This window comes from Coenobita brevimanus, chromosome 31 (assembly GCF_032717465.1).
Source record: "Coenobita brevimanus isolate Jiangsu-jjx chromosome 31, ASM3271746v2, whole genome shotgun sequence".
NCBI lineage: Eukaryota > Metazoa > Arthropoda > Malacostraca > Decapoda > Coenobitidae > Coenobita > Coenobita brevimanus.
The window spans coordinates 26099429-26171517 of record NC_136984.1 but is presented as its reverse complement, the minus strand read 5'-3'; the positions used below and the strand labels follow the sequence as shown (position 1 = coordinate 26171517).

Below are 72089 nucleotides of genomic sequence, written 5' to 3'. Positions count from 1 at the left end.
CTAGAGTGTACTCCCTGGACCACATCAAATCGACCGGCAGTAGTCCACCTAGGTCCCGTAGTTTTACTCTCTATGTCCTGCAGCCATTTGCTAAGGTCTGTTTCTAAGGTGACTCCAGGATATTCAGGTAATGTGGCAGTTCTAGTTGCCACAAAGCATTTTAACCCTTTAATGCGGTACACAGCATCCTTAGCATTATCGGCAATCCCCTGCGATAGTTGGTCGGACAAGATAGCGATCCCTGCTGCAGCTGCTGCCTCAGCCATTTTGAACAATACTTCGTCTGAAGCTGTATCTGAAGCAAAGTAATGAGCAAAGGAGATTATATCTGAACCACTGTAAGAACTGGAAGTTACTACTAGACTCGCCAAAGCCCATACAATATGTTTCGAGCCTCAGGTGTGGATTCATTTAACTTAAAGGTTTAATTAAGCCTTAAATATCCCACCGCTGCCACCATTGTCGTATCCTACACTCTCTACATAACCCTTGGTATGCTTTGCACTCAGTCTCGCCAAGTATGGTGAACGGCTGCCACTAATGAGTAGTTGGCAGCGTGTGACAGCAGCAGCGGAGAGTGTGGAGACAAGCCCAGAGGGGGCCTACAACCTCGTAGGTTAGGACAACAAGATATTATATACCCCTTTCTGCCCCAGACTCCCTCCCGGACTTCCAAAAATTAACAGTTCCACACTAAGGTTACAAAACACAGAAACAATTTTTACTTTAACTTTTAACAATGTTACAGAGTATTTACACTACTTCAGAAACAAGTTACACAGCTATAACGTTAACTTAGTATCCCGAGTCTCATCTCGACACAAGGGAAGTCTCAATCGCTTATTTATGACTTAACAGCATCTAAGTACTTAACTTGATAGCCATATATGAATTCAGTCTACTTATCCAAAAAGACTAGACAACCATCCGTGAGTGATAAAAGTTCACTTAGATGTTGTAAGTCTTACTCTAAGTTAATTCTACTACTTATTTTTATATTCGCCACGACCTGGAGCGTACGCGTAAAATAATATTGCTGGTTTTTCCGAGTAGGGACTGCCGGTACTTTACTTTACTCTAACGGCACTTATTCACCTTTCGTTACTCTCCCTCAAGACTATTGTTCAACTACTTCTACTCACCAGTACCGCAAAGCCCATGGTCGTGGCTGCTCTGCCCGTCTGTCCCATCTGGACACAAGACAATTCTGTCTGACTGCCAAACCTTCTCTAGCCCCATCTCTCTCATGAGTGTGCTTATATACACCTCCATACGGATATTGAGTCACTAATACACCATAATCCATCCCAATATACACCCTCTGTTCTCATGCACTAGCACACCATTTTGGGTGGAGATTTCACAGATGACAACCACCCCCAGGACCCCCCAGGGCACTCTGAGTACATTAACTTCTGCACCTTGGCCACTCAAGAGCTATTATTAATGTGCGTCCTGGGTGTTTAGCCCCTTACCTAGTCACCCTCCTTACATAGTCACCCTCCTTCTCCGATCACTCCCTTATTCACTTCAATCTTGTTTTTCATCTTCCCTTTCCTCTGCAATCCTCTCCAGCCCTCGCTGTCTCCCAGTTCCCTGTGTTCTCTTCCACTCCTGCTGGGCACGAGCCAAAACCTCAGCACCATGCTTACATCGGAGTGTTTTATACGCTGCTTTCAGGAACTTCTGACGTTGGCGATCCATTGTCCTATCGTCCCCAGCTTCATACTTCTCTGCCTCGCATCCATCTTCTTCTTCACTCCTCCTTTCTCCGCCTTCCTCCTCTCCCCATCTACTCCCATTCGACCCAGGCCTCGGTCTGAAGGGGCCGTGTGAGTAAGAGGTGGAGATGACGTCAGGAGCAGCGGTATTTGGATGGGCGGCAAGTACTTGATCGTTGCACGCCCGACATCATTCACATACACTCTCCTCATCAGTCTCCTACTCTCCATCCTCTCCACATTTCCAAACCACCTCAGCATATTTCTCCTACCGCTTCCTATCACATCCACATCCACACCACAACCATCCTTCACGTCCTCATTTGTCAATCTGTCTCTCCATGTGACAGCACATGCTCCTCTCAAATAACGCATTTCCACAGCTCTCACTCTTGACTTCTGCCCCGCCAACAAGGTCCAAGTTTCATTTCCATACGTTAGAGTTGGTATCACAATACTGTAATGTAGTAACTTTTTCACTTCCATGCTCACTTCCCTGTTTCTTATAACTGCTTTCAAGGAACCAGCAACCCTTCTTCATTTTTCTACCCTTTCAACCACTTCAGCATCTAAACTTCCATCCTTACTCATCATAGTACCCAAGTACTTAAACGCACTCACATTTTCCATTTCCTCCTCATCCAACCTCACTGTACATTCACTGACTTCACCTCTCTCGAAGACCATAACTTTACTCTTCCCTACATTCACCTTTAGATTCCGTTTCTTACACACTCTCCCAAACTCATCCACCAAACCTTGCAGTTCCCCTTCGTCTTCACTTAACAACGTAATATCATCTGCAAACAATAGTACAGGGAGTTTCCAAACACTGCCCTCTCTCATTAGGGCCCTCCAACTTCCACTGCCCTACCTTGTATCTCTTTTATAACCCCATCCATGTACAGATTGAACAACCATGGAGACATGATACATCCCTGTTTCAATGTAACCTTCAAATGAAAAATTCACTCAGTTCACCATCCACTCGCACTGGCCTTAGCATCCTTATACATACTCTTCGTGGCATTCAACAGCTTCCCATCTACTCCATATATTCTTAATACTTTCCACAATCCTTGTCTATCCACCCTGTCATATGCTTTCTTCAAATCCATGAAGGCCACATACAACTTCTTTCCCTTCTGCAGAAACTTTTCCATTAAAGATCTAAGAATGAATATCCGATGTACACAACATCTTCCCTTCCTAAAACCTCTCTGTTCTTCTCCAACTAATTCTTCTGTTATGTCCCTAACTCTGTCAATAAGTATCCTACCATATACTTTTCCTATTATACTAAGAAGACAATTGCCGCTATGATTACAACATACTTCTTATTCCCCTTTTCCCTTGTACAAGGGAATAATTATACCTGACTTCCAATCCTCCGGGACTCTTCCTTCCTCCCAGGCCAATCTGCACATCTTCCACATCCATTCTACTAATATCTTCCTCCCCATGCTTCAGCATTTCACCACACACTCCATCAATTCCTGGGGCTTTCCCCATTTTAACTTTCTTCATCGCTTCCACAATTTCCATCCTACTGATTTCTTCCTCTCTTCTCACATCCCTCCGTCTCCCAGTCATTCCTCAGCCACCTATACTCGCATTACTTTCATTCTCTATGTTCAACAGTTCATTAAAGTGTTCTCTCCATCTACTCACTTTCCTCCTTTCTCCACTAATAATCTACCATTTTTATTTTTCACTCCCCAACTAACCTCTTTGGCACCCTATCTAACTCTCTTTATCTCTTTCCAGAACATTTTCTTACAGTCTCTCCACTTTACACTCAAATTCCTTCCAAATTTCTCATCCACTCTCTTCTTACTCTCTTTTACTAATCTTATCATCTCTTTCTTCCTCTCTACATACAACCCTCTCTTCTCTCAGGTTCTTCCACGCCCCTGTTTCTCATCCACTCATTATATGCTTTCTTCTTTTGTGCCACAGCCGTCTCACCTCTTCATTCCATCATGCTGTTCCCTGCTTCCACTTTCATCTTCTCGTTCCCCAACACACCACCTCACATGCTGCACAGATTTTTTCTGTGAATATTCACTCAGCTTCCACATCTCCCATCTGCTCCAATCCATATTTCCCCCACTGCTCCTCCACTTCCCTCTTATATTTCTGCCTTTTTTTTTTTTTTTTCAGCCTCTTGTAACCTTACCACCCTCATTGTATGAGCTACTTCATCCTGTCCTTCCCTTCTATTTCTCCATTTCGTTTGGACACTGATTCTGACCACCACCATGTGGTGGTCAGAGAGTCCACTCCCCCAACCTCTATATACTCATGCATCCATTAAACACCTCATCCTGTCATCCACACATACATAATCAATCATTGCCTTCCATTCATTCAGTTCACCATCCACTTTTCGCAGCACTCGCCATGTATACATGTGGATCATTTTGTGCCTGGCTATCATCAACCCCCTCCCAGCACAAATGTCCACTAAAGCACTGCCATTCTCATCCATCTCCGCAGGCACACCCCACTCACCAACTACTCCTTCCACCTTCACATTACCTACTTTTCCATTCATATCTTCAATCAAAAACACTTCTCATTCCATTTAAACTTTTCCATGCACACTTGCACATTTGTCCAAAAGTCTTCTCTCACTCTGCTTGCACGATCTTGCATTGGCGCATACACGCCCACAACCGCCCACATTTGTAGTCCAGCTTTCAATCTTACCCCTACAATCCTTAAGCCAACTGATCCATACTCATATATTCTCTTTCTATCTGTTACTCGCAGTAACACACACTCCTTCTTTTGCTCTCTCATGCTCTCCTACTCTCGCGCATAAACCCCAACCATACTCCCATTGTCTCACACTCTCACCTCTCCTTTTAGTTCCACATACATCCACTTTCGCACCCTGAAGCACCTGGATAATCTCTCTTTCACCTCATCATTCGCACCCATTACATTCCTTGTAGGTATCCGTACCAAATCCTTTGTTCGGTCCTTAGTCGTCAACTTTTGGCCAGTCCTGGTCCAAGGCTTCTTGTTCGTATCGTTAGGTAGTTGTTTCCCGCGAAGGGGCACCAACCCTCCGCCAACCCACTTGTTATCACGTAGGGAACACGTATTGGTTGGTTATTAGGTTACCACCCAGCATTGTAAATGCATTCCTGGTTTACAGGAAAACACTTGGCTTTCTACTTAGTGTAGAGTTGCCCCCAAAAAACAGAGCAACACTACACTAAGCGGGTGGATGATGGGCGCCCCCACCTAACACTGTTGTTAACAACAAAAATAATAAAAACATCTTTCCTGTCACAACCTTCTTTCTGATCGTCAGTATCTTCTCACCTACCTTTCAGACTCCTGGTCATTATGCTTTCAGGACTTTGACAAAAGGTTTGGCATTGCACTTGACATCTCAAGTGCTTTCGATCGAGTCTTGCATATATCTTTAGTTTCCAAACCGCCCTCTTACGATTTCTATCCTTCTATCTGTGCCATCATCTCTAGCTTCCTTTCTGGTCATTCTATAGCTGGTGTTGGAGACGGCAACCGTTCTTTTAGAGCTATCCATAGCAGTGTTCTTCAGGGTTCTTTCCTATCACCAACTCTCTTCCTTTTATTCATCAATGACCTTCTAAACTGTACATCTAACCCTATCCATCCATACACAGATGACTCCAGCCTTCACCTTTCCATTCGCTTCCTAGCATCCATCTCAGCATTTACTTTAACAATCAGGGAATGAGGCTATGGCACACCTAATATCTGAGTTGGTTCACATCTCTGGTTGGGGTAGAAGTAATCTTGTCGTTTTTAATGCATCAAAAACTCAGTTCTTACATCTATCAACCTGAAAAAATCTTCCATGGGGGCACCCTTTCATTTTTAGCAATATCCACTTCCATCGAACATTTTCTTTAAATATACATGGGGTTTCATTGTCTTGCGATTTGTCTTGCAAAGATCATGTTACCTCTCTTGTAAAATCTGCTTCCAAGAGCTTGCGTGTACGACTCTTTTCTACAAGGTGCAGTCACAGGCTTTTCGTCTCATTAAGTCTCCTCTTTTTACTGACTCCCTTCAACCTCTATCTCTTTACCACTTTGTTGCATCTTTATCTCTCTCCTATCTCAACCTCAATGGTCACTGTTCCTCTGAACTGTCTGTTTGCATCCTTCCACCATTACACACCCGTCTAGCAGCAAACTCTCGTACGTTTTCTGTGCAACTGTCTAATGTAAATTGTTAACCCTTATTTCTAGTCCTTCGTGTATGCAACAGCTCAACATTGGAACGGTCTCCCTCTGTCTGTATTTCCTACTATATGTGATCCCTATTCTTTCAAATGCAGTGTGTCCAAGCATCTCTAATATCAGATCTTGAATTTGGCTCTTTGTTACCCTTTTTATTTATTTATTTTATTTTATTTTATTTTTTGGAGGGAACAGTTTGGAGGTTCCTGGCCTTTGCTTCCTTCCTCCACAAAAAAATAATCATATCTATCTATATATCTATTTATCTATCTATTATCTATCTATATATATATCTATATATACATCTATCTATCTATCTCTCTCTATATATATATATATATATATATATATATATATATATATATATATACATATATATATATTCATCTATCTATCATCTATCTATAAATCTATCTATATACATATATACAGTATATATATATAAGCCTCTGTGCTACAATGGTAGAAAATGCATTTACGTACATGGGAGAACGATGGTTCGCAGCCCGCTAGGGTAATAAACTTTGGGTGTGTACATCCGGCCATGTAAAGCTTTGGTGAACGTAACGGGTTCTGTTGTTGAACCAGTGTCACATACAGTAAAGTATGCTTGTACCCCGTCGACCTACGTCGGTTGATCACACTTGGATCACGGACTACATACACGTCCAAAACCACTCCATCATTAAGAGCACTTCTCAACCTACGTAAAATCTCTACCAGACAACATAAGCCACTTGGTAGAGATACATAGGCTGCATGATCCCTACTTCGCTCGGCAACGTTCTAACCAAAGGGTCGAAGGTTCAAGTCCACCGACGGGTCACTGGTTGACATCAGGAAGTGCATCCCGTCGTATGGTGCTACAAGCTTCAAACCAAAGTCTTCTACAAAAGGCAATGCCTTAGACCTTTTTTAAAAAGCGGGATGCGATGTAAAGCTATATATATATATGGAAGAGAAAGTTTGTATGTATTTGTCCTCTATGAAAATCAGGAGGGGCACATAATTGAAGAACTCTCTAAACAGCTTTATTTGAAGTGTATATTACAATCGCTGAACTTGCGCCCCTGATGACCAAGACGAGAACTATTTAGAAATAATCAACATGTTGGAAACAATGTAGGCAATTACGTTTTTTTTTTTTTTTTCTACAATCACATAATTATTACCTACAATGAGTCGGAGGAATGAACATATTGGTATGGGTGGACAGAGAGGATGGGGTGGTAGGCAGGGTGAGGTGGAAAAATGGGTTCATGGTAGGAATAAGTACATGGGGAATATACCCCTCGGGAAATGAGCCAAAGGAGAAACATAGGTTCAGTGGGTAAACTGGGACTCCAGGGTCTTCTACAGGGGGAGTGGCCATGCAGGTCCTGGGCAATACCGGTTCTCACGATCATTGGATATTATCAGGGTAACGGTAAGTACCCCTGCTAGTTTCAGATGTAATCGGATTCCTCCTTTGCACTAAATTCTAGACTCAGTGTACATCTACTCATATCCTGATGACTCCACGCATCATTTTTGACTGGCTTCTCCCAGCTCTCATCACAGCAGTCACTGTTGCAACTATTGGATGAGTCTCTAGCACAAGTATCTTCTGATTTGTCTCTTTTGCTGCATCGGACAAGAGAAACAATGATACTTCTAACACCTCAGCAATTCAGTTCATTAATCATAGAATTCGACACAATCATCAAAATGACTATCATGTTATTTTCAACAGCACAAATCTCAGAACTTCTTCGTCTCGTAACGTGACGTTTATTTCTCGCAATCTGACTTTAAAAATTACATTGGTTTTCTTCCAAAAGACGGCTTTGCAATGTTAAGTGTGCAGGACATATTCCATGTTCTTTAAGTCTGCACAATAGCTGACTTTGTGTGCGAGCCTTACTAGCTCTCATATGTGTGAGGGTCTTGGGAAAGGGATTACATCATACAAAATTTGGTAAAATCAAAGGCTTTTTGCCTCATCAATTCACGTCCTCTAGCTCTCTCTCTCTCTCTCTCTCTCTCTCTCTCTCTCTCTCATAATTCTGGTCACCTACTTGTCTGCCTGCGTTTCTGTTTAATTACGTTGGACACGTAGCTCTTATCTACCTATATAAGATTAACTTTTTTTTTTTCCCTCTCTCCAGCACTTTGATATGTGATAACTGGTACTCATAGTTTGTCTTTTTATGAAGCTGTTCATCTCTGGAACTGGCCTTCTCAGTTTGCCATTCTCAACGCCTCTGGCATCCGGTCTCTTAGATACAATGGAGTCATCTCTAAGTAAACAAAACTGAGCTTGACTTCTTTATTATTACTGTTTCTAGGACAGGATAAATTTTGCTGACTCTCAGTCCCTGGTTCCTCTACTCATTCATTGCCTGCCGGAATCTTCCGATTCCGCAACTATGTTGTCAGTTCCGTATGTTTCTTAGTTGGTCTCCTCTCAACAGGTCACAGTTTTGTGCTAATCATTTTGAAAAAAAAAAAAATCAGAAGGTAGATATCCATAAACCCTGTAAGCCAGTTGTTTTTCATATATATCGGTCGAAGGTCCCGGGCTGGGTGGGGGGTTGAATACCTATCTTTAACATGGGGCAAATTTTCAAAAATTCATATCCCAATCAATTCTCACTGAATCTTTATGAAATTTTATAGACACATAGAGATTGGCAATTCCTAACGTCAGACATAATCGGATTCGTCCAGCAAGTGCTCTGCCTATGGCAGTTTTATCTGTCTCTCTGTTGTTTGTTTGCACTTTGCAGGTCACAAGTTTGCACTAATCGTTTTGAAAGAAAAAAAAAATCAGAAGGTAGACATCCATAAACCCTGGAAGCCTATTTGTTTTTTCATCAAAATCGGACAAAGACCCTGGGCTGGGTGGGGGTTGAAACCTCCCCAGTGTCCGTGGGTCAGGAAATCATTGCAACCCAGTGGCCGGCCTTCACACCACGACACCTTTTTTTAAAATTTTCGAAGACTGTTTTTTTTTTTGCACTCCTACGAAATTGAAGAGAAATGCCGGGCGCACCTGGCAATGTAATTTTTAGCGTCTTAAACTCATCCTGTGCTTCGCAATGAAGCGCAAAAAAATCATCACCAAATGACCACCTACCAGCCAGTGAAAACTGAGAAGACACATGACTGCCTACATGCCGGTGGAATCAAAGCTGACATAATCGGATCCAGCGGGCAAGCACTTTGTTTATGGGAGTTTAATTGCTTGCCGGTGTCATATGCACGGAGTAACTTTATGCTGGAAGTTACCGTTCCCTTTTCTGTTAAGCCTAAATTAACTTAACCTAACCAAACCTAACCTAACCTTAACCTAACCTTATCCTATATCAAGCTAACCTAAATAAACCTAAATTAAACTAATCTTAATTCATGAAATGACAAATTTCACAATCGGCCTGTAACATACATATTTTCATTTATATATATCCATATATCGACCTATAGTTACCTACAGGTTGATAAGACATCCAACTATCTTCCTGACACATGTATTTCATACAATGTTGTTGATAAATGGCACAAAATTTAAGATAACATGCGGATACTTTCAAAACAGAAGCTAAACGGCCACTCGGCGCATGCGCACTGAGCGGAACGGTAACTTCCAGCATAAGTCACTCCGTGCATACGACACCGGAATGGAAAGATTCGGCAAGCATATTGGTCAGTTCTGTAAGCTTGTCTGTCTTTCTGTCTGTCTGTCTGTCTATCTGCTCTTTATAGTGACAATTTTGCGCCAATAATTCTGAAAAAAAAAAATCAGAAGATAGATATTCATAATCTCTCAAATCATTCTATTTTTCATCAAAATCGGTCAAAGGCCCTGGGTCGGGTGGGGGGTTGAACCCCCTTAATGGCCGTGCGTCCGGTAATCATCGGGACCCAGTGGACGGCCCGCCCCAGAACCACTTTTTCAAATGTCTAAAATAATTTTTTTTTTCTCACTAAATTGAAGGAAAACGTCTGGCACAGCTGACAATGAAGTGTATAGCTTCCTAAACCCATCCTGTGCTTCGAAATGAAGCGCAAAAGTGTTTGCCAAATGACTGCCTATTCGCTGGTGAAACCTAAGGAGACACAATCTGATCCATGGGGAAAGAGGGAGGAAAGTGGGGGATGAAAGGCGGGGAAGGAGAAGGAAGAGGAGGGGAAACGGGGGAAACAGGGGGGAACAATCCGGCAATGCTCTGCCTATGGCGGTTTCATTGCTTGCTGGAATGGAAAGATTCAGCAATCATGTTTGTCAGTTCTGTATGTTTGTCAATCTCTCTGTTTATTTGTCTGCATTGTACAGGTCACAATTTTGCCCCAATCGTTCTGGAAAAAAAAAATCAGAAGGTAGGTATCCATAAACTCTGGAAACCTATTGTTTTTCATCAATATCGGTCAAAAGACCCTGGGCTGGGTGGGGGATTGAAACCCCTCAATGGCCGTGGGTCTGGAAATCGCCGAGACCCAGTGGCCAGCCTGCCCTGGTACCATTTTTTTCAAATTTCGAAAATCATTTTTTTTCTTAACAGACTGAGGAGAAACGTCTGGACCACCAGGCAATGCAATTTTTAGCTTCCTTAACCCATCCTGTGCTTGGCAGTGAAGAGCAAAAAAATTCGCCAAATGACCACACCGGTGAAAAATAACACACTTGGATCCATCCGGCAAGAACTCTACTGCCAACATGCCGTTGAAAAGTAAGAAGACACACTCGGATCCATCTGGCTAGGGGGTAGTGGGGGGAAAAGGAGGGAGGGAAGAAGACAAGAGAGGAGGGGGAGGAAGGGAGGGGGAAGGGGAGGAAAGAGGGGGAAAGAAGGTGGGAGAGAAGAGGGGGAGCGGGAAGAGGAGGGAGTGGGGAAGAAGGAGGAGAGGGGGAAGAGGGACGACGGGGAAAGAGAGGGGAGATCCATCGAAATCCATCCGACAAGTGCTCCGCCTGTGGCAGTTTCATTTACGTCTGTTTGTCTGATCTCTACAGGTCACAATTTTGTGCCAATCATTCTGAAAAAAAAAAAAAAGAAAGAAAGAAAATCAGAGGGTAGATATCTATAAACCCTGGAAGCCTAAATGTTTTTCATCAGTATCGGTCAAAGGCCCTGGGCTGGGTGGGGGACTGAAGCTCCTGAATGGCCGTGGGTCTCGATATTGTTGGGACCCTGTGGCTGGCCCAGGCACTATATATTTTTTTTTCAAATCTTGAAAATGTTTTGTTTTTAATCGAACTGAATAGATCTAGCACCCCTGGCATGGCAATTTTTTAGCTTTCTCAACCCATCTTGTGATTTGCAATGAAGCCCGAAATTCTTCGCCAAATGACTGCCTTCACGCAGGTGAAAACTGAGCAGACATAATCCTGCCCATCCAGTGGGCGGTCAGCCTATGGCATTTTCATCTGTCTGTATGTTTGTCACACTCTACATGTCGCAATTTTCCACCGATAGCTCTGAAAAAAACATCAGACGGTAGATATCCTTAACCCTAGAAGCCTATTGTTTTTTCATCAAAATGGGTCAAAGGCCTTGGGCTAAAATCTCTCAGTGGCCGTGGGTTTGGAAATCATCGGTATCCAGTGGCTGCTTCTGGGTACATTTTTTTCAAATTTCGAAAAACCTATTTCTTTTTCCTTACCAAATTGAAGATAAGCATCTGGCACACCTAGCAATGCATTTTTTTTATTTTTGCTCCTAAATCCATCCGGTGCTTCGCAATGTAGAGCGAATTTTTTTCGCCAAATGACCGCCTATACGCCAGTGAAAACTAAACAGAGGGGTGAAAAAACATTGCATCCACATTTCTACCCCCCTAAAATTTCAGTGGTGATGAAACGGTTTGAAATGCATCTAAATTCCAATCCAATCCATGCGATAAGTACTCTGCCTATGGCAGTTTCATTTATTCATTTTTCTCACTAACAAATAATAACCTTCAAATATAAATTGGGGTGAATAGGCTACAATCCCCCTGACACCGAGGTCGGTTTTCATGACATATTATTGTTTTCTACGGATGATTATCCTCAAATTAACAGACTTTGAACATGAAGGGTTAGCTAGAGCCTTCATTAACAAACAGGCGACAGTCCTATTGAATAAAATCGTCTGTTAGCAGAACAATGATATACAAATGATGTCCTTGGGTGGAAAGGATTAATGAGCATTTCTGAAAGTAAGCACCATTTTCATGGCCATTGAGTTAACTACCTAAAAAAAAACAGTTTGTTTAAACTATAATTATATTCTGCACAGTTACCAGTCACCTCACAAACAAATCAGAGTAAATGATAACGCGAAATATCTAGAAATAAATAACAGCAAGTTAAACGCACACGGAGAGCGCATACTTCAGCCAAAACCTATACCAGACAACTCATGGCCACGGAAATTTTAATCACCTCTTAACCCACAAAAAAATATCATTGACATCCATTAAAACGTTTTTTTTTTAGATACCCTACTGAAAATAAACAGATAATCAAACAGACGAACTGGGGTGAATAAATAACCTCCTTCAACTTCGTTGGCGAAGGTAGCCATAATATTAAGCACTTCAAGATGACGACGTGTTATCATGATTCATTTCTGATATCAGCGGACAATATTGTTAAGTTCAGATTGTTTTTCTCTGTAGGGACTGGATCAGTAAAGCCAGCAGGTAAGTTCTTCATCTTAAAAAGTGCTCAGTAACCTGGTTAAAAAAAGCATGGGAATACCATTAATAAAATGGTGAATGTAAGGAAGAATAAAGTTATGGTCTTAGAGAAATGAAGCCACTGAATGTGAGGTTGGATGAGGAGGAAGTGGAAAATGTGAGTGCGTTTAAGTACTTGGGTAGCATGATGAGTAAGGATGGAAGTTTAGACGGTGAAGTGGTTGAAAAGGTACAACAAGGAAGAAAGGTTGCTGGTTCTTTGAAAGAAGTGATAAGAAACAAGGACGTGAGCATGGATGTTAAAAAAGTTAATGCGTGACAGTAGTGTGGTACAACTCTAACGTATGGAAGTGAAGCTTGGGCCATGTTGGCAGGACACAGGTCAAGAGAGGAGTTATTTGAGAGGAGCATGTGGAGTTCACATGGAGATATAGACTGACAAATGAAGAAGTGAGGAAGCGTTGTGGTGTGGATGTGGATAAGATAGGAAGAGTTAGGAGATACACACTGAGGTGGTTTGGCCATGTGGAGAGGATCGAGAGCAAGAGACTGACGAGGAGAGTGTATGTGAGTGACGTGGAGGGAGAGGGGAGGGGAAGCAAAGGGTGAGATGGAGGGATGGAGTGGAGAGGTATATGAGAGAGGGGGGTGTAAGTTGAGATCAGGACAGTGAAATGGCGGAGGACAGGGCGACATGGAGGCGATTTGTTTGTGGCCATCCCTTACGGGATTAGGGCGTCTACCAATAGATGATAGAGAGAAAATGTATATAATGTCAGTTTTGTTCAGTTTTCTTTCTATAATCTTCCGTTCTCTGCATTCAGGATAAGCTAACTTCCAACTGGAGGGGTTAGAATGCCATCTTCATACAACCCGAGATCCTTCCAGAGTTTAATAAAATCGTCTAATGTTACCAAGGTTACAGTATATAAACGTCATTGTACTGAAGGATCTAAGTTGTATCTAACTGAATGAGCTCTTACCTTCACGCATAATTCGCTACACATTGACAGCCGAGTGAAGAATGACTTATAGAGAAAATATCTAAATTATGATCATTACCAACTACTGCCGAGACTGGGTTAATTTTACGATATAATATTAGGCAGGAATGAATATTGCCGTCCTCTCAGCGGACCTTCTGTAAACAGGAATGTAAGTGACATGGTACTTAATATTGGTCTCTCATTAGCTAGCTTACGAGTACTGTTACGTTGCCTTACGGTTAGTTTAGGCACATTACGCTGAATGTGAGTGGATTAACTCTTTATGTTTTGTTGATCAACAAATTTATTGTGTTTTCATTATTTTCCAAAAGAAAAAAAAAATTGCCACCCAGACATAACCTACAAAACCTCACCCAATACGAAACAATATAACTGTGACCTACTCTGCTGCAAACGGCCATATCACTCATTTCGTCACAGTAGGGAAGGTCCTCGGATTTCCATCTTGTTATAAGGGGAGGTGGCTGTGTTATGTTCACATACTTAAGATCAACATTTCCACAGGTCCTGAGTAAGCTTCACGGTGAGATGGACAACCAGACGTATGCAGTCTTTCCTCGCATTTTATTCGAATGTTCAGAGGTGCTCAAGCTCGGTATCAGCTATGAAGGCTTCCCTGCTACACTGGCTGGTGAGATCTCTATTCCTATGATTCGTCCACGTTAACATGGTCTTTTTTTTTTTTTTTTTTCAGCCTATCTCAGGTAGCTCACTGATAGAAGTAGACAGTGTTATGGCTGTACATCCTTCCATGGCACGTCTTCGGGACTAACACCATAATTTAGTGTTTATATCTTCTAACAGCTCAGAGGCAGAATAAGATATTGCTACAGGATCATATATTTCCTCACCACCTCTTGGTGTCCAGCATCATATTCTACTGCTTATATTTTGTTACATCTCGGAGGCAAAATAAGAACGCTGTGGCACCATATTTTTTCCACATCTTAGTGACTAGCACCATATTTATACTGGAAGGATGGCAATTTTAGCACGAGCTAAAATGGTCAGTTACGATGACGTCATATTTATATCATTATTACTGCCTCTAGTGGATTATATTTGGATTATGGGAGGTGTTTTGAATGACAGGAAAGAAATTAAGCCTTCAATAACCACTTCACTTCTTGGATCGTGTCTTTAGATGAATTAAATTGTCTGGGAAAAGCAAGAATAAGATAAGCATGATGTACAGTCTGCACCAAATATCCTTTCGCTTCATATGCTTCTTTCTCAACAAACACTGAAAGTCAGAGTGGTGAACCCGAAGCATCCGACACTGATGACTTTACTTAGCCACATATCAGTGAGGACTTTGGATGCCGATTGTACACTCACCCACAAAAGTCTTTTTTTTCGAACCCCATAAATGTGCGAGCAGGTTTGTCGAATCTGCAAGGAGACTCACGCGTATCTGGGAACAGTGTCAGTGGGGTTGAGGGTATTGCGGATGGAGGGAGTGGTGCAGTAGTGGCCGAATTATATGCTGCAGTCATGGTATTGTGTAGCTTTTCCTGCTCTTGGCTTTGTTCTATGAAAACAATGGAGATGGAAAGGAATAATGAAATTTATTATATATTACTACAGTACATGCTAAAACAGACATGCAACTTATAGAAAATCAAGTTGAGCTGCAACAGGGAGGTTCCTCCTGCCCTCCCCGCACACTCCCCGTCCACCATAATACTACCTTGGTTCCCACCACCAGACTCCATTTCCTTGGGCAGCTGTATAGCACATAGTTGACAAAACATTACGACATAATAACAAAACAAAGACTTGTCGGTTCACATGTCTGTAATATGAGACGATGTAGCAGAACTTTATTTTGTGGCGACATCTGAAACCTTTACAGTAGTTATGTGTCAAACCACCTATTAACCAGAAACAGTGCAGGTTGGTCATGGTGGGGAGTCTAAACTCTGGTATAGACCACAGATGTGACGCATTGTGAAGAAGCATGGTGAAGGAAGGTGTAAGCACCACAATTGTCCGGCAAAGTCACGAAGTAAGGGAGCCATGGCTGTTGATTATAATATAGATTCATTTTACGATTACCGTGGCACAAAAAGGTAGTCATAATCAAACTCTCAGTGTTTTACACTGCTGGTTAATAGGAATTAATGCCTAGTATTCAGGTATTTCAAAATATCTCCCATGCACTGCTTGTGGAAACTGACCACCCATAGTTATGTTGTTTCCCAAGTAGTGCAGAGACAAAACCTACGTCAAATTTTGGCATAATGGTCCAAAATGTGTTTGTCATGTAATTATATTATAATTAAAGCAGCGTATAACTTTTCATTATATTCAATATTCATGCACTGATATATATGTTTACTAATCTTCCCCCAGTTATTTCAGTAAAAAAGGAATAAGTAAACAATTTGTAATCTTGCAATTTATTCTATTTTACGGTTATAGTAAATTTAATATGAAACTCACATTTCTCAAAAAAAATTAACAGTAATGGAGAATAATGCATTTGCTATGCTGTCTCCCAATGAATGCAGTGCCTCCAGTCAACGTCAGAAATAAATAGTATTTTATATTATAGTCAGGAAATGTAGAAATTACCATGTGATTAGTCAGAATGCTTACAAGGCAAACATTTATATATCTGAATATTACTCCATATAGGTTGAGGTTTTCTACACCTGACAAAATGCTATGACCTGCAGCAGTATCAAAGGAAAAGCATTAGTAGGATAAAACATGTATTACACTGTGGTGAGTTACACAAAGTTGTTTCCATAATTGCCTATCCAACATGAACTATGCTTCTAATACGATGTCCAGCCACCGTGTGCAGAAACGACCTCATCTAATCTATTTAGCACTGACTGGACAAGATTCAAACAAACACTAGGACGACGTCTAATACGTTCCCAAACCTCCTGAGCATGTCTTTCCAAAGCTTGCCTAATGGGTTGCTCACCAATATCCCAGTTGCGACAAATAATTACCCATAGGTTCTCTATGGGATTAAGGTCGCACGATTTTGCTGGCCACCTAAGAGGCTGTAATAGAGGTTCCTCCTGCCCTCCCCGCACAGTCCCCGTCCACCATAATACTGCCTTGATTCCCACCACCTGACTACATTTCCTTGGGCAGCTGTATAGCACATAGTTGACAAAACATTACGACATAATAACAAAACAAACATTGCCTTATTGGTTCACATGTTTCTAATATGAGACGATGTAGCAGAACCTTATTTTGTGGCGACACCTGAAACCTGACAGTAATTGTCAAACCACCTATTAACCAGAAACAATGCAAGTTGGTGGTGGTGGAGAGTGTAAACTCGAGTATATATATATATATATATATATATATATATATATATATATATATATATATATATATATATATATATATATATATATATATATATATATAATGATTTGACTGTCTGTCATATATATAATCCTTGGTCTTCATTTTCCTTACATAACAAAAATATACTGAGTCTATACCAGAGTTAAGACTCCCCATCATCACCAACCTGCACTGTTTCTGGTTAATAGGTGGTCTGACACTTAACTACTGTAAAGGTTTCAGATGTCGCCACAAAATAAAGTTCTGCTACATCGTCTCATATTACAGACATGTGAACCGACAAGTCTTTGTTTTGTTATTATGTTGTAATGTTTTTCCCCTGGGGGTAGGGGGGCTTCAAGAATACTCCACCCAGTATCCCTGCTTGTCGTACGAGGGTTGGTGGTGGGTTAGTGCCCCACCCCGTAAAAAGAACTAACTAAAAAAGCGAATAAAGTGCCTCGGACCCGGACGGACCATACGTTGACGACTAAGGAATGGACAAAGGACATGCTTAGGGTGGAAACATGGAATGTGAGAGGAGGGAATGATGAAGTGAAAGAGAGAGAGAGATTGTTCAGGTGCTTGAGGATGCAAAAGTGGATGTATGTGGATTGACTGAAACTAAATGGCAGGGGTGAAAGGGTGAGAGAATTTGAATATGGTTTAGGTATATGTGCTGGAGTCAATGAGAATGAGAGGGCAAGAGAGGGAGTATGTCTGATGATAAGCAAGAAGTGGAAGGAGAATATAAGAGAGTATGGAACAGTGGGTGCAAGGATTGTATGGGTGAGGATGAAAGTAGGTATACATGCATGGGTGATTGTATGTGTGTATGCTCCAACAGAGGATCGAGTGGCAAGAGTGAAAGATGAGTTTTGGGCGAGAGAAGAACCATATATGGACAAGTTTGAGAGGAGCGAGAGAGTGCTGTTGATTGGAGACATGAATGGCAAAGTTGGGAATGTACGAGTGGATGGAGTGGTTGGTCAGTGGGGTGTGCCAGCTGAAGTAGATGGGAATGGTAGTGCTTTGGTGGACATCTGTGCTTGTAAGGGGTTGGCAATAGCCAACACCTACTTTCGTCATAAGATGATCCACCGGTATACATGGAGAGTAATGAGGAGGATGGATGGTGAACTTGTTGAACGAAAGGCAATGATAGACTACGTGTGTGTGGATGAGCGAATGAGAAGAGAAGTGTTGGATGCAAGAGTGTGGAGAGGGTGGGGGAATGGAGTCTCGGACCATCACTTAGTGATGGCCAAGGTAGAGCTGCAAAGAAAGTGGTTGAGGAGACGAAGGGGAAGACAGGAGGAAGCAGCTCCTGTGAGAAGAGTGGAGAAATTGCAAGATAGTGAGAAAATGACAAAGTAGAAGAGCATAGTGGAAGAAAGATTGGGAAGGTATGAGCTAGAGCAGATGGAAGGGATGGAAGACGTATGTCAGATATTCACGGAAGAGATAGGCGCAGCGTGTGAGGTGGTTTGTGGAGTGAGGAGGAGATGCAAGGGTGTGCAAGGGACAGCATGGTAGAATGATGAGGTGAAACGACCTGTAGAACAAAAGGAGAAGGCATATAATGAATGGTTAGTGAGTAGAGGTAGGGGAGAAGATGAGAAAGAGAAGATAGAGGTATATGTGAGCAGGAGAAGGGAGGTTAAGAGACTGGTGAAGGAGAGTAAGAAGAAAGTGGATGAAGAGCTTGGGAGGAATCTGAGTGTGAAATGGAGGGAGAGTAAGAAATTGTTTTGGAAGGAGGTAAAGAAAGTAAGGCAGTGTGAAAGGGGAAATAGTAGAGGAGTGAAAGACAGGAATAATAGATTGTTGGTGGAGAAAAGAGAGAAATTGAGGAGATGGAAAGAGCACTTTGAGGATTTGTTGAATGTAGAGAGTGAGAGCAGGGTGAGTATAAGTGGTTGGGGAATGGCTGGGAGAAGAAGAGATGAGAGGAAGGAGGAAGAGATCAGTAGGGCAAAAGTAGTGGAAGCGATGAAGATTAAGTTGGGAAAGGCCCCAGGAATTGATGGAGTGTGTGGTGAAATGCTTAGGTATGGAGGTGAGATTGTTGTGGAGTGGATATGGAAGTTGTGTAGATTGGCTTGGGAAGAGGGAAGGGTTCCAGACGACTGGAAATCAGGTATAATTGTTCCTTTATACAAAGGAAAAGGGGAGAGAGAAGTATGTGGTAACCATAGGGGTATTTGCCTTCTTAGTGTGACTGGTAAAATATATGGTAGAATACCCATTGATAGAGTTAGGCATATGACAGAGGAGCTAGTCGGAGAAGAACAAGGGGGATTTAGGAAGGGAAAAGGGTGTGTAGATCAGATATTTGTTATAAGATGTTTAGTGGAGAAGTATCTAGAGAAGGGAAGGAAAGTGTATGCTGCCTTCATGGACTTGGAGAAAGCTTATGACAGAATAGATAGGCAAGGTATGTGGAAGGTATTAAGAATATATGGAGTGGAGGGGAAATTGTTGAGTGCTGTGAAGAGTATATACGAGGGAACTAGGGCTACGGTGCGAGTGAATGGTGAGCTGAGTGAGTTCTTTGATCTCAATGTGGGACTGAAACAGGGTTGTGTGATGTCTCCATGGCTGTTTAATATATACATGGATGGGGTTGTAAAGGAGGTGCAATGTAGGGCAGTGGATGTGGGGGTGGCTCTAATGAATGAGGGTGAGATTTGGAAGATTCCGGTGTTGCTGTTTGCTGATGATACAGTATTGTTGAGTGAAGATGAATGGGAGTTGCAAGGTTTGATGAATGAATTTGGGGCAGTGTGTAGGAGGAGGAATCTGAAAGTTAATGTAAACAAAAGTAAAGTTATGGTGTTTGAGAGGAATGAAGTCACAGAACGCACAGTGAGGTTGGATGGTGAGGATATGGAGAATGTGAGTGCATTGAAGTACTTGGGTAGTGTGATGAGTAAGGATGGAACTTTGGGGGATGAAGTGCGTGAAAGGGTACAGCAGGGAAGTAAGGTTGTTGGTTCACTGAAAGCAGTGATGAGAAATAGGGAGGTGAGTATGGAAGTTAAGAAGTCACTGCATGATAGTGTTGTGATCCCTACCCTGACGTATGGAAGCGAGGCGTGGACCTTGCAAGAGGGGAGCAAGTCAAGAGTGAGAGCAGTGAAAATGAATTACTTGAGAGGAGCATGTGGAGTGACGTGGAGGGACAGGTTGACGAATGAAGAAGTGAAGGAGCGTTTTGGGGTAGATGTGGATGTGGTTGAGAAGATTAGGAGAAATACACTGAGGTGGTTTGGACATGTGAAGAGAATGGAGAATGAAAGACTGACTAAGAGGGTGTATGTAGGTGAGGTGGAGGGAGGGAAAGGGAGGGGTAGACCGAGGATGAGGTGGAGGGATGGAGTAGAGAGGTATATGAGGGATGGGGGGTGAGCTGTGGGGAGGGTAGTCAAATGGTGGGTGACAGAGTGACTTGGAGGCGTTTTGTCTGCGGCCACCCTTTGCGGGATTAGGGCGTCGGGATATAGATAGATAGATAGATGTTTTGTCAACTATGTGCTATACAGCTGCCCAAGGAAATGGAGTCAGGTGGTGGGAACCAAGGTAGTATTATGGTGGACGGGGAGTGTTCGGGGAGGGCAGGAGGAACCTCCCTGTTGCAGCTCAACTTGATTTTCTATAAGGTACAAGTCTGTTTCAGCATGTACTGTAGTAATATATAATAAATTTCATTATCCCTTTCCATCTCCAGTGTTTTCATAGAGGAAAGCCAAGAGCAGGAAAAGCTAGACAATAACATGACTGCAGCATATAATTCGCCCACTACTGCACCACTCCCTCCATCCGCAATACCCTCAACCCCACTGACACTGTTCCCAGATACGCGTGAGTCTCCTTGCAGATTCGACAAACCTGCTCGCACATTTATGGGGTTCGAAAAAAAAGACTTTTGTGGGTGAGTGTGCAGTACATTGCCTGGCTTACATGGCTTTACAGCTACCCTGGCTACTGAGTACTTTCCTCTAATGTGCCTGGACTTCAAAGTCTCTCTCTCTCTCTCTCTCTCTCTCTCTCTTACCATAGCTGTTAAGTTCTTTCCTCGCAGTTTCATAAATAGTCTGTTTTATAACGTTAATGAGGTGAATTTTACATATTTATTTCTAATTACATTTTGGTAACCCACAAAACCTGTCCTCCTCCTCACATACCATACAAGTAAACTCTGCCTTTTAAAATTTGTATTGAATTAATCTGTCTGTATCTTCAATGACGAGTTGTAAAAATAAATTAACATTAGGATGTGGTGTTAGTCATGTAAATTGCTATTGGAAGGGTTTAGACCCTCATTTTTGTCTTTGTTACAAAGTTATAGGAAATAACCTGCAACAAGACTATTAAAACTACCATATTAAATTGGACGAAATGAAGTTTTACGGATATAGTTTTTTTTTTTACTGGTTATTTAAAACAATTCAAAGTTTCAGAATGGGATCTTGCCGAATCATACTACAAACGGATACTATTTTGCTTTTGCTTTGTTTCTGTGTTTTTCCCTTCTCGGCTGAATCTCTTAAATTCTTCAATACGGTGACATCGACTTTGTTCAATGTCTTCCGTCACTAAGCGATGGTATTCAGAGTGGCATGCACCCTTGTAGTGAAGCGATCAATGGAGGTTATATCTAATCCTGCAATTCTCAAAACAAGAAAAATATATAAATATCTCTCCTCCGTTAAATACACTTGTCTTAATATGGCCAAGGAACCATGTATCATGGCATTTTTGGGACGTTGCGAGGATGTTTACCTTGTGACAACCCCCTCATACATCCCTCGATACGCCTTCAGCAAAGAATACTTCTTTAGTGTACTTGGGTGGGATTCTCAGACACATGCAGGATCTATTCCCTGTCCTAACTTACATTTGTTTTGCAGGAGGAACTAGAGGTTCTGGAAGATCCTCACTCTCCTTGCTTTGTCCTTCCTCACCCTATGAGTGTGATTACATTCAGCTTAAGACTGGCTTTGTGTTATCTAAGGCTTAACGCTATTCTTGTAAAGCGGTCACTGTATGAATATGATTACATTTAGTTTAGGATTGGTTTTGTGTTATCTGTGGGTTACCATTGAGCCATTAAAGCAGTGACTCTACGAGTATGATTACATTCGACTTAGGACTGGTTCCGTGTTATCTCAGGGTTAACACTGTCCCTGTAAAGTAGTCACGGTGAGAGAATGACTACATTCAGCTTAGGACTGGCTTCGTGTTAGGGATAACACTGCCTGTGAAGCAGTCACTCTATGAGTATGATTTCATTCAGCTTAGGTTTGGCTTTTGTTATGTGATGGTTAACACTGTGGCTGTAAGGCAGTTACTCTGTGAGCATGGGTCATCGAAACAGAGCTGGAGATGCAGAAACAATGGTAGACACAATATGGTTTTCGTATTCGAAGAGGTAACTTAATGTTTTTCCTGCTAATAATAGAAGATTTACCTACCAACAAAGCTCTAGGCCCAGATGGAATTCCGCCAATTGTTTTGAGAAAGTGTTCCCCTGAACTTGCCTCTGTTCTTGCAAAATTATTCAGACTATGCATACGTACTTCTTCATTCCCTAATTTGTGGAAAGAAGCCAATATCCACCAAATTCCAGAGAAAGGAAGTTCCTCTGACCCCTCTGATTACAGACCAATAGCTGTCACATCTTCTCTTGGTAAGGTTTTTGAAATTGTAATTAATAAGTACATAGTTAAACATCTTCAATCCAACAACTTAATTAGTGATAGACAATATGGTTTTCGCCAAGAAAGATCCACCATTGACATACTCAATCTCCTAACTCATACCATCCATCAATCAGTTGACCTACATGGTGAAACTCATTCAGTAGCCCTGGATATTTCTAAAGCTTTCGACAGAGTGTGGCACAGTTCCCTGTTGTCCAAACTCCCTTGCTATGGACTAAACTCTTTTGTTCCTTTGATTTCCTATCTCAGCAATAGAAAAATAAGAGTAAAAGTAGATGATGTATATTCCACTTTCCACTCAGTTAATGCCGGCGTGCCGCAAGGATCAGTTCTGGCACCAACCCTGTTCCTCGTTCATATTAATGATCTTTTATCTGTCACCCACAATCCCATCCATTCATAAGCAGATGATTCAACACTTCATAGTTCACTGACACTCAGACATCCATTTGCAAAGTCCAATATCTCTAACTCTCATCTCAGTACAGCCATCTCTTTAAATCAAGACTTATCCACCATCAGTGAATGGGGACAAAACAACCTCGTCTCATTTAATGCTAATAAAACAAAATATATACAATTTACTAATAGGCAGGTATTGCCAGAATCGTATATTACCTTCAATGCTACAAACCTTCCCATTGCCAAAAGTATTGAAATTCTTGGCGTCTAACTTAACAGTGCCCTCAGCTGGACCTCTTATGTTAGATCACTTGCTAAAACCGCCTCAAAGAAACTTGGATTATTGTACAGAGTCCTTAACTTCTTCACTGACGAGCAGTTAGTTATAATTTATAAGAGTCATGTGCACTCTCAGCTTGAATACTGCTCACCCTTGTGGAGCAGATGTGGAGAGGTTGCATTAAAACAAGTAGACAAAATTCAGAACAAAGCTGTTAGAATTATTATTATCCCTGCTATTACTAATAAACTACCTCCCCTACAAGTAAGAAGGAATGTTGCCTCCCTTGCGTTATTTTACAGATATTTCTATAGCAAATGCTCAGACGAAGTTGCGTCCATGCTGCCACCTCTCCATGCCTTCCCTCGTGCTACACGGGCAGCTGGCAGCGCTCATGACTGGAATGTCACTCAGCCATACTGCAGAACTTCTGTCTATCAGAATTCTTTCATTCCCCGAACTGCATCTCGCTGGAACTCGCTTCCCCAGAGATGTTTCCCTCCAGACTTCAACCTATTGTTGTTCAAGTCTAACTGTTACAGATATTTTATGAACAGCGGACACCAGCAATCTGGTGCATGGATTTGTTTTTATTCATTTGTTTTTCCTTCCTCTGTGTTGTTATTAAAAAAAAAAAAAAATAACTGTGACTCGAGAGATTATATTCCAGGATTCATATTACAAACCTATACATTTTCGACTGAGAAGAGAAGAGCCTTAACATTTTGCAAGCTGACATCTGGCTGGTTGTCCAAGTGCATTCATTTGTATCGATGTATTTTTAATAATGTGTTCAGCAGGAAAAGCAAACAAAATGTCGTGATGTACACAATGGATTTTATTAACCGACATTTCGACATTTCCTTAATGTCATCTTCAGTGGTCTAAAATGATAAAATTATTAAGATTACTTATATGTAAATAAAAAAGTGCTTAAAAGATACAGCAGTAGTAAATAAGAGAATTAAGCTATGTTTAAGGGGTAGGATGATATTCTTAAGTTGGGGCTTATGCAATTTAATATACAAGGACTCTAAGATCCTTACCATGTCATAGAGCAACTATCAAGTATTTTAAAATATTCACCTTTAAGACGGGTATCACACTGAACACTTGTATTCCTCACACCTGAATAAGGTGGTGACTGAAGCCTAAACCTGTTCTGCCAGACTAACCCATCAGTTCGGGGGTGCGTGTTTTGAAGGCAAGGAATGTACTGCCAATATACCCTGTCTGGCAACTAGGGCAGGGAAATAAGTAAACTACCGACGAACGCAAGTCAACTGGCAGAGAGTCCTTAAACCGAAAGAAAGACCCAACTTTGAAAGAACTAAGGTGAACCAAACGAAAATCTATACTAGGGTAAAATTTTGATAAACTCTTAAACAAATTTTGTTCTATTTTGCTGAAATCTTTCCTTGATAAGGCAAAGTTAAGTAGGCTACCTTCATGTTCACTGTAGGGGAACACTGTTTGGGTTGGTATCTATAGTTCAGGAAAATAATACACCAGTTTATCAAACAAATGTGCACTAAATCCTCTATTCACAAAATATTTCATCAAAAAAGTTACTTCACTATGAAAATGGGCGTACGTAGATGACAGACAAAAAGCTCTGTGAGTAAGGGTCTTTATAGCACTGATCATGTATCTGATATGACTGAAACTTAAAAAGGCTTGTTCCCAAACCTGAAAGGGCTGCAAAGCAGAAAATAGAAAAAAAGCTTACCATTGCTTTTCGAAATCGCTTAATCTAAAAAAGAAAGTTGATTATTTTTCTCCGTGTCTAGTGTGAAGGAAATGTTTTTATGCTGTCTGTTGAGGTATTCTAAGAATTTCAACGCACATTCATTAGCTTTAAATATTACTAGAGTGTCATCCACATACCGCCAATATAAAATGGGTTAAAATTTGACGGACATCCGTCTAGCCACGTTTTCTCATGGTAGAAAAGAAAAATGTTCACCACTATGGGTCCTAATGGTGAACCCATCTCAACCCCATTAACTCGTTTATACAAATTTTCATTGAAAAGAACAAGGACAAAGTGTTAATACCTCCTTAAAAACAGATTGTCTCACACGATTACAAATATCAATTCCCTGATATACTAATGGCAAACAAATATAGTTTCGTCCAAAGGCAGATCAGTAAAAATAGATTTAATATCAAAACTACATAAAAAAATGAGACTCAGATATTGGTCAGTGGAAAAGGAAAGTGGCCAATTCGTAAGAATTCTTTAGTGTAAACTCGTTATTGGTAAATGGTATTAACAATGGTGCTAGAAATTTTGCTAACTTACGAAGCCGTCTAACTGGCAGCCATGATGGGACGTAACAGAACAGATCCTATATGAAGTTCAGGGAGACCATACATGATACCAGGGTTAGAACCTGTAGCTCCCAGTGAGTGAGAGGTTTCTTCGGCTATTACATTTAGTGTGGCGAGTTTGTTGATGAATCTGTTTATTTTGTCCTCTACCCTGGTTGTTATGGAATATATATCTTCATATAACTATAAAAGAGCGTTGTGGTGTGGATGTGGATGTGATAGGAAGCGTTATGAGGAACACACTGAGGTGGTTTGGCCATGTGGAGAGGATGGAGGGTGAGAGACTGACGAAGAGAGTGTATGAGAGTGAGGTGGAGGGGGGAAGAGGGAGGGGGAAGCCGAAGATGAGATGGAGGGATGGGGTGGAGAGGTATATGAGAGAGGGGTGTGTGAGTTGGGAGCAGGGCAGTGAAATGGCGGGGGACAGGGCAACGTGGAGGCGATTTGATTGTGGCCACCCCAAACGGGATTGAGGCGTCTGGCAATAGACAGATAGATAGATATAACTTGGCAAACTGGTCCATATGTTCTGCATCCCAATTCTCAGATGTCAAGGGGATGGTTCAGGCAGCGATACCAGGCAGTGCCTGCCCAGCATCGTTATCTGCTTCCTATAAAGCTGTTCGGGATTTTCATCCATGTATATAAGGCTGGTTGCCAATTTCAGCAGTTAAAAAGGTGTTTGCGGTCCTCACAACAGCAGTCTGAGCCGTCACCGCAGCACAAGAGGACTTTGATTTTTAATCTGTGGAATCCTCTATATATCCCTTAATCATGAGATTTTATATTCATTTTTCTTCACACCACCACTTGCTTCATCATCTACCCGTACACCTGTCATCAACAAAGCCCTAACACGAACTCCTCCAAAAACATCGACAACCACTACCACCTTTTAAACCACCACCTCTGCCTACATCACTATCACAACCGGCAGAACCACATGATCTCCACAGACTGTCAGAGCCACCAATACCCTTTGTAGCACCCACCACTCTCTTCATTACACTACCACCTCCTCACCCCCATCCCACTTCAACCATCACCATCGCACTAACTCCACCTACATCACTATCACAACCAGCTCCTCCACATAATCTCCACGAACTGTCAGAACCATCAACAGCCCCTGTAGCATCCACCACTCCCTTCCATATACTACCACTTTCTCTCCCTTATCCCACCCCATACACCACCACCACCACCACCACTAACTTCCACCACTCCCACCACTACTACCACAGTCTCACATACATCGTCAGTGTCCAGTCAGTTAATGTTCCCTATGTTCCATGCCAGAACTGCAGTCAAAGTGTCTCAGTCTGGACGAAGCGGATGCGTTGGGGCTCACTCTTAGGACTCGCTATCTTCAGTACAGATGTGCAGCCTACAGACTGGACTGGGTAAGACCACTTAGTTCTGTCCATCTTTGCTGGATTGGCTCCTTTGGTTAGGCATAATAACTCTTAGAATCGGATGACTTCTTGTGTATTTTAATCCCTTTAACTTACAGGCTTTATTATCCAGCTTAGCAAGGACTTCTATGGCTGTCAAACAGGACAGTATGGTTCATGTTAGTTCTGCTTGCATTGTTGGATTTGCAGCTTTTGTTCAGGAGAATATTTCCTTCAGTCGTGTGATATCTGTCGGTATTATTTTCCTGCTTCTCCCACATGATTCTGTTCAACTTAGAAAAATTTTTGTGGGGCCTTTAAACTTTATAAGGTAAGATGGCTTGGTTAACACTGTGCTGTTGTAACGACTTTTTTTTTTTCTTCAGTACCATAAAATTTTATACTCACTGGCAGAGTGGTTCACAGACTGAAGGTCATGACCTCATGGGGGCCTAGCCTATTTTCTCAAGGGAGCAATAATGTAACCTTTAGAGTCAGGAGTCACTGGTGAGAGAATTTCACAACAAATTTTCCACAGGTGAAATTTACGAGAATATTATTTTTTTTATCAACCGTCACGTGCAGCATACACCAGAAGACAATGAAAGATGAATTGTTCGACTTTTCAAGTGACTCATTTGCAAGTGAAACTTTTTGGAGATCAGAGCCCGATGAAGTTTTGTGTAAACATTGATTGGCTGTGTAGGTGTTAGTCAGTCTCGTCTGTTTTTCTGTGCAAAACTTTTTATATATATTTTTTTAACTGTTCAGCATGAAACTGATGAACTGCTTACAATGATGGTTTCTTGTGCCTGCAATGAAGTCATTTCTGTGTCTTGTAACAATGCAAGTTCAACCGAACCACCGAGCTTTTTATTCTTTTTCTGAGTGTTCTTGTACTTATGCACATACATCGCGTCTCTATTTCTAATAACCCAATGATGTAGTTGTATTTTGGTCCGGGGCCTCAAAACGAAAAGTCTGGGAACAACTGCATTAGCTTATATCTATCTTTATATCTTACCCATGTCAAGGTATATTTTCTGTTTTAGTCTCATGTAAGACGCTTTCATTCAAACCGGACAAAGTAAGATGACCTGGTTTTACCTATTTCTGCTGAACTGGCTCCTTGAGATCAGTCTAAATACCTTTTCAATATGACGATGTCTTTTGCATTTTATTACTGCTTGCTCCAGATGTTTATATTCAGATTAAAGAGACTTGTCTGGTCACTGAACATGCCAGATTACAGGAAGCTGATTGTCATTCCTTATTGCACTGATTCCTTTTATTCATTATACAAATAGTATCTTACTTGCAACAGAGTAACTCTATATTTAGCCCCAGGAATCAAATGACCCCTCTCCCAGTGACGACCAGAGCTGCCAGAAACCACTGACTGACTCACATCTTCATTTCTGCAACATTCGCGGCCTTACCTCTAACTTTCGCTCTGTTGAGCACCACCTCTCCTCCTCTAAATCTCACCTTCTTTTCCTAACTGAGACTCAGCTGTTTGAGGCAGCTGACAGCAAACCCTTTTCTGTATCCTCCTACTTTCTTTATACTCATTTCAAAGCCAAAGTGTTTGTTGTGTATATATATATGCAATGACTTATCTTGCTATCGTGTTCCTCAACTCGATTCTTCTGAATTCTCTACACTCTGGCTTCTGCTTTCTTGTCATTCTCTGACTTAATATATCTGCGTTGTTTACTTGTCCCCTAATTCTACTGACTATCTAAAATTCTTCGACTATCTTACTTCTATGATGGAACACATTCTATCAATTTCTCCTTTCTCTGAAATCTCCATTCTAGGAGATTTCAGTGTTCACCAACACCTTTGGCTCTCCTCTCCTTTTACTGATCCACTTGGTGAACAAGACTACATCTTTCCTATCCTTAACCCCTAAATACCGAAGCACGTCAATCTACGTCTTGACCATTTCAGCCCTCTCTGCCGAATCAACAATATAGTGCACCTTGTAAAAAATTGCTTGTACATTGCTCTGCCCCAATTGTGACGTATATCCCTTCAAGCCAATGAGACCTAACCACTCCGGCCTCGGGTTGGGTGATCTGGCCACTCTGGGGGCAGGGAGATCAACCCCCCTCTCAGCCCACCAATTGCCTGAATGTTTCGTCATCTGTCACGTAATAACCCCTTATGAAGGCCCTCCCACCCCTCTGTATGTCCCAGTAGGACGTTGTTAGTCGAAGTTTACCCCTCCCCCAACCACGAGGCCCATTCCATCCCTCTCCAGCCCCCCCCACCTTCCCCCCTACCTTGTATACCCCCACCTACCCTACCCCCTCCCTCCCTTTTGGCCCCATACAACCCTCCTACCCCCAATAAACCATCGTGTGATAGCGAGGACGCAGCTTGGCTTGCTTTCCCCCCTCATGCCTCCCCTCCCCCACTCCCCCCACCCCCAACACATGTACACGTAATTAATATGTATTGCCTCGATGTTTTTTATTCTTCCCTGGGCCTTTTTGTACCTGAACGTAATAAATGCTTCTCTGTATACTATTCTATACATGCAAACACGTGCAATCACAGGCATCTGAGCCCCAGCCCCCCCACCACCACCCCTCCACCTCAGTACATCTATTACTCTCCATATGTGAATTTTATCCCTACACCTGCAAACACACCTGCTTGCATGGTTGATATGCTAATCACATAGATTTTGTTTGTTTCAACTAGCCAAATTGGTTGTTACCATAAATGATCTCCCAAGGTTCAATGTACTCATTGTGGGCCTTCTCCCTGATAGAATTTTATCTCCCCACACGTACATACACATCAGCTTTCATAGTAGTTGGTCAAAAACAAACTAATGTGCTCTACTTTGATGAGAAACGATGGTCTTATCCAACCTCTATACCTACAAACCTTCTCCCCACAGGGTACTTTTTCTCCCCAAGGGCAAGTAAGCTCCCCACACCCCAAAACACCTGTTCCCGGGCTTGGTGTGACATATGATATTGCAATGACCTATTTCAGTAATAGAAATAGTTAGTTATCAAAACTATGGGGGGCTTCGAAAATTTTGGGGGGTACCTATTATATTTTTTTTCAACTTTGACCCTCTATTGTGCAGTAACCATTAGGCCTAGGGGAGTGCCAGTTGCGCTAACAGGTGTGTAATTTCTTCCTCTTTAGCCAGAACATATTGATTTTCCCCTTGGTGAAAGTCGAAAAAACACCCCTGAAGTGGGACTCCAGTGGCAGACGAGTCAGATCGAATTGCGATATTTAGGGATTAATGACTTAGAGCAGATTGTACAGCACCCTACCCATATCCCTGACCGCCTTGGAGAGACCTCCAGCACAACTGACTTGTTCCTTACAACTAATCCTTCAGCTTACACTGTTAATCTTTTCTCTCTGTTGGGCCCCTCCAATCACAGCCTTATTACCTTAACCTGTCCCATTCCTCCAGAGCAGCCTATGGACCCTCCAAAGAAACGTCTTCTGTGGCACTTTGGAGCTGTGGATTGGAAGGCCCTCAGGTAGTACTTCTTTGATTTTCCATGGAATGGTTATTCCTTCCATGGTCGGGAGACATCTGAGTGTGCCTTGCACATTACGGAGGTTACTCTCTCAGGCATGGAAGCAAACATTCCTTTCTCATACCCTTTGACTAATGCAAGAAAGCCTTGGTTTAATCACACTTGTTTTATGCTGTCTGCAACAAGGAGAGGGCCTATAAAAGGTACCAGAGCCAACCCACCCCTGAATCACATCTTTTTTACGTTTCTGCCCTGAATCGTGCTAAGTCTGTTCATTGCACTGCTAAAAATAATTTCATTCATAATAAATGCTCTCAACTCTCCAACTCGAATTCTTTCCTCTCCTTCTGGCACCTTGCCAAAAACCTTTCTAACAACTTTACCTCATCATCCTTCCCTCCTCTTTTCTACTCTCGTGGCTCTGTAGCTATTTCTTTTACTGATGAAGCAGATCTCTTTGCTCAGACTTTCTCCTCCAATTCCATCTTAGACGATTCCGGTGCTGTTCCTACATCACTTTCCCTCTCTGACTTCCGCATGGTCGACATTAAAATTATTTGAGTTGATGTATTTTCTGCCATCACAGGCCTCAGTACTAACAAGGCATATGGGCCTGATGGAGTCCCTCCTGTTGTCCTCAAGAACTTTGCTTCTGTGCATATACCCTGCCGAGGTAAACTCTTTCGCCTTTGTCTATCAACTTGTACCTTTCCTTCTTGCTAGAAGCTTGCTCTCATTCAGCCAGTCCCAAGGAAAAGTGACCATTCCCAACCCTCTAACTATCGTCCAATTGCTTTAACATCCTGTATTTCAAAAGCTTCCGAGTCAATTCTTAACAGAAAAATTTTAAAGCATCTTTCCTATCACAACCTTCTTTCTAATTATCAGTATGGGTTCCGTCAGGGACATTCCACTTGCGTTCTTCTCACCTACCTTTCAGACTCCTGGTCATCCTCCGTTAGGGACTTTGGCGAAAGCTTTGCAGTTGCACCTGACATCTCAAAGGCTTTCAATCGAGTCTGGCATAAATCTTTAGTTTCCAAACTGCCCTTTTACGGTTTCTTTCCTTCTAGCTGTGCCTTCATCTATAGCTTCCTTTCTGGTCGTTCTATAGCTGCTGTTGTAAACGGCCATCATTCTTCTCCTAGATCTATGAACAGTGGTGATCCTCAGGGCTCTGTCCTATCACCAACTCTCTTCCTTTTATTCAATAAGGTGACCTTCTAAGCTGTACATCTAACCCCACCCACTTGTATGCTGATGACTCCACCCTTCACCTTTCCATTCGATTCCCGCAACGTCCATCTCAACAATCACTTCAGCAAACAAAGGATGAGGCTATGGCACACATAATGTCTGACTTGGCTCGTATCTCTGACTGGGTTAAAAATAATCTTGTTGGTTTTGATGCATCAAAGACTCAGTTATTGCAAATATCAACCCAACAGGTCTTCCCACTAATGTTTAATAATATTCAGCTTAATCCTGCCTCATCCTTGAACATGCTTGGGGTTTCATTCACGCGGGACTTATCTTGGAAAGATCATATTGCGTCATTTGTAAAATCTGCTTCCAAGAGGTCAGGTGTGGCTAAGCCGACTCCATTCCTTCTTTACCCCTGCACAGTTATACACGGGTTCCACCCCCCCGTGTAGAGTACAACTCTCATGTGTAGGGAGGCTCCCAACATACAGCTCTTCTCAGTAGGGTGGAGTCAAAGGCTTTTCGTCTCATTAACTTCCTCCTCTTGCTTGCTCCCTTCAACCTCTGTCTCATTGCCACACTGTTGCATTTTTATCACTTTTCTGTCGCTACTTCAATGGTTGCTGCTACTCTGAACTGTCTGCTTACATTCCTCCACCTCTACGACAGGCGCGTAGCACCCGTCTAGCAGCAAACTCTCATCCCTTTTCTGTCCAACTCTATTGCAAGAGTTAACCGTTACCCCCAGTCCTTCATATATGTAACAGGTCAACTCCGGAACTGTCTCCCTCTGTCTGTATTTCCTGCTAGCTATGATCTCCAGTCTTTCTAACGCAGTGTGTCCAGTCATCTCGAAATGATCAGATCTTGAATTTGGCTCTCTCTTGTATCTTGTTTTTCTCTTGGAAGGATCAGTTATTGCAGGCTCGCAGCCTTTGGTTCCTTCTTCCAAGCATAAGAAAAAAAAAATCTCATTTTCCCCAGACAATTATTATTCAGCCTTGAAGAAACAAATTAACTGTAAGTATTGGATTATCTTGCATTATTCAGCGTTCACGGCTGTAAACTGGAAGAATGGACCTTACTGATGTTCAAAACATCAGAATAAAGCCATGGACCACTCCATGGAAGACAGACAGTATGTATCATTTGTCATCCTATGACGATGGAGAAACCTTTAACGCAGGTCCCCAAGACTCGGACTCTCGACCAGCAAGAGATCAATGGTAAGAGGGACCAGGTAATGATAACAGTGTAGCCGAGCCCCACCACACATCAGGAACCCGTGAGTCAATCATTAATGCTTAATACGAAGTCAGGCAACAGCAGTCCTCTACCGTCAAGGCATGGAAGGAAGCCCCGTCTATGAAGCCACCCTCTCAGTAATCTCCTGGAATACATTAGTAACACCAGGATCCCACCGTGTTTGCTAGAGACACAAATTGCAAATTTCGTGGAAGGAATCTTATTTGAGGCAGGCAGTTTGCAGGGTGTCGTCGTAAAGACGAGGTTTTAGCTAATGTATCGGCCCTATCATTACCCGCCACACAAAAATGAATAGAACTCAGTAAAACCGCATGAGCTTAAGCCGCAATGGTTCAGGAATATCCACTCAAGGACGTGAAGAATCAAAAGATTAGTAGAGTTAAAACACTCCAGGGCCAAAGGGGAACTTCAATTCAATAAAAACTGTAAAAAGGTATGTCTTGATGTGGTAAAATCAACTGAAGAGCAAATTTTACAGCATACAGTTCCAAAGTGAAATCAGCTACAGTTACAGGCTGACTTCATTTTCTTATAATATTTGAGAACATCACCCCAAACCCGATACCAGTGTCCAACTTTGAACCGTCTGTGTACACAGGGATAGTGCCATCGTGCATGGAAAGAAGTTCTAGAAACAACTGATGAAGGTTGTGAGAAGTACCTGAGGACTCAGTGCCATCAAAAGCTTTGCAGAAATGCACCCTTGGAAGGAATCATGAGGCAATTCTCGGGACCTAGACAGGTACTGAAGAGAAACCAAAGTCCCTAATAATATTCCTGACCCTGTACCAAAAGAGACATAGAATTGGAAGGATTTACAAGCCTCAGTAGAATGGCGCAAACCACCATGATGCACGGGATCTAGAACTATAATCCGCGCAATAGTAGCACAGGAGCAAAACCCTCATCATAGGAAGGCTTAGATCCCACTAAGGTTTGATACAGGTGTAAAACTGTCTTGCAATCAGCACCCCATCAGGTCTATGAGAATATCTTCTACAAATTCAACCTCTGCATACAGGACACATTCAGATATTTCTAGTGTGAAACCGATGTCAGCTGGCAGTCAGCCATTAAGCCAGGAAAATTAGTCTCTTCCACATACTGGAGCTGACGTCCACTTAGAAATAAGTCAGGGCTTGGGTGATTTCCCTAAATCATACAAAACTGCACAGCCACGGTTTTACTCGAAGAATAACGAAAACTTCTTTAGTCTGCCCAGTGGGTTACCCCATCAACCTGTTCAACACTAGCTGCATTCATCTCTTAGACATCCGAGAGGCAGAACACCATGCATCTAAATCATCCACATAACGAAAGGAATATAATCCCTTCAGCAATAAATCTATATTGCCATTCATGGCAATGACAAATAAAGGAACGCTTAATACACTTCCTTGAGGAACACCTTCCTCCTGAACCCAATGAGCCCACACAGAATTGAAACCTGCAGCTCGGCAAGCAGTCCTGAACCAACTTCGACAGGTAGCCAGGCATCAGAGAGCCGTGACTTTGACTCTGGATGCCATGATGCCATGCTGTATCATATGCCTTGTCCAAGTAAAAAAATACAGCTAGATGTTGCCTAGCAGCAAAAGCCTCACAAATTGCTGATTCAAGTTTGAGGAAGTTGTCAGATGTTCATATCCTTTAGCAATACTCACTTTGTCATGAAAAGAACCCATTCTTCACTAAATACTAAATCAGTCCCACGGTAACCCATTTTCGCAAACAGTTTACATACACAAGACGTCTAGGATGATACATAATTAATGACATCAGAATGGTCCTTTCCAGGCTTAGCAATGGGAAAAGTATACCCAGTTTCCAATTAGTGAGTAGTATACCTTTCTCCCATAAACTATTATTAAGATCAAATAAAGTAAAGCAGAGATTCATACGGCATACAGCGAATCAAGGCATGAAAAATGCCATCTTGCCAAGGAGCAGACCTCAGTTCACGGACAGTGAAGAGTACATGTTTCTCCACCACTAGCCTAAAAGGAAATATATAATTTCTCCTTTTGCTACTGGAAGCAAATGCATGGCTTATAAGGATCTTTATGGGATACAATGTAATTATGTTCCACAGGGCTGAAGATACCCCCATGATGTCAAGTATAGAAACTCCCTGAAATATTCAACACTGAGGACGAAGAAGGTGATGCTTGGCCATTATTTTTACTCAACTTCTTCCCTATTAATGGTAAAGGATTTGATGAAGTAAGTAATGAGATATATAACCTCCTCGAGCTATGAAACAAGTTCTTCAGTACTCAGCAATAGCAAGCACGAGTTTTCATATACTGGATATTAACGAATACATTACTGCTATTTTTCCTACAGCTTCTACCAGTACCGGTAGCTTTGAAACGCTCCTTGCCAGAGCATTGTTCTCATTCCTCCAAGGCTCAGGTCTCCTGCAGACGTTTGGGGAATGGAAGAAGAAAAAAAAACTGCCACACAAGAGATGTGAAATGCTGTTCTGCCATGAACACAGCAGTCAAGACCACGATGTTCCACAAACTCTGCCCAGTCAGCCTTACCCAAACACCAGGGAAGCACACTCTCTACTAGTGCTGAACTGCACTTTTTGGCCACAACGGGGTAATTGCAACTATCAAGCAAAGTCACACATGAAAAATCCAGCGAATAACCTGGGAAAGCCAATGTATGATCAACAACCGAAAAGTACATGCGGAGTAGGGTCTCCTATAGATAGCAGAAATCCTTATTCTTAACTAAAGCAGCCCAATGATCACCTCAGGTGTTACAAATAGTATTGTCTTACGAAGAATGATGCCTATTAATATTACCTAAAACATGTTTCAACTCACTAGGTGTAACTGAATAGCCACTACCTGAACAAGGGTCCAAGCAGAAAAATAAGTCAACAGAATATCTGTATGGCACAGAATGACACGTCCATCTTGATAATTGCTCTCCGCTAAAAGAGGGGATTGGATAACTATATAGCTTCTTGGAGCAGGAGACCAGCCTCCAACCATGGTCACATAAAGGCAAAAACAGGTGTGTTGATACTGGCACAGGAGTAAATGAAGTTCCTGCTAGTTAGTTCTAATACCTCAAAATCAGGTATACAGTATGTTGCCTAAGTGCCTTTATATTTGCAACACTCGACCCACCCAAGCGAGGGACTATTGATGGATATTGTAAGGCTGATTGAGTGTGTCTTTGTTATCGAGATCATACTGGATGAGCTTAAGGCAACTGGGGAACAAGATCGGGCGCTGTAGCATTTTAGAGATATCCATGGAGGATGCGTCAACTCCCACCACAGCCACCTGCATCCCATCCACAACAGAGGAATCCTAAAGGGCAGCAGTGTTAGGCTGCCAGTGACTAGCTTCCTTGGCTGGGAGTTTCCATGGGAAATTCCCTGACAAATGTGACTCAGAGCAAATTTGGAATGTGTATTTTGGGGAATATGTATTCTGCTGTGGTGGACAGACTTGAATACACCACCCGATAAGCTGTCACTCTGTGGCATTACATGCAACTAGATGTTGACTGTATTCCCAGACAGGAACTGGTGCCGATTGGCTGTGGTGACCTGTGAGAATTGTCACAAGCATGTGCAATCAGAACTATGGCCGAGGTAATTGTTGTAAGTGCAGAACATTGACCACATGTAGGCAGATGCCGTTGAATGAGACTTGGAATTAGCACACTAGAAAAAACTGATGGCGAATTTTCGACCAAAATTTCGATGTCGTTTTTTTGTGCCTAAGTATTTCGTCTGTGTTTGCTCCGCATATTTAGATATAGCATACTGTCATATTTAAATTATAAGCAGGTGTTCTGGCCCCTTTTCTTACCTGAGTCGTGCGAGGCGAGCGTCGAGCCATACGCGATCGAGAAGAAAAAGAAATGAAATGGGTCTTTTGCTTGAAATACTTTTCTTTTAGTTATCCCTATTACGTTTTCCTTGACGTGTGAATCAGAGAAAACTGTGTAAACTACTTTTCAAGCCAGTTGACCACCTGTTCAGTGAGGGTTGGGTAAAATTTGGAAGGGCCTGGCCGAAGGCGAAAATCACCAGAGAATCTCGTCGCTGATTGGCCCATGTTTTCTCTTAGCTGGTAAAAGTTTCGCCTGCGGCCAGGCCCTTCCCTTCATAGCCCTTCCCTCTCCAGGGGAAAGCAGGCTGACGGCTGAATACACAAGTTAATATCATATTACAAAATAAACAAAAATGTTCATATTTTCACTAATAAAAAAAAATCTAAATGATGCCCATTTCTTATGCCTTTGCCCCTGCATCAAGGCCTGCCCGCTTAGCCTGCTGCAAAGACAAGTCGTTACTGTAGGTGTGAATATATTATCAGTACATAGGGTAAAACCTCATATTCCGCAGATTAGACACTAAAACCAGAATAACAAAAACAAGTCCCAGCTCCAGTAGAATAGGCTAAGAGAAACTCAAGTCCAAACCTGTCGTTTGCAACACGATTATCAAATTCGTTCATAAATCACCGAATACGAAAAGGGTAAATTTCCAGAACTACACCCAACCCACTTTGAAGCTTTATCTTTATGTAACGTTTTATAATGTGATTAGTTCAAAGCTGACATTCATTTCTGCCAGAACTGATAAAAATATTACTCTTATACTAACCTCACCTAACCTTATGTAACCTATTGTAGGAAACAGGGCCGGTCCTTCCTATACGCTCACTACTCTCAGGGCATAGGGCCTCCAATCGATGGTGAGGCCTCCCGTCCTCTGGGTGTGTATTAAAAAAAAAAAAAATAATTCATCATCATCCGGACCTCCTTTCCCACCTTAGGGCAGGGTGAGGAGTAGCAATGTCCAGACAGCCCAAAATTGCCCAATCCAATGGGCCACGCTTCCATTCACTCATCATTCAAGCCCCCGGAATCCTGGCTCTATCGGATACGCCCAAAACATTCACCACGTTCTGTAGCTTCACATATCATATCCAACAGAGTCAATCCAGACGCTGCCACGTTAAAAAGGGGTGCCAAAAATCCCTGATCATGCATATCTCCTCACAAAATTCATCCAGCCAGCTCGATCTCCTGTCAGTTCCCTAGCCTCACCGACTTCCAAACCTCTCTTCTTCACACATTCATCCACCATATCTCTCCACCTCCTTGGCCTACCTCGCCTCCTCCCTCCTTCGAATTCGCTCAGATATACCTTCTTCACCACTCTAATGCTATCCATTCTCTCCACATGACCATACCATCTCAGTACACTCTCTTCAATTCTGGTGTCCACCGACTTCCTCACTCCGCATCTTTCACGAATCACATTATTTCGTATCCTATCCACCCTCTGTATTCCACATACATTCCTCAGCAGTCCCATCTCCACTGCTCTTACTCTTGGCTTTTCATTTTCATACCACATCATAGTCTCACATCCATATGTTAAAGTTGGCACTAACACTCCTTCATGTAAGCCTCGTGCAGCTGCAACACTTATGCCTCTGTTTCTTATGAAGTAAGTCGAGAATGGTGCTTATATTGATTAATTGGTTCCACTTGCATGAACGTTGTATAAACAGTAATAACTGAATGATTCCAGGCAAAACTTATATTAGTCTTTTTGAGCAACAAAAACTAGTGGTAATTAGAAATTTGTTTACTGGGATTTAACATTAAATGCTGATGGCAATCCTGAGTGCTGCACTGCAGATCGCCGAGTCGCTGACAGTGTTGCCACACGTACGATAATTATCGTATATTTACGATAATATTGCCTCTGGAACGATGTACGATACCATTTTCTATTATCGTACGGCTGGTACGATAATTTTGAGTTGAAAGCTAGCGTGGCGGTAAATTTTGTGGCCACATATTCCAATGCTGAATGTGAAAGAGTATTCAGCAAAGTTAATCTTCTCAAAACCAAGCTAAGAAGTAGGCCAAAAACCAAAATTGTAAATGGAGGTCTTCGTTCATCAGAACGCCTAAAAAATTCTCGAGGGCCATGTGTCAGATTCACTCACTCTAAAGATATGCTTGCACGCATAGCTAATCACGCACAGTTGTTCCACAGTTTGACAGATCAGGATCTTAAAGACTGATTTAATGGTGATCACTGAATAAAAATTTTAAATGGTCTTATGGAGTTATTATCTGCAAGCGTAAGCACATTTCTATGAATTATCTATTTACGTTCTGTGGACTGCATTCTGGTGCTATACTCCACTTCACCGAGTCTGGCACCATCAGTGAAGTCTTCAACACCTATAGCACTGATAAAACTCCCCATCACTGGATATGTCTTTTTGTATTGCCTTTATATAGGTTTTCAAGGTAATGTAATAGAGGCTCACCTAGTGCAGAGGATTTACATCAACAGTACAGGAGCTGAGGACATCACTGATGGTGCCAGACTCGATGAAAATGAGAACAGTTTACCGGACGGCCACACATAATGTTGAGTGAAGGTGTGATGACTTGGATTACTTACACTGCATGTCTTGGTGTGATCCCAGAATTATGTTTTCTTCTTACCTCATTTCACTTATACTTAACCCTGGCTATGGCTTCTAAGGAAGATGCAAGTGTCAGTGGTGGTGTCAGGCGTAAACACCAGTCTATTCCAACAAAATCAAACCCCCTTGATTTTGGTTAATTGGTTCGCCATACTACCGTAATGACTAACCCCCCTAATAACCAGATACAGTGGCGCACTAAGGGGGGGCCAGGGGGGCGGCCCGCCCCGGGTGACAGCCATTGGGGGTGCCATTTAGCTGAATGGTAACTTTTTCATTTCACTTGCTGTCATTAGCATCAACAGAGAGCTAGAGAAGCATTTTAACTCTAATGATGTAATAGACGACTTCGCTTCAAGAAAATGCAAGAGGGTGAAAGTCTAAATTCATTGCTAAAATTCCTCGTGTAATAATAATAAAATTCATTATCGCTATTTATAGTATAACATTAGAATCTTCAAACTTTCTGTGGATTATGATTACTTATACATGAGAGCCTACAGCGTTGTGGTGTCAATTTCAGAATTATTACCGATTATAATGATATTTTTACTGATGTTGCAGGTTTTGTTTCAATATTTTTGTTGCAACCTGTATGCCACTATTAAGCATTTTAGATATAAATTTTTCCTTTTCTAATAGTTGTAGTTCATAATCTTAGTGTATATATATATATATATATATATATATATATATATATATATATATATATATATATATATATACGCTTTGTAGCCTTTTTGCCACTATGGAGTTATATGGCAATGACCATTTCTGTTATCATATATCTGTTTTTATATATCATTTGTTTTTATATATCTCCGATAGAGCCAGGATTCCGGGGGCTTGAATGGTGAGTGAATGGAAGCGTGGCCCATTGGTCTGGGCAAATTTGGGCTGTCTGTACGTTGCTACACCTCACCCTGCCCTAGGGTGGGAAAGGAGGTCCGAATGATGATGATGATGATATATCTGAGTAATAATTACTTGTAAATTATAGCTTCACACAAGGTATCATTATTTTATTTTTATTCAAAGAATTAAAGATTATGCAGTGCAAGTTTTTTTACATTACATTGCTCAGGATAGGGGTATAACTTGAGGGGTGAATATATAGGGTAGAGGGAGAAATGTAAATAAAGAGTGGGGGGGGGGGCAAAAGAGATCCAGCGTAGGGCCTCAGAAAAGCTAGGACCGGCACTGGTAGGAAATATCCAAATGCACAAGAAAATATCATAGAATGACTTAAAAACATATATCAGTATAGGCCTATAGGGTAAAACCTCATACACCACAGATTAGACACTAAAACCAGAATAAGAAAAACAAGTCCCAGCTCCCGTAGAATAAGCTAGGCTAAGAGAAACGTGCATAAGGTATTTAGCCTAAGACAATTTTTGTCACCAAGAAAAAATATATATTTACTTCTAAGCCAAGCTGACAACTCAAGTCCTAACCTGTCATTGCAACATGATTATCAAATTCGTTCATAAATCGTCGATTACTAAAGGAAATACATTTTCAAGCTTCCAAAGCTGTGTGTGACAGACAGTACAATAATATTATAATAGCCTACCCATCTAAAGCTGTGACAAACAAAAGATGCCAAATTTTGTTAGTTTCGACTATTGTATTTGCTTAAAATTCTGTTGTTTACATCTGCCAACCGAGAGAAAACATGGGCAAGTCAGCGACGAGACTGGCGCATGCACAGTTTAGATTATTTTCGCCTGCGGCCAGGCACTTCCGTGAAATTCAGGTTGGGGGGTATATTTATTTCATTTCTATCAATATTTCGGTGAAATATATGTGTGTTGAGGATTACAAAGCTTCCAAGATGAGACTGGAGTACCTGCTGTGTGGCTCTAGGACAAAGAGCTTGAAGAAGGCCGCCAAATTAGCAGAGGTAGGAGGCACGGTACTGTCAGGTAAGCTGGCGTATTTCATAGGTTTGTTTTCGTAAATAAATCGAATACCGTGGAATGCAGGGTAGTCTTGAGAGTTTTTTTTTTTTTTTTGCATAGAGAAACGTTTGGTAGGCATGAAGGTGAGAAAAACTTAGTAGATATTTTTGTGGGGGTGAAACCAAGCCAGGTGGCAGGAACTGGTAGCAGGTCTACTTACCTGAGCCTACAGGTAACCTGTAATGTAAATAACATGATAAAAACTAGTCTTTATAGTTTTTTTTTTTTTTGTATGGATGAACGTTTGATAGGTAAGGTGTGAAAAACTTGGAATATATATCTTAGTGGTGGTGATGGAGTGTCTTGCGGTATTTCTGCCACTTTACCTGACCTCCTGGTGACTTGTAATGTAAATAATATGATAAAAACTAGTCTTTATAGTTTCTTTTCCACAGAAAAACATTTGATAGGCAAAAAGGTGGGAAAAACTTGGTATATATGTGGTTCTAGTGCCACTGTACCAGAGTTACAGCACTGCAAAGTATTCCAAATATGAAATGGTCATCCTGTAAAATTGCAAAATTTTACACATAATCAGTTCTTTCTCGCTTATTTCTGGACGGATTTTCATCAGTAAAAAAGGATTTTGATCAGCATGTTATGCTGCATAAAATATTCAGATTTTTTTTTTTTGGATAATTTCAATGTTTTCAGCCCAATTTGCATAATTATGTTGGTTGCTTTTTACTTTAAATGTTTCAAAATTTACATCATTAACATAGTGTTATAAGAAAATCGATGCCATAGTTTTGTTCTCCTGGAAATTCTGAACAAAATGACATTTGAATGGTTAAAATTGATCAAAAAATAAAGGAGAAGGTACCGAAAATGTTAACATGTAGTTTCAATTACTCGCAATCCCCCCTCAATTTGGAGAGTGCAATAGCAAAGTTAGCACCTTGATGAACAATCCTCAGCCATACATGGGTCACTGTCTCTAGAGAACTTGGCTTTTTCTTGGTATGTAGAGCTGAAGCCTCCTGCTCAGACTTATATGAGTATGTATCGCATGTCTTAGCATGCGCTGTATGGTTACTGCCACAATTAACCCGCCCCGTCCCGTCGACGTATGGGTATGTTGCAACATTTTGCATTTGCCAGTCCCGACGGCGTACTGGTACGTCGTACAATTGCAAGGTCCCTAATTTGCACAATTTTCAATTTTCGCGCGTGATTTTTCGTACGTATACACGGGACACCTTCCTCTATTCCTCTACAAGATGCCAAGCAGGGACAATGCCCTACACCACATAACCTCCCCCTCCCCCCTGGATGCCATTGTCTCGGCAATTCACCTGTTACCAGTGACCTGGCCAATAAAGACATTCAGGGCCAGAGTGATTCCCCAATCGATGACAATGTGGAGGACAAAGTTTACATAGCATTAGAGGAAGAAACAGTCAGAAATGATGATCAGGTAATGTGGCAAAAGAAGGTCAGGTATGGTGATGAGTTAGTGAGTGAATTTATCTATCTATCTATCTATAGCCCGACGCCCTAATCCCGCAAAGGGTGGCCGCAGACAAAACGCCTCCAAGTCACTCTGTCACCCACCATTTGACTCCCCTTCCCCCAACTCACCCCCCCCTCCCTCATATACCTCTCAACTCCATCCCTCCACCTCATCCTCGGTCTACCTCTCCCTCTCCCTCCCTCCACCTCACCTACATACACCCTCTTAGTCAGTCTTTCATTTTCCATTCTCTCCACATGTCCAAACCACCTCAGTGTATTTCTCCTAATCTTTTCAACCACATCCACATCTACCCCACAACGTTCCTTCACTTCTTCATTCGTCAACCTGTCCCTCCACGTCACTCCACATGCTCCTCTCAAGTAACTCATTTCCACTGCTCTCACTCTTGACTTGTTCCCCTCTTGTAAGGTCTACGCCTCGCTTCCATACGTCAGGGTAGGGATCACAATACCATCATGCAGTGACTTCTTAACTTCCATACTCACCTCCCTATTTCTCATCACTGCTTTCAGTGTACCAACAACCTTTCTTCCCTGCTGTACCCTTTCACGTACTTCATCCCCCAAAGTTCCATCCTTACTCATCACACTACCCAAGTACTTGAATGCACTCACATTCTCCATATCCTCACCATCCAATCTCACTGCACACTCTGTGACTTCATTCCTTTCAAACACCATAACTTTACTTTTGTTTACATTAACTTTCAGCTTCCTCCTCCTACACACTGTCCCAAATTCATTCACCAAACCTTGCAACTCCCATTCATCTTCACTCAACAATACTGTATCATCAGCAAACAGCAACACCGGAAGCTTCCAAATCTCACCCTCATTCATTAGGGCCACCCCCACATCCACTGCCCTACCTTGCACCTCCTTTACAACCCCATCCATATATATATTAAACAGCCATGGAGACATCACACACCCCTGTTTCAGTCCCACATTGAGATCAAAGAACTCACTCAGCTCACCATCCACTCGCACCGTAGCCCTAGCTCCCTCGTACATACTCTTCACAGCACTTAACAATTTCCCCTCCACTCCATATATTCTCAATACCTTCCACATACCTTGCCTATCTATTCTGTCATAAGCTTTCTCCAAGTCCATGAAGGTAGCATACACTTTCCTTCCCTTCTCTAGATACTTCTCCACTAAACATCTTATAACAAATATCTGATCTACACACCCTTTTCCCTTCCTAAATCCCCCTTGTTCTTCTCCAACTAGCTCCTCTGTCATATGCCTAACCCTATCAATGAGTATTCTACCATATATTTTACAAGTCACACTAAGAAGGCAAATCCCCTATGGTTACCACATACTTCTCTCTCCCCTTTTCCTTTGTACAGAGGAACAATTATACCTGATTTCCAGTCCTCTGGAACCCTTCCCTCTTCCCAAGCCAATCTACACAACTTCCATATCCACTCCACAAGAATCTCACCCCCATACCTAAGCATTTCACCACACACTCCATCAATTCCTGGGGCCTTTCCCAGCTTAATCTTCTTCATCGCTTCCACTACTTCCGACCTACTGATCTCTTCCTCCCTCCTCTCATCTTTTCTTCTCCAGCCATTCCCCAACCACTTATACTCACACTGCTCTCACTCTCTACATTCAACAAATCCTCAAAGTGCTCCTTCCATCTCCTCAATTTCTCTCTCTTCTCCACCAACAATCTATTATTCCTATCTTTCACTCCTCTACTATTTCCCCTTTCACACTGCCTTACTTTCTTTACCTCCTTCCAAAACAATTTCTTACTCTCCCTCCATTTCACACTCAGATTCCTCCCAAACTCTTCATCCACTTTCTTCTTACTCTCTTTCACCAGTCTCTTAACCTCCCTTCTCCTGCTCACATATACCTCTCTCTTCTCTCTCTCATCTTCTCCCCTACCTCTACTCGCCAACCATTCACCATATGCCTTCTTCTTTTGTTCCACAGCTCGTTTCACCTCATCATTCCACCATGCTGTCCCTTGCACACCCTTGCATCTCCTCCTCACTCCACAAACCACCTCACACGCTGCGCTTATCTCTTCCGTGAATATCTTACATACGTCTTCCACCCCTTCCATCTGCTCTAGCTCATACCTTCCCAATCTTTCTTCCACTATGCTCTTATACTCTGTCCTTTTCTCTCTATCTTGCAATTTCTCCACTCTTCTCACAGGAGCTGCTTCCTCCTGTCTTCCCCTTCGTCTCCTCAACCACTTCCTTTGCAGCTCTACCTTGGCCATCACTAAGTGATGGTCCGAGACTCCATTCCCACACCCTCTCCACACCCTTGCATCCAACACTTGTCTTCTCATTCGCTCATCCACACACACGTAGTCTATCATTGCCTTTCGTTCAACAAGTTCACCATCCATCCTCCTCATTACTCTCCATGTATACCGGTGGATCATCTTATGACGAAAGTAGGTGTTGGCTATTGCCAACCCCTTACAAGCACAGATGTCCACCAAAGCACTACCATTCCCATCTACTTCAGCTGGCACACCCCACTGACCAACCACTCCATCCACTCGTACATTCCCAACTTTGCCATTCATGTCTCCAATCAACAGCACTCTCTCGCTCCTCTCAAACTTGTCCATACATGCTTCTACTCTCGCCCAAAACTCATCTTTCACTCTTGCCACTCGATCCTCTGTTGGAGCATACACACATACAATCGCCCATGCTTGTATACCCACTTTCATCCTCACCCATACAATCCTTGCACCCACTGTTCCATACTCTCTTATATTCTCCTTCCACTTCTTGCTTATCATCAGACATACTCCCTCTCTTGCCCTCTCATTCTCACTGACTCCCGCACATATACCTACACCGTGTTTCCATTCTCTCATCCTTTCACCCCTGCCATTTAGTTTCAGTCAATCCACATATATCCACTTTTGCACCCTCAAGCACCTGAACAGTCTCTCTCTCTTTCACTTCATCATTCACTCCTCTCACATTCCACGTTCCTACCCTCAGAATGTCCTTTGTCCGTTCCTTAGTCGTCAACGTATGGTCCGTCCGGGTCCGAGGCGCTTTATTTGCTTTTTTAGTTAGTTCTTTTTACGGGGTGGGGCACTAACCCACCACCAACCCTTTTAGTCACCTCGTACGACAAGCAGGGATACTGGGGGAGAATTCTTGAAACCCCCCTACCCCCAATATACTCTTGTACTACATATAAATTCGTACCAAGTAAATAAATAAATACCGTTTATGAGTGGTGTGAAATAGTTACCCTCCCATAGAACTCGTTTTCTTTGGTGCCACCCTGTTAGAAAACCCAGTCAGGTAAGGAGGTACTGCTACCTGGATCGAGTATTGGTGAGCGATTTCTCTATGAAATTTTGATGTTTCTCAACAAAAGCAGAGGTTTGAGCCCAACAAATTTTTTTCGAAAATACCTCGGGATTGAGGGGTGTCGGAGGTGCGAAATGGCTCAGGACGTGATGGGTTAAGACAAGATTCAAGGCATGAATATTCAATCTGCTCTTGGACATCTGCCCCACACAAATCACAATTAGCTAGCAGACCTGAGGGTGATATGACTGATCAACATGACCATAATGTTGATAGTGAAATACTCTTGACATAGGGACAGAAAGTTTAACCCTACACCAATCAGCATTAAAGACTTCAGTAATATATAGAAGATGAAATATAATGATCAGTGTTGGTGCTGAAACTAGGACACCATCTATATTAATTCTCTCCACTTTCACAAGCTGGTCAGCAAGCTCAACTGCCAAGTGTGCTTCATCATACTCGTACAGCAATAAGTCCTTAGCACAGATGACTCACCAAGAGGAATTACAATGTAGCCTGAGAACAGCAGGAGACTGAGTGACCCCCTAGAATAGTTAGGGACAAAATGAGTGCACTTGCAACAAAATCAGATACTTCCACAGGCAAACTACTGTCAGCCTGAGGAACACCCTTCGTGGCCATACCACAAACTCTCACCGATTGTCAGTGTATGACAAAGATATAAAAAAAATTTCTTTCAAATCCACACAAATGAGTCCAAAACTGCTCTAATGGAATGATGATGGGACCCCCTGGATGAAGTCCTACACCCAGTGTCTGCTTGAAAAGGCTCTAGTGTCACCAACTAGAGACAGAGCATCTGGAGACAGTACAGAGGGTCGTGATGGAAAATTAGTATCTATAATTTTCCCCTTGTTGATTTTACCAATCAGAATAAAAAGAATAATAATATAGGCTAGGATGAGTGTGTTACAAGAGATCTCTGCCAAATATGGAGCACACAAGCCACTCCAGTGACACATGTCCAGGCAGAAGGGGCTTGCACTGATACAAATCTGCCTTGCACTGAGGACAAATACTAAAGTAAAGATAAAACCAAAGGGATTGCAATCATGCTGCTTAACAACGTTTATATTAATGGGGTGTCTTGAAAGCCAAGAGTGTACCTCCTGCCAGCAGTCAGTGGCCCCCAGAACCTGACGGGTGCCTCACACTGAAACTTTATGCTCGTGACATCAATTTCTACAGTAGCAAACATATAGCTATCACACCAGTTCTTGGCATACTGTCGAATGACCCTGCCTATCACCACTTCTTCCACTGTAGGTGTACATATTAAGGGATCCAGTCTTAGCAACAGACGCATGTTAATTCCAGTCTGGCACAATTTTATTGAAAGTGAAAATGCCTCCCCGTAAAACAAGTAACTCAAAGTCAAGTGGCCACCCTTTACAGGATTATGGCGTCTGGCAATAGATAGATAGAAAAGACCACAATATTTACTCCAAACAAATACACCAGAGCTCTGTCACCAAGACCCCTAGCCGATCTGTTACCCAAGATGCAGGTATGATGTAAAGTTGGATTTGACACTCCGAAACAAAAAGTGTTATGCTAAGTGTGCAGAGGACGTTTGAGGCTATTCACAGATTTTATAATGGTGTTTATCCATTTCTCTTATTTCTTCTCCTCTCAATCCACAGGTGATGAAGAAAAGCAAAGAACATGGGAATTAGTAAATTAAAGAGGGAAATACTAGAAACTTTCTTTCCTCCACACTTATCAGTTGCAGAAGACAATGTTCATGAAGCAACACACAGTGTCTTGTGGGCCTGCCTCAAGGGTTTCTTTCTCTCTCTCTCTCTCTCTCTCTCTCTCTCTCTCTCTCTCTCTCTCTCTCTCTCTCTCTCACGCCTTAATAGACCAGCACTTGCTGATTGTCTCTTCTTTCCTTCTCTCAATCCCTCTCCCATTCTCTATCCTTCACACATTTTTCCCGCTACTCTACACTTCTCTTCCTCATTTAATTTTCATTGTTAATTCTGTCTCTCCTCATTCCTTTTCCTGCCACATCCATGGGTATAAGGGAAAGCTTAGGACACAAGGGAATTAGGGGAAATAAAACCAAATGAAAAATACAAGAAACTTGCGCTGCTCCCCCTCTTACCAGAGACAATGTTTACATATGGGCACACAGAAGAAAATTGATCTTGTGTTCCTACTCTATGTCTCTCTCTCTCTCTCTCTCTCTCTCTCTCTCTCTCTCTCTCTCTCTCTCTCTCATGGTTTCAAAGTAAACAGTGTATATAGTATACAGGGTATTGTTTATTCATTATTATCTGGGGTTGTGTGAAAAACCGCCTGATCTATCAGTGATTCAACTCTCATCGACACCGTTCTCCCCGGAGTCGTTAAAACTTGGGTTATAAAGTTGGTCCTTGGAGAAGTGTCTCATAATTCAGGTTATTTGAGGGCTAATTTTGAGTATTGACTGAGAACTGGATACATTATAAACTGAAGTAGCAGTGATCACTCAAAATGCTTATCAGTAGTTACAACTCTATTATGGTTGGCAATTAGACCCGACTTGATCCACCATTTCTTGTTCAAAAGGGATATCGGTATCTGTACTTCCATAACGATTCTGCATTGGACCCACACCGGTATTGTTATGGCATTCATAACTCAAAAGGTTGCTACTGACTGCAGCTGATAATCGTTAAGAACTGGGCCCACGAGGATGCAGTATTTATAAACTCAAAATTAACACATAAAGCATTCTATTATTTTCCCCGTAACCCTGTATATGTATCGTTAATAACTGGAGGAATGAAAGAAGCAGCTACGGTGTTTATTACTGAACACATCTGTTATATTATGTATATATATATATATATATATATATATATATATATATATATATATATATATATATATATATATAAATATATATATATTTTTTTCAGGATCAGATGGATAGTTTCCAAAAGTGTATCAACGGGCTGGAATACTGAAGGACAAGAGTAACACCTTCAATCCGAGTCGGGTTTATGGAGCCTGATCCTAACCCCGTCACAACAGACGGTTTGTCCAAAGTTGACTAAATTGTTTGGCGAAAGCAAGGAAAACAACAAAAACAATAAAGAAGAGAAAAGGAAAAGAAAGTACGTCCGGATACAGGTGCTAAATCGTTCTCCCCAGAAGACTACTGAGTGGATGCAACATACTAATCTGCATGTTAATCCCTTCACTGCCATGATGTCATATTTTATTCTTGACGCCTACTGACAATTTTACACATATATGAAACGACTTGTAATGAAAGAGCGATTGTATGCTAATATATAACAACTTCAGTTTGAAAGGTCTCGCCAAAGGTATGTAAAATATTTATTTCGTATTGCCTACGGCCACGCAGTGTGTCTAGGCATCTCGAAATGAATGGATCTTGAATTTGGCTTTCGTGTTTTGTTTTTTATTTTTTTGGCCTTTGGTTCCTTCTTCCTTGCATTATAAAAAAAGGGAGGAAAATATGTAAGAGGTGTTCTTGGTGAAGTGGGTATGCTAACTGGGTATTGTCTGCTATTATATACAGTGCAGTTCACTCATATTCAAGTTCTCTTTTTGTTTTCGTTTCTCCACAAGTGTATTAAAAATGAGTAGTTCCTATATTTCCGTACATTCTTTTTTCATGCTTCTGTATCCGACCTCACCCCATCCGACGTAGGAAGAAAAGGATCAGGAAGATGATGATGATGGTTTCCCCCAATTAACCGTATAGTATATATGTCGAATGAAAAGGAGGGAAGAAACGGGGGGGGGGGTCTAAGAAAAAATTAAAAAAATAGTTTCTGCACACTGAACATGAATCTGTTCATGTGATCATCTCCGCCTCAGTGTTACTTCCCAGGCAGAACTAATTAATCACGTTAACTTCCTCAATCCATTGGCGCACCGTATTTCTAAATCTATTTCAGCTACTCTCACACGATTTTGTTCAGTTTAGAGAGAGAAATCAGACTGTGAAGGGACAAACTGATGTTTCTAACTTCATCACTACAATTGAATTTTCCAGTATTAAAAAAAATTGTCAGGGGTTTTATCAAGTTGAAAAGGTTACGTGGTGGGATTTTAGGCTAAATGAAGTGAATAAGTGATAAATTACTGACCAATGATACTGATCAGGTAAAATATAGTGGCCTGTCGATCTGGGTATATACATTGTTGTATATTCCTGTCAGTGCCATATGATTTTCTTCTTAGAGTGACTTCTAAAACTGTCCACATTAAAAAGTCTCACCTAAACTGAAACAATCGTTGCGACAGAACAAAAATAAATAAATAGGCGTATAACATGTCATCGCAACTAAGAAGTTAGTGTTACATCAGTCATTGTACCAGGGCTGCCAAGTGCCCAGCAGTCTTGAAATTAACTTTCTTGATTCTGGCTCTCCTTTGTTCAGTAATTCTTTGGAAATGACAACTTCTAGTAGTTTTCCACCAGCTGCTTGTTTCGTTTTGCATTAATAATGTGTGTACGATTCATACCTGAAGGCTGGAAATGATGATTGCAGCAGTTTCTTCGCTGTCATGGCTGTAAAATGAATACGGAATTAAAAACATCACCGGAATCAAGGGATGACCTGTCTTTCTAGTGTATGGGAGAAACATATACTAACTTCATTATAATCTGTTGTGTGTGCTGTGTCCATCTGCTATTTTTGCCTGGAGGGTTTTTATGTGCTTTATCAAATATATCTTATTGCAGTGCTCATGTGCTTTTTTAGTTCCCTCAATGACTAAATCTGTTATATTAATTAATGTGTACAATATGTTACTTCAGGATAAACGATAAAACCTGCAATCTTTGGTACTGAGTAACCAAAACACATACTTCAGAAGTGATATGGAGATCTAAATTATAAAATCCAAGCCCAAGGCCATAATTAAAATGACAGGCAAAGGTTTGAATGAACCTTAACTTTTAGATGAAAGTTTCTGACGAACCTTAACTTTTGGATGACTTTTATTTATTATTCTTTTTTTGACATATGCAATACTGACACAATGTCTGACCTTCCTGTATTGTTGCTGAGTGCACGCTAATAAGAGGTACAGACTGACTCTATCTAACAGTATTCCATAAGTGACTGTCACAAACCTGGAGTTTTCTCCCACCTTCACGCACAGTTTTAATGATACAGCAGTGACTGTCAAGGGAAATGTTATGGTCAAATGGCTTCAAGAATGGGATGCTGCATTTAAGATGGATTTGGTCCAAGTATTTTGACAACAGGACTCCCTGCTCCTCAGCTGTTTTGTGTCAGTACTCACAAACATGGACAAAAGAAGGGCTGGGTATGACGTTTCATCTAACCAGGCTAACCTAATTTAAGGTTAACCTCAACAGAAGTGCCAGCCATGAGATGTTAGAGACCATGGAGTGCCATCCCTGCCTGTAGTTAGTCATCTTAAAATGGTCCTTTACACTTCAACCTTTTCCAAAGTCCTCCGAGAGCCAATCAATAAACTTCAACTTCTGTCTTTCTCTTGCTTCTGTTCCATCTGCTCCTCCAAGGAAGCACTCACTCTCAAGTTGTCTGGCTCTTAATATACGGCCCAGGAACCTTAGCTGCCTTCTCCTGATGCTGTTCATCATTTCCCTTTCTGTTCCTACTCTTCTTTAAACACCATTTATCGTTCTATCTATCCACGGGATTTATAACATTACCGTCAAAACCAAATTTATGATGCATTAATCTTTTTTTTTTCTCTCACGTTATCTCTATTGTCCGTGTTGCACAGTCATAAAACGTAGTTGACATAACATGACACTTGAACATCCAGATTCTTAAATATATACTAATGCTTTCATTAATTGATATATTTTTCATCCTATCAAAAGGTGTTTTAGGTGATGCAATCCATCTTACATATCCCTTTTTCACAATTTGAAACCTTTAATATAATACTGGCCAAATATTTGAAACTGTCCACCTGTTTTATATTCTTGTCCAGCACACACTCTTATTCTAAGCTTCTGGTTTTTCTTTGTAACCTGATTAATCCAGGGAATTAAACAGCATAATATACTCTCAAATTACCTAATCTAATCAAACCTAAAAAACCTAAACCGACCTAACCACAACTAACCTAACGAAATGAAATCGAAAATAAACTGATCTAACGTTTCCTCATTATTATGTTTTCTGAAGGTCTCCAGCGACCGTCATGCTTCATCCATTGTTGTTGTTTTTCCTGTATATTTCTGTCTCTAATTTATAGCAGCAGACTGTGTATTGGTAAACATATCCAGCCAGAAATCAAAGGAAACAGAGTTTTATTCTCTGACCAATCAGAGTCTTGGACAGTGTATAGCTTATCCTCCTTTACTCTATTCTCATACTGCTGGAGAAGGCCGCCTTCCCTTGGTGGCGGCGACCTTGTCCGAGCAAAGAATCTTGCTGGACCCGCAGACGGTCCACACTTCTTTCCACCCACCCTCAAAGGGAGGATGGTGAGCTGCAGAACAGACACAAAGCTGCACTTCCAGAGATACATTCTTTAGCTTTTTCTTGATGGCCTCTAGATTCTCTAGACCGCCAGTCTCTTTTACTCCATCTAGCTGAGACATCCAGCTCAGTCCTGGCTCACACAGAAACACAAGTAGCAAATGCAAGCAAATTACACATGGATTTTTAACAGACTGAGTGCAAACTCTGTCAAGAGTGTTGCATTTCAATTGCTAAATCCTGCCATCACATCAACCATCACAAATACACCAAGCATACACAACACACAAAAGAAAAAAATACACACTTGTGCAGACACAAGAAATACACGACAAGACCTTGCAATCAAACACTAATGGCATTACAAAAGACCACATAAATACCCAGCTTTCTTCACACACACACACACACAACATTTCCATAACACTGATACAAGAAACAAAACTCACCATAGTCTCACCAATCTAAAACCAAGGTTTGGGTGGGGTCTGGCGCTGGGTCCCCCCATGCCATACTTCCTAAACGAGCGATGAGTAGATTCTGTTATATATGTAATAGGCATCACAGATAGGTACACACATACTAATACAATATAAACGTAAGTATTCTAGCATATCAAAGGAAGATAAACTTGTAATGCATATGGCTCTTGTACATCAATAAAGAAACGTGGCATACATATTTTACAGTGTTGCTGAAAAAATGTAGTTACTTTTACCGACTTTCACGGTAGTTCTAAGTTGGGTAAGTAATGTAACAATTACGTTTATAATATAATTTGAAGGAATCAGTAGAACATACGCTATTTTCTTAATAGAAATAAATAAGTTAAAACACTCACGAGCGGCAACATCCTGATCCATTGGAGGGAGATTTAAGCTTCTGTCACGTGCTTCCACTGTTCACTTTCTGTTATATATATATAACTTAAATTATATTTATAACTTAAATTAGTTTGTCTTTACACACACACACACACACACACACACACACACACACACACACACACAGAAGTGGGTGAAGTCATGTCAGGCCAGGTGGCGAGGTGTGAGCGAACGAACTCTAACGGTGTCAGGTCAGCCACTAGCCAATCAGAGTATAGGAAACAAGGCAACGCTGTACGCCGGGAAATCCCCAGCTGGACTCCACCCAAACCTTGGTTTTAGATTGGTGAGACTATAACAGGTCCAACACTCCACATTTCACGGACAAAACTACAGTTTGACAAGACAGAACAAACAGTAGGGAGGGGGTGGCTTTGTCACTCTGAAACACAAAGACACCCCTTTGACAAACATTACACAATAAACAGAATAAAGCATACCAAAAGACAACACCAAATTATAATACACAATAAACACAAAACTATAAGCTTCTACATATCACCACCGACACCGTTCCCCAGAATACACCATATTTCTTACTTCACTGCAGAACATCCCTCATAAAATTAATTCAGACGATTTAAATGCAACAGATCCCTCATGGCTAAACTCACACAACCAAGATAGTCGAAGCGCTATTCTTCTAGGACATCTAAACCTTCAAAATAATCACCAAACCCCAATATGTCTTCCACAGAGAGATATGGGACGGCCCCCTTCCCAGACATCACCCTATGTAGGCTGCTCCTGCACTAACCATTCAGACCTCTTGGAAATTGCACATTATCAATCACCAGACCACTTCCTCATCGTTGTATTACACGCAGTAACAGAAAATCCTTCGGAAAAGGCGGAAAAACATCAGCTACAAAATGGAAAACTGGGCACAGTTCACACAAGACAAAGAGTACAATAAGCATTTGAAAGATTTATCATTGATTCTTCCGATAACACAGACGAAACAAGTTACCTTCTGTGACAGAATTATTAAATGAGACAGAGGGTCTTATGGCCCTAGTGACAACACCAAAACCTTTAAGCCCAGCTGCAGATACAATATGTAAAAAAAAAAAAAAAAAAACATAAACAAACTAAAGAAAATGACTCTAAACTAGAAACAGAATAAAACCTACACACCACTGTGAATGACCTCACTGAGCAGGAGGCGGTGGCTTAATCGGTAGAGAGTTGGCCTGCAGTCCTGACGGACCAGGGTTCAAATCCCGCTGAGGCAGGGAACAGTTTAAGGATTTGAATGTCATAAAAAATCAGACTTTCCTGATCTACCAGAAGGCCCGCCGACATGTAAAAATACCCCCGCTAATACCAATACACCAGTCCTGTATGAGACAGCCCTAGCGTGTATTCGATATGGACGGTGGGTGTTAGCGCCGAAGTGGTGACATGTAGAGGTGTGCGGTACATAGGAGGATTACTGGGCCTTGAAAGCAGGCTGTGAAGCCTATGCCCAGAGTCAGTCACATAAAAAAAAAAAAAAAAATCAGCAAGAAAACTGGAAATTTGTTGTGGACATCCTCGATCATACAGAGGACAGCTGCAAATTATGTAAAACAATTAGAAATATCCACACATCCACATCCCACCCCCCACCAATTCAGGAACCCCTACAAAGCAATGATGGGACATCCCTGCAAGAATGAAAGAACAGAGAATCTAATAAACTGTTATGCATCAATAAGCCACAAAAACAATGATTTTCAAGAGAGACATATCTGAAAAAGAAGGAAGCTCACAAGCTCTATCTCCATTTGCCTCACAGGTAAAGCACTTGATAACAGATGAAAGTAATAGGTCATGATCAGTTTTCAACTCCTGAACTTGCAACCAAAACCTTGATATCTGAAGAATACCAGCCAGCACTGCCGCATATCACTACTTTGAACATCATCCAAATTAATGATAAAGTTATAAAGAATATCGCCCACACGGCCTCTTCGTTTGACTCCCAAAATGGGTTTCGACCTAATCACTCTACTACACCCACCTCTTCACACTGCCTCAACTCATCCCTGTGGGCTTCAACAAAATACAACAATTAAAAATCACTCTACCAACTATAGACATAAACACAGCTTTTGACACAGTATCCAAACACATTCTTAATATCAATAATAACTGTGCCGCAACAACTCAGTCATATTTTGCTGGGAAAAGTTATTTCCTGTTTACTTGAAAAAAAAAAAAATCTCACTAGGCATTAGTAACACAAAGAATGGTAAAAAAAAACATCAGTTAACAATGAAAATTGGAGGAATCCCGTCTCCTTCAGAGAAATAAACATATTAGCCAGATAGTCTGAGCCTTATCCAAGGATGGCGGACAGGCAGTAAGAATCATCTATCACACTGTGCTTATAGATAAACCTCTGACGCAGGTTCCTGGACTCGGACACTGGACAAACATGTGGCGGCCGGTAAGGGGAACCAGGCAGTCCTCACAATACGGCTGAGCCGCACCACACATAAGGAACCCATGAGTAAACCATGAGAGCCCAATGTGGAGCCAAGAAATAGCCACCTCTAAATGCCGAAGCATGGGCTGGATAACAATTGTTATATATTTCTTGGCATCAAAACAACTCAGTTAAAATGCGCAGGAAAAAAAATCAAATCTTGCGTACTATAGCAAAAAGTGATATTCCCATGTAGAAATAAAGCTTAAAAATGACAACATACTAAGTAAATATCGATTACCTATAAAACGAGTAGGAAGTTCGCCTCCTTAAGAGAAGAAAAAATATCAGTCGTATAACCAGATGCTCCTCCAATCATCGAAGACATAGTAAACGCCATCCGTCCCCCTGTGCCTATGGAGTAACCTCTGCTGCAGATGCCCTAGACTTGGGCACTCAACTAGCAAGGTTTCTGGCTTGGTTCCAGAAGGAGCAGGAAAAATATGAATCGGAGAGTTCAGAGCATTTAGTACGAATTAAATAATTTTTAGAAGAGCGAAAAACAGACAGCACAATTCTGGGCAGACATAAAAGAGATGAGATTCACCTGTGGGTTAGGTCCTATACCTTTTGTAGGCCTCTTCCTTGTAGTGGACAGCATTAGAATGAACAAAATTAAATCAATTTTTTCCACTTAGTCACAAGATAAGAGATGAATGTATGATTCCATGCTCGAAATAATAAACTCCATAATGTTCCAGGCACACTCAGATGGCTCTCAGCCATTGAAGCAATAATCATTCAGTAAAAAAAAAAAAAAAAAGAAAAAAAAAGAAAACTGCCTGACGGCTTCCCAATCAGCAACTCTTAAGTGCCACAGCGGCTGCTTCTAAGCAGGGTTCACAGGCCATACTGGCGTGGCTGGTCAGGTTAAGGTAATAAGGTTGTGATCAGAGGAGCCCGACAGAGAGAGAGAGAGAGAGAGAGAGAGAGAGAGAGAGAGAGAGCAGGGCAGTACTCCCATGGTGGATGGAAAGCTGATGACAGGGAGAGCTGGAGCTACCGTTTCATCAGCCCTCGGGACTTGGTCCTGACCATCCCCCTTTGCTGAACTTCTTCAGTGTCTCATTAACACAGAGAGTAGGCCAGCATGCTCTCCAGTATAAGTTTCTCTAACTGTCAGCACCAGAGTACATGCACAGTACACACTACACTTCCTTTTCAAAATTAAAAAAAGTAAAATGGAGCAATCAAATCTGGCCTCGGAGTCCCCAGGGAGGGGGGGGTACCATAAATTCCCGTACCATCAGCCCCTCTCCCGGTGATGACTCAGAGAGATGCCTGGAACCACTCTCTTACTTCTTTTTCATTTCTACAACATTCACGGCCTTTCCACTAACTTTCTGTCGAACACCACCTCTCCTTCACTAAACCTCACCTTCTCTTCTTGACAGAGACTCAGCTGTCTGAAGCAACTGACAGCAAACCCTTTTCTATTTCCTCCTACTTTCTCTATACTCATTTCAAAGCCAAAGGTGGCTGTTGTGTATGTATACGCAACGATTTATCTTGCTCTCATGTTCCTGAACTTGAGTCTTCTGAATTCTTTACTCTCTGGCTTCGGCTTTCTTGTTATTCTCAGACTAAATATATCTGTGCTGTTTACTTACCCCCTAATTCTACTATCAAAAATTCATCGACTGTCTTACTTCTGCGATGGAACATATTCTATCCATTTCTCCTTTCTCTGAAATCTCCATTCTTGGAGATTTCAATATTCACCACCACCTTTGGCTCTCCTCTTCTTTCACTGATCCACCTGGTGAACAGGCCTACATCTTTTCTATCCTTAATGACCTAGAGCAGCTTGTACAGCACCCTACCCGTATCCCTGACCGCTTTGAAGAGAGCTCCAACATAACTGACATCTTCCTTACAACTAATTCCACTTACACTGTTAATTTTTCCTCTCCTTTGGGCTCTTCTGATCACAACCTTATTACCTTAACCTGTCCTATCGCTCCGGTATGGCCTGTGGACCCTCCAAAGAAAAGTCGTCTGTGGCACCTCGGAGCTGCAGATTGGGAGGCCCTTTGACAGTACTTCATTAGTTTTCCATGGAATGATTATTGCTTCCATGGCCTGGAACCATCTGAGTGTGTCTTGTGCATTACAGAGGGTATTCTCTCAGTCATGAAAGCATACACTCCTTTCTCATTATTTTTTGACTAATGCAAGAAAGCCTTGGTTTAATCATGCGTGTTCTAATGCTGTTCACAAGGAGAGGGGCTATAAAAGATGCCAGAGCCAACCTCCCCTGAATCACATCTTTTTTATGTTTCTGCCTCGAATCGTCCTAAGTCGGTCCTTTGCTCTGCTAAAAATTAGTTCACATGTATTAAGTGCTCTCAACTCTCCAACTCGAATTCTTCCCGCTCCTTTTGGCACATTGTCAAGAACCTTTCTAACAACTTTATCATCCATCGCTCCTTTTTTCTATTCTGATGGCCCTGTAGGTATTTCTTCTACTGATAAAGCAGATCTCTTCGCTCAGACTTTCTCCTCCAATTCCACATTAGATGATTCTGGTGCTGTTCCTCCATCACTTCCCCCCTCAGACTTCCTCATGGCTGACATTAAAATTTCTTCAGCTGGTGTATTACCTGCCATCACTGGCCTCAATAATAATAAGGCATATGGGGTGACCATTTCCAACCCTCTAACTATCGTCCAATTGCTTTAACATCCTGTGTCTCAAAAGTTTTCGAGTCAATTCTTAAAAGAAAAATTTTAAAGCATCTTTCCTACCACAACCTGCTTTCTTATCGTCAGTATGGGTTCCATCAGGGATGCTCCACTGGCGATCTTCTCAACTATCTTTCAGACTCCGGGTCATCATCCTTTCGAAATTTTGGTGAAGTCCTTGCCATTGCACTTGACATTTCAAAGGCTTTCGATCGAGTCTGGCATAAAGCTTTAATTTCCAAACTGCCCTCTTACGGTTTCTATCCTTCTATCTCTGCCTTCATCAATAGCTTCCTTTCTGGTCATTCTATAGTTGTTGTTGTAGACGGCCATCGCTCTTTTCTATCTATCAACAGTGGTGTTCCTCAGGGCTCTGTCCTATCACCAGCTCTCTTCCTTTTATTCAGCATTTACCTTCTAAGCCGTACATCTAATCCTATCCACCCGTACACTGATGATTCCACCCTTCATCATTCCATTCGATTTTCGCAGCATCCATCTCAGCAGTTACTTCAACAAACAAGGGATGAGGCTATGGCACACCTAATGTCTGACTTGGCTCGTATTTTTCACTGGGGCAAAAATAATCTTGTTTTTAATGCATCAAAAACTCCGTTTTTGCACGTACCAACCTGACACAATCTTCCACCGGAGTACCTTCTAAGGTTTCATAATATCCAGCTCAATCCTTCATCATCCTTGAACATGCTTGGGGTTTGATTCACTCGGGACTCATCTTGGAATAATCACATTGCATCTCTTGTAAAATTTCCTTCCAAGAGATTAGGTGTGCTAAGCCAACTCCGTGCCTTTTTTATTCCCGCATAGTTCTTGACTTTATATACGGGTTTTATTCCCTGTATAGAATACAACTCTCATGTGTGGTGAGGCTCCCCACATACAGCTCTTCTTCATACGGTGGAGTCAAAGCCTTTTCATCTCATCAGCTCTCCTCCTCTTACTGGCTTTCTTCAACCTTTGTCTCTTTGCCGCACTGTTGCATCTTTATCTCTTTTCTGTTGCTACTTCAATGGTCACAGCTCCTCTGAACAGTCTGCTTGCATCCCTCCACTTCTAAGATGGGTGCGTAGTACCTATCTATCAACAAATTCTCATCCTTTTTCTGTCCAACTTTCTAATGCAAAAGTTAACCGTTACTCACAATCCTTCATTTATGCAACAGGTCAACTCTGGAACTGTCTCCCTCTTTCTGTATTTCCTACTTCCTATGATCTCCAGTCTTTCAAACCCAGTGTCTCCAGGCATCTCGAAATGATCGGATCTTGAATTCTGCTCACTTTTGTATTGTTTTGGTTTTTTTCTTGGAAGGATCGGTTCCTGGGCTCCTGGCCTTTGGTTCCTTCTTTCTTGTATAAAAAAAAAATGTAGAAGGATTAGTTGCATGGAGGAATTCGAGTATGTTGGACCTCTTTCCAAGGCGGTCAGGGATATTGGTAGGGTGCTGTAGAAGCTGCTCTAGGTCATTAAGCACAGAAAAGATGTAGGCTTGTTCACTAGATGGATATGTCAAAAGGATCCAGCTTGTGGTTCACACATCACTGTTTCAGTATCCACGCTCTTGCTTGGTCCCTGTGGGTGTCCGACCCATTTGCCCAGCCTGCTGGCATATACTTGAGAACCAACCAGCCTCAGTCATCTTACTCATGTTATGACTGGAGATGCTGCTTCCACTGTACCCTTCTCATGCCTGCAGACTTCAGGAACCTTGTGTAACATTATTAGTTGTCCCACATGGTGAGTTCTTTCCTGGATGTTGTGCACATGTGCAGAAATTAATAAACTTGGAGTTGTAGCCAGATGAGAGTTTCCTTTCCCACTTCTTGCTGACATTTGGGTTAGGTCATGGGTTGGGGTAGGTTGCGTTAGGTTAGGTATGAGTTCGGTTTGGTTTGGCTGGGTTAGAATGTGTTAGGTTAGAGTGCACATTGCATAGAATTTTCATGACATTTCACTACAGGGGAACAACTCACCACAGCTTAGTGTATTTTTTTTTTTTAATCACCAGCCTTTACCAAGGCAGAGCAATAATGTTATTGCCCGCGTCTGTGTGTGTGTGTGTGTGTGTGTGTGTGTGTGTGTGTGTGTGTGTGTGTGTGTGTGTGTGTGTGTGTGTGTGTTACCATTGTCTGTGTATCTGTTCCCATTATATTTCATGAACAGAGTGAGCCATGGACATGAAACCTTCAGGGTATCAAGATATGGCCAAAATCTTGAACGAGATCGAAAATGGGCACTCGGAGTCAAAGTCGAGGTCAAGGTCACTAAAATGGCTGTTAAATTTCAAGTAGTTTTTATCATCTGCCTTTAGCATCATTATACCTCATGAACAGCTTGAGCTATCAACATGAAACCATCACGGTATCAAGATATGGCCAAAATCTTGGTCGAGTCCGAAATGAGCACTTTTTTTTATTTTTTTTTATGAGAGGAAGAAGGAACCAAAGGCCATGAGCCCACAATAACAGTTCCCTCCAAGAGAAAAAACAAAATACAATAGAGAGCCAAATTCAAGATCCGATCATTTCGATATGACTGGACACACTGCGTTTGAAAGACTGGAGATCATAGGAAGCAGGAAATACACACAGAGGGAGACAGTTCCAGAGTTGACCTATTGCATAAAAGAAGGACTGGGAGTAACGGTTAACTCTTGCATTAGAGAGTTGGACAGAAAAGAGATGAGAGTTTGCCGCTGGACAGGTGCTACGCGCCCGTCGTAGAGGTCCAGGAATGCATGCAGACAGTTCAGAGGAGCAGTGACCATTAAAGTAGCGATAGAAAAGAGATAAAGATGCAACAGTGCGGTGAAGAGAATGAGGTTCAAGGGAGTCAGTAAGAGAGGAGAGTTAATAAGACGAAAAGCCCTTGACTACACCCTATTGAGAAGAGTTGTATGTGGGGAGCCTCCCCACACATGAAAGTTGTACTCCACACAGGGGCGGATAAAACCCATGTATAGAGTCAACAATTGTGCATGGGTAAAGAAAGAATGGAGTCGGCTTTGCACACCTAATCTCTTGGAAGCAGATTTTACAAGAGATGTAATATGAACTTTCCAAGATAAGTCCCTCGTAAAGGAAACCCCAAGCATGTTCAGGGATGATGCAGGATTAAGCTGAATATTATTTAACATTAGTGGGTAAACCTGTGGAAGATTTTGTCGGGTTGATAGGTGTAGGAACTGAGTCTTAGATGCATTAAAAAGAAGCAGATTATTTTTAACCCAGTCAGAGATATGAGCCAAGTCAGACATTAGATGTGCCATAGCCTCATCTCTTGTCTGTTGAAGTAACTGCTGAGATGGGCATTGCGGGAACCGAATGGAAAGGTGAAGGGTGAAGTCATCAGCGTATGAGTGGATAGGGTTAGATGTACAGCTTAGAAGGTCACCTTATTGAATAAAACAAAGAGAGTTGGTGATAGGACAGAGCCCTGAGGAACACCACTGTTGATAGATCTGGGAGAAGAACGATGGCCGTCTACAACAGCGGCTATAGAACGACCAGAAAGGAAGGTAGCAATAAAGGCAGAGATAGAAAGATAGAAACCGTAAGAGGGCAGTTTGGAAATTAAAGATTTATGCCAGACTCGATCGAAAGCCTTTGAGATGTCAAGTGCAGTGGCAAAGCTTTCGCCAAAGTCCCGAAAGGAGGATGACCAGGAGTCTGAAAGGTAGGTGAGAAGATCGTCAGTTGAACGTCCCTGACGGAACCCGTACTGACGATCAGAAAGAAGGTTGTGATAGGAAAGATGCCTTAAAATTTTTCTAATGAGAATTGACTCGAAAACTTTTGAAATACAGGACGTTAAAGCAAGTGGATGATAGTTGGAGGGTTGGGAATGGTCACCCTTCTTTGGGACTGGCTAAATGAGAGCAAACTTCCAGCAAGAAGGAAAGGTACAAGTTGACAAACAAAGGCGAAAGAGTTTGCCTAGGCAGGGTGTAAGCACAGAAGTACAGTTCTTGAGAACAACAGGACGAACTCCATCAGGCTCATATGCCTTGTTAGTATTAAGGCCGGTGATGGCAGAAAATACATCAGCTGAAGAAATTTTAATGTCAGCCATGAGGAAGTCAGAGGGGGGAAGTGAAGGAGGAACAGCACTGGAATCGTCTAAGGTGGAATTGGAGGAGAAAGTCTGTGCGAAGAGATCTGCTTTATCAGTAGAAGAAATAGCTACAGAACCATCAGCTTAGAAAAGAGGAGGGAAGGATGATGAGGTAAAGTTGTTAGAAAGGTATTTGGCAAGGTACCAGAAGGAGTGGGAAGAATGCGAGTTGGAGAGTTGAGAGCATTTAGTACGGATGAAATTATTTTTAGCAGAGCGAAGAACAGACTTAGCACTTGGGTTCAAGGTCAAGGTTACCAAAGTGGCTTCCAATGGCCAACTAGTTTTTTTAATGGATTGGCTTTTTGTGAAATGCGGTGACTGAATTCCATTTAATTTTGTTAATTTTCTTCACATTAGGTTTGTAGCCTAAGTAGCGTGTAACTTGGCCAACAGCATATTCTGGCAGGTGATCAGCATTTGGCTCCCAAATGCATTCTTTAATTTTTATTAATGCATGCAACTCTGGGCAATGGTTTCAGGGCCTATCCCTAGGGTATATCCCCAAGGCTGTGTAGTCCTCCTACATCTCCACATTTCACCAGTTTGGTGCTAGCACTCATCGTCCATACTAAATACATGCTAGGGCAGTCTCATACAGGACTGGTGTATTGGCATAAACAGGGGTGTTTCTACGACTCGTATGCTGGTCTTCTGGTAAATCAGTGAAGTCTACATTTTATGAATTTCAAACTTATAAACTGTTCCCTGCCCCTGTGGGGATTAAAGCTGGGTCCTTTAGGACTGCAGGCCACCTCTCTACCAATTGAGACATCGCCTCCCCCATATTTTCATACATTGCCTCAATTTCTGTTCACTCGCACAAAGCCCAGCTGACCATTCATCATGGGGGGTAACTCATCACGTGACACAAGCCCAAACATCCCCCGTGAGACATGAGGTAAGAGATCACCTTGCAACTTGTAAGACTGCATAAGGAGGAATGTAGCAGAAAGTGGGCACAGTTTGATTTTAATGAAGAGTCAGAGGATATGGTTTCCAGCATATTGTGAATGAGGAAAGCAAAAGTAGCAACCCAGACGTGGATTATATGTTTCAGTAGCCCACTGCACAATGGCTGCGTCTCATTGGCTACTTCTCCGTGGGGGAGGGGGAATTGTGGAAACTGATGGATGGATGTTCAGGGTATTTAACTATCAGTTATCTGATTTTGATTATCATATTTAAAAAAAATAAATTTTCTAAAATTTTTAATGCAAGGAAGAAAGAACTAAAGGCCAGAAGCCTGCTAGGTTCTTCCCGCCAAGAAAAAGTAAAGAAACAGAGCCAAATTCAATATCATATCATTGGAATACACTGTTGCACTAGTTGAGGAGGGCAGTACTCCCAAGGCGAATGGAATGCTGATGACAGTGAGAGCTGGAGCTCCCGTTCCATCAACCCTTGGGACTAGCTCCTGACCATTCCCTTTTCCTGACCTTTTTCAGTGTTTCAGTAACACAGAGAGAAGGTCAGCATGCTCTGCAATACAAGTTCCTCTAACTGTCAACACCAAACTACATGCACATTACAGACTACAATTCCTATTCAAAATTTTAACCAAACGGCACCTAATAACCAAGCCTTGGAGTCAGCAGGGAGTGGGGACCATCAGAACCCCCACCATCCGCTCCTCTCCCGTTGACAACCCAGCAAGATGCATGGAACCACTGTCTAACTTCATTTTCGCAATATTCACGGACTTTCCTCCAACTTTCTCTCTGTTGAGCACCTCCTCTCCTCCTCTAAACCTCATCATCTCTTCCTAACTGAGACTCAGCTGTCTGAGGCAACTGATGGCAAACTCTTTTCTGCATCCTCCAACTTCCTCTATAGGCTACTCATTTCAAAGCCAGAGGTGGCTATTGTGTATTATGTATGCAACAACATATCTTGCTTTCGTGTTCCTGAACTTGAATTTTCCGAATTCGTTACTCACTGGGTTCGGCTTTCCTGTCATTCTCTGACTTTATATATCTGTGATAATCCTCTAATCCTACTGAGTATGAAAAATTCTTTGACTATCTTACTTCTGAGATGGAACACATCCTATCTAATTCTCCTTTTTCTGAAATCTCCATTCTAGGAGATTTCAGTGTTTACCACCACCTTTGGCTCACCTCTCCTTTCACTGATCCAGCTGGTGAACAAGACTACATCTCTTGTTTCCTTAATGACCTAGAGCAGCTTGTACAACACCCTACCCGTATCCCTGACGGTCACTGAGAGAGTTCCAACATACATGACCTCTTCCATTCAACTAATTCTTTTGCTTACACTGTTAAGCTTTCTTCTCCACTGGGCTCCTCTGATCACAACTTTTCACCCTAACCTGTTCTATCACTTAAGTAAGCCCTGTAGACCCTCCAAAGAAGCGTTCATTGCGGTTTTTAGGAGCCGCTGATTGGGAGGCCATCAGGCAGCATTTGATATTCCTTGGAATGATTATTGCCTTCATGGCCAACAGCCATCTGAGTGTACCTTGTGCATTACGGACGTTGTTCTCTAGGGCATGAAAGCATACATTCCTTTCTCATATCCTCTGACTAATGAAAAATACAAAAAAATAGTTTAATCATACTTGTTCTAATGATGTCCACAGTAAGAAGGCCTACAAATGGTACTGGACCCATCCCACTCCTGAATCCCATCTCAGATTTCTGCCCGGAATCGTGGAAAGATTGTTCTTTACTCTGCTAAAAATAATATCATCTATACTAAATGCTCTGAACTCTACAACTCGAATTCTTTCTGCTCCTTTCGGCACCTTGCCAAAGCCTTTCTAACAACTCTGCATCATCCTTCCGCCCTCTTCTCTATTCTGATGGCTCTGTACCTATTTCTTCTACTGATAAAGCAGATCTCTTTGCTGAGAGTTTCTCCTTCAATTCTACCTTAGACGACTGAAATGTCTTCAACTGATTTATTATCTACCATCACTGGCCTCAGTACTAACAGTGCATATGGGCCTGATGCAGAGGCGTAGCAGAAAGTGTCAGGACTCTACTTATGCAACCTCGGACACCACCGAAAAAGCGAACACAAATGATGAAAACAAACTAGAGAAAATAAATATTTACAAAAATAAAATAAAATCGCATAACAAAAAATAAGTGCAACTGTTGCTACAAATGCCACAATACAGCATAAACTCCCATAAGTGAAACAACGAGCAAAGTTATTGTTCTCCAAGAACCAGTTGTAATGTGCATCATCACTATCATCGACCGCAGCATGACTGGATTAGCTAATTAATATTTTTTTTTTTCGGTAGGAAACGATGAGGGGAGTTATAATACGTATTGTATAATATTACTATATGAAGTGTTACAGATGATTTATTCATAATACAATTGATTGCTGCTATTGTGTTACTATTGTGTAATTATATGCACGTGCACACAATTATGTCGCAACTTACAATGTAACATACAGTGTAACTGTACAATATTACTACAGTTACTACAATTAACTACACTATTACTGCAATTATGTTGCTACAATTGTGTAACTACAAACGATAGCAATACTGGAATTATGTTGCTGCAATTATGTAACTACAAATGATAGGATTACTGCAATTATGTTACAGTTGGTAAAATTATGTAACTACAAGCGCTAATATAACTACAATTAGGTAACACTTGCAATATTACTTCATTTAAAAATAGTTATGTAACAATTACAATACTACTTCACTTAAGAATACAATTATGTAACAGTGACATTCATACAATGTAACTACAGTGTTCCTACAATTCTGTGTTACCAGAATCATCATATCAGTTAAGCGTAATATTAGGCATTACTATAGGCATAACACCGTATGTACTGTAATGTAATGACCTAGCACTTTTACCATTGCACAATTATATATGTGTGTCTGTTGTACGTGCATATTTGTGTTACTGTATCACTACAATATGTTATACAATATTCTATGTTCAATTTTACTAGATAACAGCTAGTGACATATATATTCATATGATCGAATGACCTAGTAATATTACCATTGCATAATTATATATTCGAATATCTGTTGTATATACACATTTGTGCCAATATATTACTACAATATGCTATGCAATATCCAATATTCAGTTTTACTACCATGTATTTACTCCATTATACATACAATATATTACTACAAGATGTTATGTTTCTACTATATTATTGTCTCTACAATATTATAATCTATACTATGTATTAATAGATTAGAATTAATTGCTACATGCTGTCATAGGTTCACCAGCAGGGCGTGACCGAGCGATCACAGGACTCTAAAATATCATAATGCAGTATATAATACCTGGTAGCATACATATGTAATCTAGAGGTTAAGTCAAAGTCATGGCCAGGGGCTGGAAGAAGTGACGTTCACACTCTCAGGAATGCCATGTACAGCACCTCGTGACGCCTGATAGGAAAGTCCCCAGAATTGAGAAAATTCTACTCAACCGTGCATTACACGTGACACAACCTCTCCTGTATGAGAGAGAAGGAAGGAGCAGGCAGAAGGAGACAAGAGAGAGAACAAGAAGAGGGTCTAGACTTTAGAGAGAAGCACGGTGGGAAAAAGGTGCAGGCTCGCGAAGTTAGCAAGTATAAAATGCATTCACCTCAATATGCTCTTGTATGACATACTTAGTATAATTTTTGAGATATCCCTTTTGAAGAAATAAACTACAAACAAACCCCAGCATTAATCTCTATCTTTCTCCTGTCATCAATTACAAGTAAACTAAGATGATCCTCAAATCAACTCACGGTTAACTACAGGTCGGCTTCGACTACAATATAATTAACTACAAGTTTGATAAATGTTCACAGGGGGGGGGGCGGGAGAAAGATATCTATAGATCCTTGAAAAGGTGGTGGGAGGCGAGTGAAGCCAAAATGTGCGGCTGGGGGGTCTGGGGGGGCTTACAGTGCACCGCAGGAAAACATTTCAAAATTAAGTACTTTTAGGGTTTTTTTGAGATCTATGCAAGTATGTATTGGAATATTTAGATGACAACTCATTATACTGAAAACGGCAAAAATATAGAGCAAGAAAATGATTTTGGCAAAAGAAAATAGAAGCTTTTTTAATGATCCTTATGGAATAAAAGAACAATAATCTGGGAGTGTCATGTGCATTTTTCTCGCCCTAGAGAGCATAATAATCTTACCTAAGTTAGTTGGAACCCGGAAATGTCAACATTAATCTCACAAAGGTGATAACAAGAACATATTGTGTTCTAAATGAAAAGTAATATAATTTTTAATAATCCACAAATCTCTTGGTACCTCAAGACTCAAGTATCACGTAACATATTAAGAACCACTTCCATAGTCCATACATCATCTATAATTATAAATGTGCCATGCAATGGACGTCTACCCACTTGGTAAAACTAAAACGGTAAACCTTTAAAATATGCCAAACTACTTAGACTTGTCTGCTGGTATTAACTGAATGCTCTAATAAAAAAAAAATCATAATATATATATATATATATATATATATATATATATATATATATATATATATATATATATAGGTAAATAGATATAGATACACACACACACACACACACACACACACACACACACACACACACACACACACACGCACGCACACCTGATTTCTACTTTGATAACAGGCAACAAAAGCTCAAGCACTCATTCGAGCTTATCGTTTTCATACTTTGAACAGACATTGCTCTAGAAATCATAGTTTTGATTAATTAAATTAGAAGGAAACACTGATTAACAAAAACATAAGATACTGTCAAACTCAGACAAATAAATGCAGTTTCGTTCATACTGGTACTCTACAGTATAACCCCTATATCAACTAAAAAAAAAAAAAAATGTAGATACTTACATATATGCACAGGGCTAATGTATGGCCCGGCCTTCACCATATGTGAAGGATCTCTAAAAACGAACAAACGAACATACATATGCCCTCAGCAACTTTGCATGCCATGACAGTGCTGCATATTCATAAAATGAGATTCAGTCTTCTTGCTTTTCCCTTCGAGAACTGGTCCAAAATTATGTCTGCATGACGCTGACTCACTGCCTAGGTGAACTCTTTCGTCTTTGTCAACTCGAGCCTTCCCTTCTTGCTGGAAGTTTGCTCTCAGTCAGCCTGTCCCAAAGACTGGTGACCATTCCCAGCCCTCTAACTATCGCCCAATTGCTTTATCATCCAATGTTTATATAGTTTTCGAGTCTATTCTTATCCAACAAGTCAGCAGTTCACTAAAAGATCGAACTCTCCAAAATGGGTTGATAGCAACTGTGCCAGAGCAACGGCCCAAAAGTCATTAACATAGGAGGAGTAGACTGTAGCACCAATCGAGCAGGGAAATACTCCCAAGGTGGATGGAAAGCTGATGACAGGGAGAGCTGGAGCTCCCGTTTCTTAAGCCCTCGGGACTAGTTCCTGACCATCCCCCTTTACTGAACTTTTTCATTGTCCCAGTAACAGAGACTAGGCCAGCATGCTCTACAATAAAAGTTTCTTTAACTGTCAACACCAATCTACATGCACAGTACACACTACACATCCTTTTCAAAATTTAAAAAAGGAAAATGGCGAACATAATATATGCCACGGAGTCCCCGGCGGGTGGAGGGGGGGGGAACACAGATGTCACCATCATCCGCCCCTCTCCCGGAGACGACTCCTCCACTTGCCTGGAACCACAGTCTGACTCACTTCTTCATTTCTGCAACATTCACGGTCTTTCTTCTTTCTCTCTGTTGAACACCACCTTTCCTACTCTAAACCTCACCTTCTCTTTTTTTTTTTTTTTAACCGAGACTCAGCTCTCTGAGGCAACTGACAACAAACCCTTTTCTGTATCCCCCTACTTTCTCTACACTCATTTCAAAGCCAAAGGTGGCTGTTGTGTATATATATCCAATGACGTATCTTGCTCTCTTGTTCCTGAACTTGATTCTTCTGAATTTTCTACTCTCTGGCTTCGGCTTTCCTGTCATTCTATGACTAAATATATCTGTGCTGTTTACATATCCCCTAATGCTACTATCTAAAATTTTTCGACTATCTTAGTTCCACGATGGAGCACATTCTATCCATTTCTCCTTTCTCTGAAATCTCCATCTAGATTTCAGTGTTCACCACCTCCTTTGGCTCTCCTCTCCTTTCACTGATGCCCCTGATGAACAAGCCTACATTTTTTCTATCCATAATGACCTAGAGCAGCTTGTACAGCACCCTACCCGTATCCCTGACTGCCTTAGAGAGAGCTCCAACATACCTCTTCCTTACAACTAATCCTTCTGCTTACACTGTTAATCTATCCTCACCCTTTGGGCTCCTCCGATCAAAGCCTTATTACCTTAACCTGTCCTATCACTCCGGTACGGCCTGTGGACCCTCCAAAGAAACGTCGTCTGTGGCACTTTGGAGCTGCGGATTGGGAGGCCCTCAGGCAGTACTTCTTTTATTTTCCCTGGAATGATTATTGCTTCCATGGCCGGGAGCCATCTGAGTGTGCCTTGCGCATTACAGAGGTTATTCTCTCAGGCATGGAAGCCTACATTTCTTTCTCATATCCTTTGACTAATACAAGAAAGCCTTGGTTTAATCATGCTTGTTCTAATGCTGTCTGCAACAAAGAGAGGGCCTATTAAAGGTACCAGAGCCAACCCATCCCTGAATCACATCTTTTTTATGTTTTATGTTTTTGCCTGGAATCGTGTTCTTCACTCTGCTAAAAATAATTTCATCTGTACTAAATGCTCTCAACTCTCCAACTCGAATTCTTCCCGCTCCTTCTGGCACCTTGCCAAAAACCTTTCTAACACCTTTACCTCATCATCCTTCCCTCCTCTTTCCTACTGTCATGGCTCTGTAGCTATTTCTTCTACTGATAAAGCTGATCTTTTTGCTCAGACTTTTTCCTTCAATTCCACCTTAGACGATTCCGGTACTTTTCCTCCATCACTTCCCCCCTCTGACTTCCTCATGGCTGATATTAAAATTTCTCCAGTTACTCCCAGTCCATCATATATGCAACAGGTCAGCTATGAAACTGTCTCCTTTGGTCTGTATTTCCTACTTCCCATGACCTCCAGTCTTTCAAACACAGTGTGTCCAGCCATCTCGAAATGAACGGATCTTGAATTTGTCTCTTTTTTGCATTGTTTTTTTTTTTTCTTAGAAGGAACTGTTGTGCGGGCTCGAAGCCTTTGATTCTTTCTTCCTAACATAAAAAAAAAATAAATAAATAAATAAAGAACATCTGAATTTCCTTGTCAATTTGAAATTGCTAGAAAGCATGCAAAAGCTGTAATAAATCTCGCTAAATCAAACTTTCTTCAAAATCAAGCATCAAAACTACTCAATAACCCTAATAACAATAGAATATTCTGGTCAACTCTCACTTCTCTCAGTAATAACTTTAACAAGTCATCATCCATTCCCCCACTAAAATCTTCAGATGGCTACATTATTAATGACCCCCGTGGGAAAGCGTATATCTTTGCCAGTATATTTGCCAGAAATTCTGCCATAGAAGAGGGCAGCCAGAATGTCCCAGTACTAGAAATTGACTCTCCAGAAACTGTTCCACTTAAAATACACATAAGATGCGTAAAATCCATCCTAGACAGTTTACCAACCAACAAAGCTCCAGGCCCAGATGGAATTCCTTCAATTGTTCTGAAAAAATGTTCCCCAGAACTTGCCTCTGTTCTACCTATATATTCAGACTATGCATACGTACTTCTTCATTCCCTAATTCATGGAAAGAAGCCACTATCCACCCAATTCCAAAGACAGGAAGTTCCTTTGACCCCTCTGATTACAGACCAATTGCTGTCACATCTGCTCTTGCCAAAGTATTTGAGATTGTAATTGATAAGCACATTGTTAAACCTTGAATCCAGCAACATAATTAGTGATAGACACCACGGTTTTCGCCATGAAAGATCCACCATTGACATACTCAATCTCCTGACTCATACCATCCATCAATCAATTGACCAACATGGAGAAACTTATGCAGTAGCCCTTGGTATTTCTAAAGCTTTCGATAGAGTGTGGCACCGTTCCCTGCTACCCAAACTCCTTTGCTATGGAC

At 41.5% G+C, this 72089-nt stretch overlaps 1 long non-coding RNA gene across 1 annotated transcript; it reads left to right on the top strand.

Moving 5' to 3' along the window:
* The first annotated feature begins 14136 nt into the window (after nt 1-14136).
* On the top strand, nt 14137-49300 carry LOC145395429 (uncharacterized). The gene is made up of 3 exons (XR_013896612.1): nt 14137-14266; nt 26998-27101; nt 49267-49300. It is a non-coding gene; the product is annotated as an uncharacterized LOC145395429 (long non-coding RNA).
* Nucleotides 49301-72089: the final 22789 nt, after the last annotated feature.